At 38.0% G+C, this 72,089-nt stretch overlaps 1 protein-coding gene across 11 annotated transcripts; it reads left to right on the top strand.

The window, feature by feature from the left end:
- Positions 1-24,840: 24,840 nt before the first annotated feature.
- On the top strand, positions 24,841-62,298 carry CD55 (CD55 molecule (Cromer blood group)). 11 transcript variants are annotated; one of them, XM_087439961.1, is made up of 11 exons: positions 24,842-25,028; positions 25,774-25,956; positions 27,692-27,883; positions 28,521-28,620; positions 29,701-29,786; positions 34,457-34,645; positions 40,696-41,172; positions 44,048-44,068; positions 49,273-49,342; positions 51,381-51,480; positions 52,393-53,421. In XM_087439961.1, exons 1-10 carry the CDS (start codon positions 24,935-24,937, stop codon positions 51,475-51,477), a joined length of 1,509 nt encoding a protein of 502 aa, XP_087296087.1. In that variant the 5' UTR covers positions 24,842-24,934; the 3' UTR covers positions 51,478-51,480; positions 52,393-53,421. The 11 variants fall into 11 exon arrangements, 10 of the variants coding, with proteins under 10 accessions (XP_087296112.1, XP_087296119.1, XP_087296126.1 ...); XM_087439968.1 differs by lacking the exon at positions 52,393-53,421 and adding an exon at positions 50,566-50,684 and having other exon boundaries at positions 51,381-51,467; XR_015554496.1 differs by lacking the exon at positions 49,273-49,342.
- The last annotated feature ends 9,791 nt before the right edge of the window (positions 62,299-72,089 follow it).

Raw genomic sequence — 72,089 nt, 5'->3', positions numbered from 1 at the left:
ACTGCTAAGCCACAGGGCCGGCCCCTGCCACTACTTCTTAACTGTGTGTTCTTGGGCAGCTGCTTGACCTCTCTAGTTCTCAGTTTCCTTAGATGAAAAGGAGGATTAATGCTACCGACTTCTAAGGATTGTTGTGTACAGTAGCCCAGTGTCTGATACATAGTAACCACACAATGAATTTCAGTTGTTAGTATATACTCAACAATTAATATGTTTCAGGCTCTTTATTTACTTAATATATACTATATACTTAAGATATAGGTCCTTGCCTTCAAAGTTAAGGTAAGACAAAGGTAAACAAATGCAATGTAACAAACAAGCCTAGGCAATTTAAAAAAGTGAAACGATAGGAATAACAGTCAATAGCATAGGAATCCAAAGAAGAAAGAAACCATTGGGAAGAGCCACTCTCAAATCTCCTATTTTATTTGACCCTCGCTACAGTTCTATTATGGAGGCAGTGGAAGTAATGAACATGTTCGACACAGTGGAAAAACCGAAGCCCAGACAGGTCCCAGCTCCATTTCAGCCACTGTAAAATGAAGTGATAGATTAAGAAAATTCTGAAGTTTCTTTCAAGGCTGTAATTAATTTGACTTTCCTAAAGGAAGCCTGCTTGTTACCATGCAATTTGATATTAGAACTCACATTTCTTGATTCTCAGCCCAGGACTTTGTGCCTAGGCCAGAAGTGCTTGGGAAGTAGGAGAACCTTGCTTCAAAGGAAAATGAAAATTCCAGCTGTACAGAAATGTCTTTCTTCCTTTTCTCCTGGCATCATTTTCATAGAGGCTTCAAATCTCAATACAATGGCTCTAGCGATGTGTGTTCAAGTGTGCTCACGCTTCAATAACGGTTTCTATCTTCAGACACCAAAGTACTTTCACTCTGCTATAATTACACCCAGTTTCTACACACTTATTGATATTTTCTCAGTCTCTTTCAGACTCTTCCACACTCAAGCTTTCCTCCACGCCAAAATAAACAAATCTTTCCACCACTTGATCTTACTTCCTTTCTTTTTAGTTGTTTGTGTTATTAAAATAAGTCAAGCTTGCTTTCCAAAATAAATATTTACAGTTGAAGTTCTACTCTTCTGTCAAAAGATGACAGATACCCTAGCAGAAGAGCCAATTATGCATTTAGAATACTAACAGTGAAAACCAAGTATTTATATTTGTGGGTGTCAGTGTATATATGAACATATGCTGTGCCTCTGGTGTACTTTATAGCTGACTTCTTTAGACTTCAAATTGATCTGAAGTCCAAAGTGGCCTCAGCTCCCCAAAGACCTTGGGACCTTATTTTGTTCCAAGAGACAATGCCATAGCAATGTCATGTTTGCCTGGTTACAAAGATTTCCACAGAGGCCAACATATTCCTGGCAAGGTTTAGCAGGCACTGAAATTGAAATAACTATAGCATCTCTATAATTTGGTTCTGACTGCTTTTATTCAATGAATGTGCCAACAAGGATGTATATAGTAAATCCCTATTACATGTATAAGGGGAAATATACTTGACTAATTTTTTTAAATGGATAAACTACATTTGCATTAAAGGTAAAAAATTGCTTTCAGGTGTGCTAAGTCATCTTTTTAAAAATCCATTACCTTATTATACTTATTTTGATAGCACCTTGATGTGTGGAACTTGTTCTTATTGCCCTTATCCAGCACCTAGAATAGAAATTGGTACAGAGGAATGCTACATGATGATGTGTGATCCACATAAATGTTGAGAGCAATATGACATATCATAACAGATACTATACAGTGGAAAAACTACAGACCATGAAGAAGTGTTTGGGATCCAGGTTCTTTTAATTAAAAACTTGGCAACCTGATTAAGTCATAATTTCCTCCCATGTAAAGTGGTTATAACAATAACATCCTCAAAGTGTTATTGTGAAGATTAAATGTAATTATGTGGGGATGCACCTAGCATAGTACTTGGCACATAATAGATGCTCAATAATATTTATTAAATCTGAACTGACTGAATTTCAAAGAACATACTAAAGAATGGGCATGAGAAGTTTCATGGAAGATAAAAGGGTTGAAGAACAATTTTAAAAAATGAAGGTGACGCCAGCTCCGTGGCGTAGTGGTTAAGTTCACGTGCTCCACTTCAGTGGCCCAGGGTTCATAGATTCGTATCCCAGGTGCAGACCTACACACCATTCATCAAGCCATGCTGTGGCAGCATCCCACATACAAAATAGAGGAAGACTGGCACAGATGTTAGCTCAGGGACAATCTTCTTCACCAAAAAAAAAAAGAAAAATGAGGGAGAATGTAGTTTTATAGTTGGGACAAAGGAGGCTGGCAACATCTCAGAGGTAAATGAGGCCTGAAGGAAGAAGAAAAGAAGAGGGCAATCTTGACAGGAAAAGAAAATGAAGGCAAACGAAGGGCTGCAGATATTTTAAGGGTGTCTATGAATCTTTGTGCTTGGTGAAACCATTTTCTGTAGAACAAATTAATAAGCTGATATTTATTCATTTATTTTTTTTAATTTTTTTTTTGAGGAAGATTGGCCCTAAGCTAACATCTGTTGCCAATCTTCATCCTTTTTTCCTTTTTTCTCCCCAAAGCCCCAGTAGGTAGCTGTATGTCATAGTTTTACATCCTTCTAGTTGCTCTATGTGGGACGCCGCCTCAGCATGGCTTGATGAGCAGTGCATAGGTCCTTCCCCAGGATCTGAACTGGCAAACCCCGGGCCACCGAAGCACAGTGCATGAACTTAACAGCTATGCCACCAGGCTGGCCCCAATAAACTGATATTTATAAAAGTACATAGGTGCTATTAATTAATAAACTAAAATGAATTTTAAAGTATTTCTTAATTCATGGTAGCTTTTTTATTATTATATATTTTTTAATCAAAAACACTAAAAAGTAAAACTACTATTTATACAAGGATCCAGGTTTTGACATTCAAAAAGGGTTGTAGTACTGGATTGGAAACTACTTGTTCAGAATGATAGCAACTGAGGGACTGTAAAACCTAGTATAAGGTCTGACATGCTGGCCCAAGAAACTCCTTGATTCAAGTTATGACAGTCTGTGTGTTTCACAATAAATCCAACTGTACATTTTCATGATAGCACGCACAAGTTGTATGTTAACTTTACATCATCACTTATGAAATTTTAAAATCCCCCCTTACCGATGATGTGAAAATGGTGTCAAATCAATTACTACAACATATAGCAAACACATGCAGGGCCACAAGTGGCATTGAGGCCAAAAATGGTCTTTAAGATAGAGGACAGTTCCTTGAAACTTCAGACAAATTGTGGTATGAGAGAGTAAAATAATCAGAAAACAGAGATGTTGAAAAACCCAAAGTCCTCCAGGGAAATCTCTCTTCAAAGAGGATGATTTGCTGCATCTCTGTCTCTTACAGAGCTGGGCTCAGCTAGTTCCTCTGAGCTAAAAAGTTGTTCTTTTATTTTTGCACAGGTCCTAGCAGGCCACAGAGGGAATTTCTGGTCTTGCAGTTACAGCAAGCAGTTGGGAGTCAAAAGCTTAGGGCTCTATTACCATTTGTATCATCTATTACCAAGTCCTTCTCTTCCTTCCCTGCCAGCTTATCTGTTGGTAAGAGATGGGTAAGAATTGCTGCCTTTCAAAATTTTAAACATTTTCATTAAGGATGGGTTTGTATATGAAAATAGGGAAGGAGTAACCCACATAAATTATGAGAGATGTTAACGTTAATTTGGCTCCTGTTGCTAAAATATGTATTAACTTGCTATTAAATATAGTTTTAGAGGTAAATGTCAGAAATATGGCACTCTGTAGGGATGATAGATACATGACATAATTCACACCTATTCTGCTAGTCATAGGTAGACAGAGAACTTCAGGACCAAGAATTAATGGACATTTCAGAAGGCCCATTTGAACTCCAAAGGGACTATATGAGAGACTAAGGAAAAGGAGATGAAATCAAAGATGGCCTTTGCTTGTCAGAAGAAAATACGAAAATACCCAACATCAACTTAGGCAAAATCAACATCGAGGTAGTCTCTGTTTACACCTTCTTCCTCTTTTCTCTCCTCTGTTGCCTCAAGTGTTTATTGAAATCTTGTTATCTCTCAAGCTCTGTAGTAGGTCTTGGATTTCAAGAGCAAGAAAGACAGACATGGCCCCTTCCCACTTGGACCTGACAATTGCTCCTTCTAGTCATTTCCACACATGTATTGCCTGGAGACTGGGGGCTGGATCCCATGGCCAGACCAAACCCCAAAGGTAAAGGGGTAGTGATCTGCAGCCCTACAGGACAAGGGGCCAATGCTATTAAATGGGGTCTGCCCACAAGAGCACTGCTTGTGAATAATTTGACTTTTTTTGTTTCTCTTGGACTAGGGTTACAATAATGTTTATCTAAGAGTTTTTGTTGTTGTTATTGTTTTGCTTTGTTTTTATTTGCTTGTCTTTTTAATTTCCCCTTACACAATAGGATCTCTTTGTCTACCACACACTCTTCAGAAAAATTTGATGTATCAGGATAGCTTTATATGATAGTGTTGCAAGGAATACATGGATGGAGAATCAAAAGAAAAAAAAAAGAAAAGTATGGCTGGCCCCACATTCACCCCTCTGCTGAAAGCTAGCATGCCTTTGAGGAGGATGTGTCCATGTGTTCTAGGTGGTGGCCAGCAGCAGAAAGAGGTTTGCCCTTGGTGGACTTGGGAAAGGTGAGGAGAAGCAGACGATGCAGTGAAGCAGCTTCCAAGGGCTCAAGAGACAAAGCCTTCCTTCTAAAACACTGGCAAAGTGAACCTTGAAGAGTGTGTTTGTGGAGGGAGGGGGATACTTGCCTAATTAGGGAAAATCCTCTACCGAGAGTTAGGGAAAGATGTGTTGAGGGGAAGCGTAGATATTTGAGAAAAGCGGAAAAAGTGTGAGATAAGTGAGGCAGAAGATGGCAGAGAGAGTTGATGAAGAAACATAGGCAATGTTGAAAGTTCAGTCTAGATGGTTTAGTGTTCATTGGGTTGTCTTGTTTTCTCAGCAGATCATGTGAATATTTAAAAACGAACAACAAAAGGTTTCATCCAGCTTTATTATTTGGCCAGGCAGGTACAATGGAAGGACAGGCTAAGAAAGTTAAGGGCTTTGGAAAGAAAAGGGGAAAAGGGATGGACCGGAGAATATCAATCAGGAAAGGAAGGAATGAAGACAGACAGGAACTGAGAGAGAAACAGAAAGTAGAAGAATCTAGGAATTGAAGGTCTCAATGAGGACAAAGAATGGTAGACTGAGAATGACGGATTAAAGGTTATGTTCAGGGTCTGCTGTCTGAAAAAATTATTTTCAGAGCTGGAGCAATTCCTGGTGACAACAAATTCCAGGGTGTGTCTACGGAAATGGGTAGCTGAAGTAGAGGAAGTTATTTCAAATGAATGTGTCAAGGAAATAAATGCCCAGAATGTCAAACATGGATATGATGTCATCCTGAAAAATGGAGTGGAGGTTGGATGGGAAAGGAGACTGTGAGGGGGCCAAAGCCTTCAGTGAATCAAGAGCAGTGGTGAAGAGAGGTCAGTAGCTGACAGCAAGCAGAAGGCGTGGAATAGTATTGCTGAATTGAACTGTCTCGATAGGGGAGGAGAAGTTTTTTTACAAGAGGGTGGAAGAGAAATGGTCTGAAATTGACCGTGTGGAACAAACATATTATTTACTATTAGAAACCACAGAATTGGTAAGGCTGGGTTGATATTTTTAACATTTTCTTTTAGAAAATTTTAAATAGAAAATGGATTAGCATCTTGTAAGTAGTTTGTTCTCTTGCTTGTATATTTTATTTAAGTCATGTTTTCTGCCCCTTGAGTTTATCTGGTTTTAGGCTCTCTATTATTCTGCTCTGTGCCTTGTAGAACGGTTTACTTGTTTGTACAGCCCTGTAAAATAATGTGACAGAGCATACAATGTACCACGCCCAGGTCCTTATGACTCACAATTCCCAGGAAAGATTAATAGACATTTAATCACTCATTTGCAGCTAAGTGATCTGATATTTTGTTATTATAAGCTCATAAGATGATGGCTAGTATGTACATAACCCCGGAAACAAGAGTGCTAATGAAAAGAAAGAGAGTTGAATCAAATCTCTGTCCTTGGCAGCTTCACTCATTTACCTATCTATTCACGTTTAGTGAGTATAACTTATATGTTCTACACTGCTAGACAAACATAAAATTAGTTGCTAGAGACAGAAATGTGATTAATTCCTAATCTTTTCCTCGAGAGGCCATGGTTTAGTGGCATAACAAATAATTACAGATCTTTGTCAAGTGCTGTAATAAAAAACTTCACAAAGTGTTATGCATGTCTATGTGGGAAGGCTGCAGAGAACTTTATGAAGCTGACGACAGTTAACCTGCATCCTAAAATAAGAGACTATTAGGTAAAGGGCCTAGCAGTTGAGATGAAAAAGAGCACAGCATATAGAAAGAGCAAATAGTTCAGCTTGGCTTTAGCATAGGGTGTGTGCAGGGGCAAAGCAAGTGATATCAATGAGAAGGTATATAGGGAGCAGATCCTGCAGGGCCTTGCATGTCATGCTGAGGATTTTGGATTCTAATCTACAGAAAGTCAAGGCTATGTAGGATTTAAAATAATTTTTTTTAGATGGCAATGCCAGTAACATGGTGGGGTTGAGGGTATGTGGAACTCAAGGCCAGAAGATCATTTAAGAGATTATTACAAAAGAAAAAAATCTGGTGTGGCAAAGGAAAAAAGAGGAAAAAAAAATAGGAGCTATTTAGAAGGTAGAATTCATAGGACTTGGTGAATGAAATGTATGTTAGAAATGAGAGAAAAGTAGAGCAATTCTAGAATGACTGCAGAAGTCTGGCCCAAATTTACTTAGTGTCTTATGGTGCCATTAATTATGATTAGAAACACCGGAGGAAATGAAATTTTGATTGGAGGATGAAAAAGAAGAGGTTAGAGTTGCAGGTTAGGGGTGGAGATGAAAATATCTTTTTAGAGGATGGATTTGAGATGGCTCTGAGAACTCCCAGCAGTGGTCTCTGTTAAGTGTTATGTGAGTCTGGCACTCAGGAGAGAGTTCAGGCTGAAATTGCAATTTGGAAGACAGTGTCTAGGTTTTTACCAAGACCATGAAAGTAGATTCTAGAGAGCAGGCACAGAGCACACAGATGCTCAGCCTGAGATGAACTTTAGGGCATCCATGAAGCAGACACAAACGAAATTATTTTTCTCTTTCAATTTTCTTCCTGCTACTTTGAAAATTATCTCTGTGGAAAAGAAAGAAAGAAAAAGAGAAACTATTGTTCCCCTATCAACACAAGTGGGACAGAAGTGGGTGCTATGGTAGGGAGTCAGATAATGTATAATCATCACCGGATGAAAGACAATGGGCGTGGTAGAGAGCATTCACCATCCAAAGGAAACAGCCTCTATGCCACTCCAGGTGATTGACAGCCTGAGAAGACACAGTCCCAGTGCCACCTAATTCAATAAGAACTATAAACATGGTGTTTTATGGGAAATTTTCAGATTTTAAAAACCTTGTACATGAAATCATTTATTCAACAAATGTGTATTCAGCACCTACTATGTACCAGGCACTATTCTAAGAACTGGAGACTTTGCAGTGAATAAAGGAGATGAAAAATCCCTTTCTTGGGTGAAGCTGACATTCAAGTGTGGGGACACATACAATAAACAAAAGAAATGAGTAAAATATATAGTGTGTTAGATGGAGAGGCAAGCCCTAAAGAAATATAAAGCAGGAACATGGGGTAGATGATGTTGGAGTGGGCTGCAATACGAAATAGGGTAGCAGAGAAAGGTCTTACTGAGAACAAAAGAATTGAGTACAGACCTTCAGAAAGTGAAGGAGTGAGCCACTCAGATATCTATTTTCATACTCACATGAGGAGAGAACAATAGGAGTCTCTGAGGTGGGACTCTGCCCAGTGAATTCAAAGAGGCCAGTGCAGTTGACGCAGTGAGACCCAGAGGGAGTCAGGGAGAACAGGATCCCACAGGGTCTTGTCAGCCATGGTGAGGGTCTGGACTGTTACCCTGGGTGAGATAGGAAGCCGCTGGTACATTTGAGCTGAGGAGTGAGTCTGTGCTTGCTATGTTGAGAGCACACTTCTACAGAGTAAGGGCAGAAATTAGGAGACCTGAGAGGAAGCTACTGCAGTAACACAGGCAAGAAATGACGGCTGCTTAGACAAGAACGGTAGAGGTGGAGGTGGGGAGACAGAGTTAGATTTGGGATGTACTTTGAAGGCAGAGACAACAGAATTTGCTGATAGATTCTATGTGAGGTGTGAGAGAAAGTGAGGCATCAGATAAGACTCCCAGGATTTTTGGCCTGACCTGGAAGGATGGGGTTGTCATTAACCAAGATGGGGGAAAACTGATCTTGGGGGTGGGGTGAAAAAATAGGAGCTCGCTTTTTTACCTCTTAGGTTTGATATGCAGATTAGATTTGCAAGTGGAGTTGTCAGTTAGGCAATTGGGTAAATATTGGTTCAGAATTCAGGGGAGTGATCCAGACTGAACACATAACTTGGGGAATTATAGCATTTAGACTAGATGTCAACAGAGAAGGGAACAGGCCAAAGGACTCAGCACTAAAGCACTGTATTTGGAATTTGGGGAGATGAAGAAGAGCCAGCAAAGCCAACTGAGAAGGCACAGCCAGTGAAATAGGAGAAAAACCAGGACAATATGGCGTCCAAGAGAAGAAATTGCTTTAACAGGAAGGAAGTCGTCAATTGGGACATAATACTGTTGCCAGTCCTGAGAAATGACCATTTAGCAATGTGAGGATCATTAATCTGATGACCTTGATAAGAGCAGTTTTAGCAGAGTTGGAGGGGAGCGGCAAAAGCTTGATTGGAATACGTTCAAGAAGGAGAAGAAAAATTAGACCCAGTAAGTACATATATACAAGTCTTTTGAAGAGTTCTAAGGGAAGTAAAAAATGGGGCAGTGGCTGAAGGGAGAAATGGGTCAAGAGACGACTCTTGTTTTTTTGAGGATCAGAGAAATAACAGTATGTGTGTATGTTTAGAGGAAAGATCCAACTGAGAGAAAACACTCATGATGCAGGAGAGAGAGGAGAAAATTGTTGGAAGAATGTCCTAGAATGGGAGAAGTAAGATGGGATCCAGGGCCAAGTGGAGGCTTGGAGCCCAGACAAACAATGCATATCGAGTTCTGGGTCCAGCATGCAGGCTGCCATTTGCAACCTTTGTACATTATATATGCTCATCCTGAAAATACACTTGACATTCACAACAGAAAAGGATTCCTTTGGCAACACTACCAATATTCAGATTTTCTGCAACATAAACATTGCCAAACTAAAGCTGCTAACCGTAATTGGTAGGACTATGAGGGACTCACACATGCTCTGGAAATGGTCAATAGGATTTGGGTTTGGAATGAAGAAATAAAGATAAAGCCTAAATTGACTTCAAATTGCATCATCCACACTAGGACTGCTTACATTTCTTTTTAACATCTTGGTCTTAGTCCAGGAGGAATAGATAGCTATGTCATTTCAGCTACTAGATTAAAACTACTGACATCTCTCAAAGAATTTATCTCTTAAGTATGTGCTGATATCATCACAGAAAAAACTTTAATTTGGAACTCCTTTTGGAAACTTAGACTTGTCACATATTTGAAATGGTGAAACAGTACTTTCTCAAACAGTACTTGAGCTGAAAGTAAAAACATTAGTGCTCTGTGCACAGATTGAGCACCTGTGATCCTTGACCGCCCTTCTGAATTGGCTGCTTTAGAGAAGGAAGGCTCCCCATGGGGTGACACGCTCCACCACTTTATCCATGAGAAGTGCTGGCACCAGACAAGAAGCCTAGTTCCTGGCACAAAGTGGGGGCATAATAAAGAGTTGCTAACTTTATGAATAAAAATTAGTTCTGTGTCTAGTAGCTGAAGCATTACTACCTCCATTAGACCCTGGAATTTGAATTAACATTTTGTCAAGTGATTTTTATTAAGAAACGTGAGTAGAAGCTGAAGATTTTCTTTTATAACTCACAAGTTAATTGGCTTTTCAGGGAACACGTATGGATGCACTTTGTTGCATTTTAGGTAATATTTTGGATAAGAAGAGCCCACTCTCCAAGCCATTTAAAAGGAAAGAGCTAATTCACAGTTTGTCTTACTTGCTGGATGTTTCTGTCCTACAGTGACTTCTGGTTTAAAAAAATGAAAAATGAATATTCATGTTTACAGTAAAGTGACAGTAATTTTTTAAAAGGCTTAGAAACACAAGAGAATGACAATGGGTGAGGAGATGCAGACAGGTGTTTGAATGGCTACTGATTTAGCAGAAAGTAGAAAGCTAAAACCTAACTCCCTACAGAGGGAGAAGCTGGTCTGTTTATGCTGAAGAACCTCAGAAAAGCTGAGAAATTAGAGGCCTCAAGAACCTCTGAAGATGGTGGGATGAGGGTTTAGACTAAAAATAGGAGGATAGGTTGAAAATCTACATATATAGACCCCACGTACCCTTCTCATACCCAGACATCCAGGTGACTACCCTGGCAGGAGGCAGGGTCTATGAAGTGGAAAAATCAAGCCAGAGTAATTCTCAACTCTAGGTACCAGAAAGTGAAAGAAGAGGGGGTATGAAAGACAAACATTGAATGGTGAGACTCTTGCCCCCTTTCCCTGCTAAGATCCCAGGATGTTGGTAGCCAGGCTTATACCTCTCTGTCCCATCCCAGGCAAAACTCTGGAGGATTTCTTTCTAGAGAAATGAATGGATCTAAGAGAATATATTTTCAGACAATAACATATGGGGCTACTTCCTACACTGTCAAGTTCCCAACACAAAACCCTCAAGTCAAGCCAACCAGGAAACCAGCTTAGACCACATATACACAGCGCTTTGTGACCAGCTTTTAGAGCCTTACCCTTAAATATTAAAGGAAAGTCATGGATCATAAGACAACTGAGGAAAGTCTCCAACACGAAAAACAAAGGCCAAAACTAACAAACAAATAGATTAAAAAAAAAAAAACTCAGAAGACACACAGACACACACACAGCACACACACACAGCAGAAGAAAACTCCCCACCACCAAAAACAAAACAAAACCTGCAAAATTAATATCATCAGATATAAAAGAAGATATTATATCCATGAAATAAGAAAAGGATGCTGGTAAAAACAAAAGAACATTCAGAGAATAAATAAGAGTTGGTGGTAATTAAAAAGATCTAATAAAAGTTCAATAGGAGGAGTGGATGAAAAGTTGAGGAAATCTTCAAGGAAATACAACAAAAAAACAAAGAGTTGAAAAATAGCAAAGAAAAGATACAAAGTTTAGAGAACTAATAGAAATCCCAGGGCTAATAGTCTAACTAATAGAAGATCAAGAAAGAAAATACAAAGGGGCCAGCCCAGTGGCATAGTGGTTAAGTTTGTGTGCTCTGCTTTGGTGGCCCAGGGTTCACATGTTTGGATCCCAGGCACAGACCTACACGTCGCTCATCAAGCCATGCTGTGGCAGCATCCCATATACAAAATAGAGGAGGATGGGCACAGATGTAAGCTCAGGGACAATCTTCCTCACCAAAAAAGAAAAAAATGAAAGAGAATACAGAAAAAAAATTAGCAAAAGAATAAGAGAACACTTCCTAAAACTGGAGGACATGAATTTCTAGATTGACTTGTCCAGTACAGTGAATGAAAAAAAGACTACTGCAAGGCACATTGTGATAAAATTTCTGAGTTCCAAGGTTGAAGATAAGAAACTATAACCTTCTAGAGAATAAGATTGGGTCAAACATAAAGAATTTGCAGTCAGAATGACATCTAAATTCTGGAAGTTAGTAATCCTGAAAATAGATGGCATTTGAGAAATAACTTCAAAATTCTAAGGAAAAGGATTTCAACTTAGATTTAAAAACCTAGACAAACTTTCCATCAAGTTTGTGGGTTGAACAAAGATTTTCAAAATTAAAAAAAAAAATCAAAAAGAGAAAATTACCTCTCATGACCCCTCTTTTTTTTTTCAGGAAGATATTGGAGGACATAGACCATCAAAATGAGGAAAAACACAAGAAAAAGAAAGACAAGGGTTCAGGAAGCAGGAAATCCAATAACAATAATAACAAAAGAGGCTAAAGTAATTGTCAGAATCATGATAAAAGAAAGTTCCAAGATGACAGAAGTATAGATTGATAGCAGATAATGAAGGACTACAAAATGTACTCCAAGAAGAAGAAGAAGAAAATGAAACTCATAATTTATTTAATGTTTGACCATATTTTAAGGAATTGTACTGTTCTGTGCAAGTTAGTGAAAGGTACAGAGAAAAACTGAGCAAACAGTAGAATGAGGCAATTATCAATGGAGAGAGATATAAAAAATTAGTACACAAAAGAAATTAATAGTAATGCATTAGATGCTAATCTGTTTACAATATTTATTTAGTACTAATATATAAACACTGAATATTAATTTAAGAAAAATTGTAATATAATTATATACAGAGCATAAGGGAAAGAGATGGAAAGTATGTTTGGGAGGTGGGAGTATAAGAAAGTTAAATTCTAATCTTCCATAATAGGAAGTCAACAGATAAGGTCTATAATCGATAAAGAAATTTTAAGACAAGAAGAATAGAGATATGGCGGTATGTATCTGAAGATACAGTTAAAAATGTTGAAAATGGCTATCTTTTAGGGGGATGCTGGGTCAAGGACTTGCTGCTTCATGTCTTTAAAGTACTATTTGGCTTTTTAAATTACACACACACACACACACACACATATATATAACCTAAAATTAAAATTTAAAAACCACATATAAAGCCAAATAGCAAAAAAAACAAAAAAGATTTATGTCAAATATTTAGTAAAATAATGTGTGTACAGCACATAATACAGTGTTGATACACCATAGAGTATTATTAAATTCCCAAGATTTGCCAGCTTGTGATATAAAGATAGTCTCATTAACAAAAAAATCCACAAATATATAAATCTTACTCAGCATTCCCTAGTAAAACATTCTTTACTAAGTGTTGGGGAAGACGTGAAGAAATATGAAACACAATCCTTACACTAAAATAACTTTTAATAACAGCCATGACAGCTAATATTTAATTGGTGTTAAATGCACACCAAGCATTGTTCCAAGTACTTTATATTATCTCACTTAATTCTACAAAATAGATACCATTATTACCTCCATTTTATAGATGAGGAAACTGAGGCCCAATAAAATGAAGTGGCTTGTCCAGGTCACGGAGCTCATAAGAGATGGAGCCAGGATTCAAACCCAAGCAGAAGGCTTGAGAGTCAGTGCCATTATCCACTGTGTCAAATTGCTTTGTAACGTAGTTGAGAAATAAAAAACAGAGCTAAACAACCTCATAAGATTTAAGAAAGAGTTCAATGTAATGCGAGAAGAGATGTCACCAACGAATGCAAGCATATTTTAGGGAAAATATGTATATTACTGTAGGAGCTCAGAAGAGAGTAAGAACCCTTCAGGCTGATGGTCAAGGAAAAACTTACTTGGACCAAGCTGGGTAGGGAGGGCATCCCTTGAGAGTGAGTCAAGATGTGGAGGCGGGAAACCATATACCAGAGGTCAGCAAGGAAGATAATTTGGCCACAGCATAGCAAATTTTGTTCGTTCACAAATGATATCAGTGAGAGCAAGGCAAGAAAGATCTAATGTCAAATCATACAGGGCCTTGATGGCAGGCTGAGAAGCCTGGACTTTATCCTGTGGAAGTGGGAAGTAATTGCTGAGCACGTGGGAGCTTAATCTGGACGTTGTACACATAATCAATTGACAGGAGAAGAGGAGGCGGAAAGAACAGGGGAGGGCTTCCTGTGACTGTCTGGATGAGAGTCATCAAGGCCTAGAACTAGACTGGGGTTAGTGAGAGTGGAAAGAAAGGCTGGATTCCAGATGGCAGGAACCACCAAGACTTACCAAAAGAATGTTGGATTTTATTTTTCTACCAAGGAGAAATATTTTCAAACTAGGAAGGACAGAACAGATGTGATTAAAATGGAATTAAATTGCAAGAAATTCAAGTATCCGCTGTTTAAAAAATAAGTTCAAATCACTAGATTCACACAAGTTACAACCCAGAATAATCGAATACTCGGCAACTATGGTCATGAATCAGCTGACAGGATTTCTTTTAAATGAAAGTAAAGATTTCTAGAATGGTAATACATGCTCAATGTGGGAAATAAATAAAAATAGAAAGAAGAAAAAAATCAGTAAGCTTACCCCCTAGATATATCCTTAGTTAACATTTTGGTTTATTTTTATCAGTCTCTTTTATATAAAACTTTGTTTCCATGTTAATCCATAGATTTATTATCATATTATGTATAGAATTTATAATTTTCATCTTGCTTGAATAATTAACATTTTAATAAAATATTTCATATTCCATCACAAATTTATTTGTATACATAACTCTTAATAATATAACATTCAGTAATGTGAGTACTAAAAGGTATTTAACCAAATATAGTTGGATATTTAAGCACATTCTAAATTTTTATATATATATAAGTGTAATATCTTTTTGCTTAAAATCTTTTTTCTGTATTTTGAATTACCTCCTTAGGCTAGTTCTCCAAGTAAAAATCTTGAAGAAAAACAACAGAGTATGAAATAAGTAGCCAGTTTAAACATAAGTTCTATTTAAGTGGGGATAAAATAGTTAAACCATAAAACCTTAGTGAGGCAACAAAGTGACATTTTTAACCACACTGCTGCCCCTGAAGGGCAACTGATAATGACACATGGGAAATAAAACCACAGCATAGAAAACATCTAAGGAAGCATAACTAGGGTTTGATAAATAACATCAGAAGCACACTATAACACTATAGTTCTATCTATATTTGTGTGTTTTTATATTGCATTTAATTTATTTATATGTATTTACACTTAACTGGGAAAATGCACATAGTACATTCTGGAGTACAAGTATAATTATTCTCTTAATTCATCATATTGCTGCTTTAAAATTGTGAACTAATAGAAAAAATAGACATTATTAAAAAGAGATATTTGAGCCAGTGAGTAGCCACTGACTACTTACAGTGCAAATTCTGGTGGTTGGAGTGAGCAGACCATATACACACCACCTTTTAAAACATGGTGCCTGCAGGGGTTGGCTTTTCCTTTTGCAGTGTATTGTGAAGTGTGAGTGAGGTGATGGACTAAGGACAAAATCTGGTGTCAGATAATTTGGGTTCAAGTTTGGCCCTGATCATTACCAGATGTATGACTTTGGACTAGTTAGGTAATCCTTGAAATTCTCTTAGGGAATGATCATAACACCTACCTCACAGAGCGGATCTGAGGATTAACTGAGATCTCAGTGAAAAACACCCCAAAGACAATAAAGTGCTACACACATCTGAATTGTTGCTGTCATCACATCTGTCTTCTGCATCATCCTGGCACCAGATTTAGTGGAGATTCACTGAGCAGGGGAGAGGCCATTTGGAGGAAAGCCAGCAACTCTCCTCACTAGCTCTGAGAACATAGCACCAGCAACTCAGATGCAGCAGTAAGCAAGCTGGAGTCCAAACCGTATGGATAATGGAATCTCCTTGGTTCTCATTTGGTGGGAAGTTGCATTGGAAGTTCTTATGAATGTTCTGGTAATGGTGAGCACTCTGGTTTGACCCTGTGTCACTCAGAATATAGTAAAAAAAAAAAAAAAACCAGGGTTATTCTATCCAAATCAAACGGTTGATCCAACATGCTTATAATAGTTTTTGTCATGATGTCAATTTTCTCAAATATAAAACAACTCAGTTTTTCTGGAAGTCAGCAAAGCTGACTTGTTCCATAGAGGCTAAGATTATTTCACAAGCAACGTCAACACTACTTAAAACTGATCTACTAAATGAGGGGGCAAAAAAGGGAAGAGGTATCTTTGATTGTGACATAATGACTTGACATAATGACTTATTTGGTTCTTTGTTGCTGAAGCTCACCACCTCCAGAACTGAAAACTTTGATCTCATTTTATGGTTTTTAATCAACTTTACTCAGGTATAATTTACATAAAACAAATGGAAACATTTAAAGTATTCATTCTGATGAGTTTTGACAAATGTATACACATGTAACCACAATCCCAATCAATATATATAACATTTTTTTTGCCCCAAAAAGTTCCCTTCTGCCCTTTTGTGGTCATTCCTCCTACCCCTTTGCACTTGCCACTCTAGACAGCCACTACTTTGATTTCTATCACTGTAAATTGGTTTTTGTATGTTCTAGAACATCACATAAATGGAATCATGTAGTATGTACTCTTATGTGTCTAGCTTCTCTTGCTCAGCGTGTTTTTGAGATTCATCCACATCGTTGTATCACTAATTTGTTCCTTTTTAATGCTGAGTAGTTGTATGGAAGTACCAACATATGGAACTACCACAATTTGTTTATCCATTCAGTTGTTGATGGACATTTGAATTGTTTCCAGTTGTGGCTATTATGAATAAAGCTCCTATGAACATTCATGTGCAAGTCTTTTGTAGACATGTTTTTATATTCCCTGGGTCAATACTTAGAAATGGGGCCGGCCCCGTGGCCTAGCGGTTAAGTGCGTGCGCTACGCTGCTGGCGGCCCAGGTTCGGATCCCGGGCGTGCACCAACACACTGCTTCTCCGGCCATGCTGAGGCCATGTCCCACATACAGCAACTAGAAGGATGTGCAGCTATGACACACAACTATCTACTGGGGCTTTGGGGGATAAATAAATAAATAAAATTATAAAAAAATTAAAAAAAAACTTACAAATGGAATTGTTGGGTCATAAGGCATCTCTTTAACTTTATAATAAGTTACCGAAGTGTTTTTCAAAGTGGTTGTACCATTTGACATTCTTACTAGCAATGTATGAGAGTTCCAGTTGTTCTATGTCCTCACCAATGCCTGGATTTTTTCAGTCTTTTTAAATTTTAGTCATTCTAGTGGTTGTTTAGTAGTATCTCATTGTGCTTTTTATTTGCATTTCCCTGATGAATAATGAGGTTGAATATTTTTTCCCTGTGCTTATTTTGGTCATTCCAATATCTTCTTTTGTAAAATGTCTTCAAGTAATGTAAGCAACAGATGGGGAGGCACCTAGGTCTGGGTGGATAAAGGTACCATTCTTTGAAGTAAAGCAGGTTTGAAGGAGAGAGAAAGGTGATGAAAATGAGCTCACTTCCATATATTTTCCAGATAAACTCAAAATCATCTTACAGAGGTCTTTTATTCTGGAAAATTCTTTCCTCTCTTTTCTACCTCTTGAAGTTCTAATATGATACAAAGGTCAGGAAAGGTTTAGGTAGACTATGAATTAAGAGAGAAAGGGCCAAAAGTTGAAACAATGTTTTCAGTCCTCATCTTACTTAATATATCTGAAGCATTTATTGAATAAGTCAATAAATCCCAGGGTCATAAAGAAGATAGACTGGTAAATATATTTAACAAACATTTATTCAGCGCCTACTCTGTGCATGGTATTGTACTAGGGAGTAAAAGATATAAATTAGATTTTTTTTTTTTTTTTTGTGAGGAAGATCGTCCCTGAGCTAACATCTGCCAATCCTCCTCTTTCTGCTGAGAAAGACTGGCCCTGGGCTAACATCCATGCCCATCTTCCTCCACTTTATATGGGACGCCGCCACAGCATGGCTTTGCCAAGCAGTGCGTCGGTGCGCGCCCGGGGTCCAAACCAGCGAACCCCAGGCCACCGCAGCAGAACGCATGCACTTAACTGCGTGCGCCACCGGGCCGGCCCCCAAAGATAAATTAGATATTATATTTGCCCTCAATAAATTCAAATCTTTCTGAGATTTAGACTTGTGCTTCAATTAGCCCATATGTGGCAGAAGGGACTAAGAAAGTACCAGCAAGCAGAGTCCAAGTGCTTTGAAACACAAGGATTGACGTGTAGGAGGGGGAAAGTAGAGATACCACAGAAGTCTTAGAGGAGGTGGTAATAGATGGGGACCTCGAGGAAAGAGTAGCATTTTCAACAGTAATTGCAGTTATTGTTTGTTTGAGGTAAATTGCCTTCTTTATAGCAGACTATTTGGCTTTATATGAGAAAGTGCAATTTATCCTAAGGAAATGTTCATCATTTGGTAAATGGCTTTTATTTGACAACTGAAAGAAAAGTGGTAGGAAAATATTTACTCACTAATGAATACCTCTGAGAAATATCAAGGACACATGTAGCTTTAATTATGCACCAACAAATATAAGGTAACAGGTGTAGTGGAAGGAGCATAATTTTAGAGCTACTCAGAACTGGGTTCAAATTTCGACTTTGCCATCTGTATCCTTTGGTGCAATTATTTTCCTCTGTGAACCTCTGTGTCATCATGTGAAAATGGATGTGATAATAGTTTACTCATGGCATTGCTGTGATGGTTAAGTTGCAAGGTTAGGTCTCAAACTGAGAGTCAGTACATGGTCCTCGATCCTTAAATGCAAATTTATTTCTTCTCTCCTCACCCTTGTGCAATGCTAATGAGCTCAGATTGTAATTCTGCTTTTTAATTTGCAGGATCATAAATAAAGGCAAACAAAATGCAGATGGGACTACGGTGGAGATAGGGAAAGAGACCAACACTTAAACAAATCCCAGTCTTTGTAAACGATCTAATCTTTGCCAAAGAACAAATTCTACTGGGTGGGGAAAGAACACAGAGAATAACTGAATGATCTCAACACTATTAGCATCTCCTTTGGAAATTTTATATTTATTTTATAGATTTTTCAGATTCTATGTCATGACACGTCCTTTTTTTTATAGATTGCATGAAAAAGGGGCAAGTCCTGGTATATGAAATGTTCATTCTTGTCAGTCATTGCCATCAATTATTGCTAATATTTATTGAGCATTTACTGTGGGCCAAGCAATGTACCAAATGCTTTACAGATATTATTTCATTTATCTGTCACAAAACCCCTATGTGGCAGGTAATATTATCATACCTGTTTTATAAATGAGGAATTTGCGGCACAGAGCAATTGAATACTAGGCCACACAGAAAGTAAGGGCAATGGAGTCAGTATTTGACCCTAAGTCAGTTTGACTCCCAAACCCACCCACTTAGTCCCTGGGCTATATTGTCTCCCATCACACACTCACACAAACACACACAGTCACACATACATACATACACTCACATACACATATACTCACACATAATCACACACACATACATAAACATACATACACTCACAGACACATATCCTCACACACACACTAATATATACATGTACATACACTCACATACACACACACTAATACACATTCATATACTCACATACACATATACTCACACATAGTCACACACACTCACATACACACATACATACAGTCACATACCTATATTCACACACGTACACCACACACACACACACCACACACAAGTTTTCTGGCTCCTGCCTCTACCTCCACTTCGGCAAAAATTCACTGCTGTCTCAGAAAATTAGGGCTTGGCAAAGCAACATTTGCTTGTCTGAATCAAGCATTACACTTTCATTTGGCTGCTGAGCCTTTCCTCACACCCACAGGAAAGCCAGAAGCAGGGCAGGATGCCACCATGTCAGATGAAACTGTTACATGGTGTTACACTACTTTTACTAGGTACTGCTCAACCTGTGCCTAGTGGAAAAAAATACTATGTCTGATGTAGTACATAGATACCTTGATTAGTTAGTTCCTGGAGAATAAACTTCCCTTATAAGAAACAGGAGTCTGCTAATTTTTTTCATTTATCTTCAAAAAATACACTTCACTTACTATGCAAAGCACAACCAGCCTCATTTGCAGCTGCATGATAAGATACTTCAATAAAAAGTTTTGGTTTTTCCTTGGTCATTTTAAGATAAGTTGGGAATAATTTTAGGCAGAGTTATGAACGCAAATATGAAAAAGACCGATTTTTTAGATTTGAGGAACTGACAGACACATGGAGAACTTTGGTAGCACAGAGGAAGTTTCTGGGTCTGATGTTGGGGGCAGGGAACATTCCTGGAGGAGGGGAGGTCTGAGCAGTGTTAACAGAGCAGTTAAAGTCCTAAACCTCAGCTCCACCCCTCACAAGCCCTGTGGTTTGGGGCTAGTTTCTTAACTCCCCTAAACACAAGTTGCCTCACTCACAATGAGAATGTTAATATTTGGCTCACAGTCTTGTACCCCTGGGCTTTCAGGAAATTGCATTATTCTCCTCTTTTTCCACCACCCTCTCCTTCCCTTTCATTGTTTGTACTCTACTGTGGGGTTCCCCAAAGCTCAACCCTTGGGCCTCTTTGAGTTTCTGTATACAGTTTCTCCTTGGTTACCTCACCTTCAGCCATGTCTCATTCATGCTCCAGCTCAATTTCTCCTACATTTCCATCTCATGCTGTACATCCCGTAGACACCCTGTCAAGGCATTTTAAATTCAGCAAGTGTGCAGACAAATTTGTTATTTCTTCCCTAAATTGCCTCTTGACTTTGCAATGAATAGCTCTTTTAAATAGGGCCCCTTGTCTCACAGATACCAAACCTCTGAGTCATCCTGAACGCTTCTTTTCCTTGCTCCTTATCTAATCAGTCACCAAATTCTGTGGGTTCTTCCTTTGACATTTCCTTGGTCAGAACAGACATGGAAACTCAAATGGCCATAATAAGTGTGTCACGGGTTTTTTAGAGTAACAAGACTGTTTCTTTAATATAGATTTATTAATTTTAAAACTAAAATTAAAGACACTTCTGTTCTCCAATCCAAAATGACTGGACTATTGTATAGTTAGCTAAGTTGAGCCTTTGCTTACAGAGTCACTCCTACTGCAGCATCTTGCATACAAGTTTTTTTGTTTTTTTTTTGTGAGGAAGATCAGCCCTCAGCTAACATCCATGCTAATCCTCCTCTTTTGGCTGAGGAAGACCGGCTCTGAGCTAACATCCACTGCCAATCCTCCTCCTTTTTTTCCCCAAAGCCCCAGTAGACAGTTGTATGTCATAGTTGCACATCCTTCTAGTTGCTGTACGTGGGACGCGGTCTCAGCATGGCTGGAGAAGCGGTGCGTCGGTGCGCGCCCGGGATCCGAACCCGGGCCGCCAGCAGCAGAGTGCGTGCACTTAACCGCTAAGACAGAGGGCCGGCCCCTTACATACAACTTTTAAATTGACCTTGTACTTCTCTGCTTAAAATCTTCAGTGGTCCTTCAGTGCTTCTAAAAATAGCGTAAAATGCCAAAGCATTGTATTTTTGGCTCTCAAATCTCTTCTCAGCCTCTCTCTCAGTGTCTTCTTCCATTGCTCCAGTTCAGGCCCCCTGGTTCTCCCTAAACTAAACTCCTTACTATTCTTGGAATCAACTGACCTTTTCCTGACTCCAAATCTCGGCTCATACTGTTCTTATCTTTTTTCATATTTTTTCCCTATTGCACTGATATTTATTTGTCATATTTAGCTGAGTTGCTAGGCCATTAGCCTCCTTCACCCCAATTGCCATGTTCCTTTCTCTCTTTTCCGTGCCCCAGACTACATTGGTTTTGACATTCTCATAGCATTTGTCACATAAAACCTCCCTAATAGATTATAGATTCTTGAACACAAGTACTGGCATTTTCTTAATGTGCTTCTGAGCATTAAGTGCCCCCTAATTGATTAAAAGCCTTTGATTTAGTCATTATATGGTTCCTCGGACAGGGGTTAGAGCCGTGTTCCCTAACTTCTACCAAAATCACAGACCTATTTTCTATTCTTTAAAATCTTTCTTGACTAAGTACATAAACTTCTTATTTTGGAATTGGAAAGCTCCACAGAGACTATTTTAGTCCCAAACTCTTTCTTTTTTTTTTTTTTTTTTTTTTTTTTTTTTTTTTTTTTTTAAAGATTTTATTTATTTTATTTTTTCCCCCCCAAAGCTCCAGTGGACAGTTGTTTGTCGTAGCTGCACATCCTTCTAGTTGCTGTATGCGGGACTCGGCCTCAGGATGAACGGAGAAGTGGTGCCTCGATGCGCACCCGGGATCCGAACCCGGGCCGCCAGCATCGCAGCGCGCGCACTTAACCACCAAGCCACAGGGCCGGCCCTCCAAACTCTTTCTTAATCAATATGGAAGTGAGGCCCTGAGAATAGAGTGACTCGGCCGAGAACACATGGCTAGTTTTTGGTAGACCAAGCATGAAGACTCAGGACTACTGCTGACACAAGAAGCAGCTGGGGTCTCAAATCACCTCCCAAAATACTAATTCAGTGTCCTCCAGTTAGAAGAAGTCATTGCTGACTGATTCCAATAAAAAGAATGTAGTGTGGTAGAGTAGGAGAGGTAAGTATAGGTTTTGGAATCAGACAAACTAGCTTTATAGTCTGGCCTGGTCACTTGGCTGCACAGATTTTGGTAAATTACTTAGCTTCTTGGCTTGTTTCCTCATCTATAAAATGTGGACAATTCATGGTGTTGGTGAAAGGGTATAATGTATATGAAGTGACTGGAACACAACAAATTGAGGCCATTATTTAAAATAATCTTCAGTAAGTTACAAATTTGCATATTTAATTTTTCTTAATAATGTGTAGGTTTTTATTATAGATCCTTTTTCTAAATTGAGTAAACGGGTAGTGGACTTTTTTTTCTTTTGCCTTTAGAATGTTGACATTTTGGGGGTGGTCATAAGTATTACTAAAGAATCTACCCAGTTACTTCTCGTAAAAGTTCCTTTTTTTAAAAAAAAAAATGAATCATCAAGAATTAAGTATATTGGAAGGTGAATGCTTAGAGCATTAGTGTGACTAACCTGGGTGGTAGAGAGAATTTTTTTTGACACTTTGCAGAGCTCATTGTTTTCTTTGGATAAAAAGCTATTATATTCACTTAATAAACTCTAACAGGCCTCAAAGTCAAGTCTTCTGATAGCTCCATAACTGGCCTTGACACTCAGCTCTTTTTCATGATACCACTTTATCTTTCACATGAGCTCAAGCAGGAATGAAGATTACCTGCCTACAACAGTGTGGCAGAAGGGAGTGGTGGTTAAGGTCATGGAATGCTCTTAGGGAGAATAAATGAAGACCTGGTATCACTTCTAAAACTCTGCTGGGCCCTGATAACACTTTGTGTTTTTGTATCAAATATGGGAGTAAAAGTAAGGTGTTTTAATGTCAAATATGAGGGTCACACTAGATGATTTTAAAATCCCCCCTCCCCAACTTCTAAACTCTAGAATGTTTTAATACTGATAGGTTTCAATGAAAGCCCATAATAGTTCCTTTCTAGGAATCCCTATAGGATTGGTTCCAGCATTGGGTGACACACGGTTCAGTTCAGCACAGTAAGCATGAGTCAGAGAAAAGGCTGTTGTCAAAAAACTGTTGTTCTCCTCCTTATAAAACATACCAACCAATAAAGAGTGATCAGGAAGCATTTAGGAAAGAAAATCATGACAGGATACAACAACTACCCCCACAGCTGGTCCATGGACCAAGGCATAATTCCAAGTCAGGGATTTCACCTAACCGGGTAAGGTGTTTGAGGGGATAGGAAACCTAGGCTAGGACTCTGCTAACCAGACCCAGGTAAATTACTAAAGGGAAACATGTTCTTGGGGTTAGTCTCCATGAAGATGAGTAACTGCCCTTTCCATCAATGTCCTTTAGTGTTTTTGGTAGGTACAGTCTGAGCTGAGTGGATCTTTATTCTGACCAGCACCATATAGATCTGTGGTTCTCAACCTGGCTGCATCGCGGAATTACCTGGAACACTTGAAATAATCCTGATGCCCCTGTCCCATCCCCAGAGATTCTAATTTAACTTGTCTGAGGTGTAGTTTGAGTATCTGGATTTTTACAAAGCTCTCTAAGTGATTCGAACATGTAGCCAGCCTCACAAACCACTAGCATATACTGAAGGTCTTCTAACAAACCTTCCTCTTAAAATCCACCACTCTATCATTTAGCATTCTGGTGCTTGGTGGTTTGATTTTCGTGTTTGTTTGTTTTTGTCACCTTTCTCCCTGCCCCACACACACGCATGGTCCGCAGGATGGTGACTTTCTCTCTGCAGTCAGACTAGAAAAGTGCCAAAGTGGAATTCATGAGTTGTCTTTGGTAAATGAAGAGCACCCTGGGGAAGAAAGTGATTCCCACCCAAACATGGTATAAACAAAGGTCGCGCCCTACAGCGTTGCTCCACCTGTTTTCTTGGGTCATTTCCCACTTGCTGATTTCAGATTTCGGAGTGTCCTAGGAGACAACACACTCCGTCGTTTTTTCCCCATCCTCCTGTTGGCATTTGACATACCTCCAGGCTGAAGGCACCACGTCCCCGAGTGGGCACTATTTCTCAGCTCCCCAGAGCTATCTCGGAATCCACCGCCCCTACCGCTCAGCTTTGCAGCACTCAAGCGCGCTTAATTTCCACTTAAACTAATTCAAATTCCCAGGGAGCAAAGTCTGCGTCACTCGAACCGCACCCCATCTCCGTTCCCCTCATTTTTTTGTTTACGTAGAAAGCAGATATTTTCAGTTCCAGATGGCTGGATGGCTCATCACAGGACCCACAAAGCAAAGAGAAAGCAAGAGTCCCAGCGTCCCGCGCCAGTGAGCTCCTCTCCCCGCCCGAGACCCCTCTTCTGTAATTTAGGGTCCCCAGGGGCCGGTGACACTAGAGCTCCCGCCCTTACCCCGCCCAGCACCTGCTTTGAGCAAAAGCCTTCTCCACCCGTCGCCTCGCCCCACCCTTAGATGATTCATAGCCCTGGCCCCGCCCAAGGCGCTCATTTAACTCACTTGTGAAGCTAGGCGCTGCTCTACTTACAGGTCGTTGCTCGAGCCCGCTAGGGCTCTTAGGGTGGAGGAGGCTGCGGAGTCCCGGCGCCAGGTCCTTGTCCCCGCGCGCCATGAGTCCCGCGCGGCGGAGCGCCCCCGCAGTGCTGCGCCTCCTTGGCGGGCTGACCCTGCTGCTGCTGCTGCTGTGTCCACCTGCTGCGCGGGGTGAGTGGGGGTCGGGGGACATAGCCGGGCTAGGTAAACCTTTAGACTGTGTGGGAGGGGCTAGGTCCGTCTCCGTAACAACCGAGAAGTCTAGGGACCTGGGGAGGTGAGAAATGTGGGCATCGGTAATTGTTCCCATAATCCTCCACTTTAAGAGGAAGAGCATCTCGCGGCTAACCAGCAATTAGGGATCTTGCTGTGCTGGACCCCAGCTGGCGTGGCTTTAGGAGTGAGGCGTGGAGGGTTGAGGAAGCACCGGCTGAGTTTGCGGAGCAGCCAAATGTAGGGAAGCCGAAAGGCAGGGCTCAAATAGAGTGAATTCTCAAACCCATAAAATCTCCTTAAGGGTGGGAGGCCAAATAGCTGACCACTCTCGCCTCTAAACAGAGTCCAGTCGTGTGCAGCACATGCCGCTACAAATTTGCACTTCGTCTCCTCCAGGTGTAACGTTACAAGGGGCGTCTGTCTTTACTGCGTGCCTAGCAACAGTATCTATGTGCAGATAAATTCTAAACCACTTTTTTTTTAATAATGAAGGGGAGGGGTTTACTCTCGACTTATTTTAGTCTTGAATTAATTGACAGAAAGCCTAGCAAGTTCTTACTTGGTGTGTCAGTTCAGCACTGGATGGAAATGTTACGTGTGCTTCAAAAGCCATTGCTGCTTCCCTTATTCTTTTTGGGAAAGGAATGTTGCTGTGAATTGAAAAGTGGTATTTCCTTCAGTTCTGTTTTTTCCTCCCTAGGTGACTGCGGTCCTCTCCCAGATGTACCTAATGCCCATACAAGTTTGGGAAGTGTTACAAGTTTTCCTGAACAAGAAACAGTAACATACAAATGTAATGAAGGCTTTGTAAAAGTTCCTGGCAAGCCAGACTCAGTGATCTGTGTTAACAATCAATGGACAGAGGTTACAGAATTTTGTAATCGTAAGTTCTTCATTTCTTTCTAAAAAAGTTACGGGAATGGAATGCACCTTGTTTAGTTTTAAACGTCTTTGGAGTGGCTGGTAATTGATAGTTATCTAGCATTATTAAACCCCAGAGTATACCTGTTGGCACTTGACGCCCAGTTAATTGACGGCATTACCTCCCAGAATAGGTCCTCCTTCTTCATTAACACATGTTTTTTTTGCTTCCCTAACAATGTACCTCCTGAACTAATAGAGAAAATAAACAATAGGTACTGCTTAGGGAGTAAATTATGTATGAATATGTTTAGTAATTACCTTGAGACTCATAACTTAGGTGCTCTGTTTTCTTCAATTTCATTTTGTAAAGTAGGACTTACCAGTACAACTCTGGTGGCATTTTAAAAAGTTCTCTGTATTTACCTCAAAATCGATCATTACAGGCATAGCCCTATATTAGCTTTGACATATACAAGTAGAGATAAAGATAAGACTTGATTCCCGCCTTTGAACAACTTGGAGCAATGGAAGCTACAGTAAATATAGAAACTGCCACAAGTGTCTTTTGTTTTTGTGTGTGTGTGTGTGTGTGTGTGTGTGAGGAAGATCAGCTCTGAGCTAACATCCATGCTAATCCTCCTCTTTTTGCTGAGGAAGACTGGCTCTGAACTAACATCTATTGCCAATTCTCCTCCCTTTTTTTCCCCAAAGCCCCAGTAGATAGTTGTATGTCACAGTTGCACATCCTTCTAGTTGCTGTATGTGGGATGTGGCCTCAGCATGGCGGGAGAAGCGGTGCGTCGGTGCGCACCCGGGATCCGAACCCCGGGCGGCCAGTAGTGGAGCGCGCTCACTTAACCGCTAAGCCACCGGGCCGGCCCTCCACAAGTGTTTTTTGAAACCAGGGGTAAAATTGGTTTTAGCTTTTTGTTTTTATCTCTCCATGATAGAAGGCAGTAGGTTGAAGTACATAAGCCTTTGCATATATATCCTGTTTTAGAGATTATAACTCTTCTACATATATTCCTTTATCTAATCCTCCAGACAACTCCATGAGGTGAGTAGGGACTCTTATCCTCATTTTACAGTTGAGGAAACAGGCCCCTCGAAGTTAAATAACTTCCTTGAGATCAGCAGCTCTCATGCAGGAGAGACAGGGTTCAGACCTGAGTCATTTGGCTATTAATCCAATGCCCCTTCCACTATACCATGCCTCTATAAATTCACGTTTGCTCAGATGTTTACAGATTGTAAATACTTTTAGGTACACTATCATCTGATCTTTGTCCCCGTGGGTTGTTGTGGGGATTAAATGAGTTTATATGTGTAAAATATTTAGAAGTATTCAATAAATATTGGCTGTTTTTGTTGTCCAGGACATTAGCCCAGGGGTCTGGAAATACCAGTTCTCATCTAGCCCTGTGCTACATGGGGCAGGGTGAGGGAACTGGCATTTGTTGAGTTAGTGCAAAAACTGTGCCAGGCAACTTAAATGGGTTATATTTTCTGAATTGTGGGCATAGTGACATCTATGTACCAAATCTACTTCACAGGCCTCTGTAATTAGGAAATGAAAGTATGTATGTGAATACAGTGTAAATGCCCTAGTGATAGTAATATAAATACTAAATATGTACAAAGAAGTACAGAAAAGGGGGTGATGGAAGGACCAGATAATTCCAGGTAATTAAACATAAATTGTAAAATAAGGTGATATTACTCTTTTTTGTTGTTGCTTTTGTTAATACTTTTAGGGAGCTGTGATGTTCCACCCAGGCTACTTTTTGCATCTCTCCAAGAGCCTTATAGCAAACAGAATTATTTCCCAGAGGGTTCCACTGTGAAATATGAGTGCCGAAAGGGCTACAAAAGGGACTATTCTCTATCAGGAACACTAATTTGCCTTCCGGATTTTACATGGTCCAAACCAGCTGAATTTTGTAAAAGTGAGTATAATTTTAAAGAGTATTCTTAACCATATGGTATTTGGGGAAATAGTATTTCTTCATTCATGCTGGAAGTCTAAGTGTACATATTATTATTTAGAATGATTCTTGAACCATTAGAGTCATTTTATTTTATTTATTTATTTTTTTGTGAGGAAGATCAGCCCTGAGCTAACATCCATGCCAATCCTCCTCTTTTTGCTGAGGAAAACTGGCCTTGAGCTAATATCCGTGCCCATCTTCCTCTACTTCATGTGGGATGCCACCCGCCACAGCAAGGCCTGGCAAGCAGTGCGTCTAGTGCACGCCCGGGATCCAAACCCCGGGCCACCAGCAGCGGAGGCGCGCACTTAACCACTATGCCACTGGGCCGGCCCCAGAGTCATTTTATTTTGAATGAGGCAAACTAAATACTTATGCGATAGGAATATTAATTTACTCATAGATTTCTCATTTAAGTAGTTTGAGCTTACCTAAAATAAGTATATATTCTAAATATGTTGCTTTTTTGAAACTTATAAAATGAAGACAGGATTAAAAAAGTCTAAGGATAAGAAATATCAATGGTTTAGATGATGAATTTGCATAGATGTGCCTGATAATTTAATGAAAAAAATCAATTTGTATTCTCTTCTAGAAAAATCATGTCCTAATCCTGGAGAAATACCAAATGGTCATGTCAGTATACAAACTGGCATACTATTTGGCGCATCCATCTTCTTCTCATGTAACACAGGGTAAGTTTTGGCATACTAGACGCTCTCTATTTAACAAATGAAAAAACAAATTAGGATTTAAGGTGGAAGTTTTTAGATTTGTGGCCAGTGTTTACAAGCTAGTGGCAATAAAACAACCCCTCTGTTCAAACATTCTTCATCATGAGCTCATCACAGTTAAATTTAGTAAAATAAGGGAGGAAGGAAGGTTTCTGATAACATCAAATGCTCTCAGTTCTTAGATTTCAGTACATATGTGATTCACTATAAAATTTTAAATGTGACTAGTAAAGGAAAAAACTTGTGATAGGTTGTTGATAACTTGCAGAAATTAAATTCTTCAAGTGTTAAATAAGAAACCAATCTTTAATTTACCTAAACAGTGAATTTGCATATGGTTTTTTTCTGTATGCAAACAACCTGTTATAAAATATCATGGGTTAAAAACATTTATTCCTAGTGTGAAAATATCATTCTGACATAAGGTCTTCTATAAGTTCTCTCTGTAGGGAAAAGGAACTCACTCTTGGAGTATCATCAGTGTCTCAGACACTACTGAAAACTTTATATTCATTTTCTTATTTAATATCTGCAAATTGAATTGTATTTTATTCTGTGTGTGTGTCCCTCTTCTTCATAAAATAAAAACGTCAGTATCACTTGTCTCCTGTACTAAATACAGATGTTTGGATCATTAATATCTTTAATATTGAATCTGGGAGTACTTTGAACCCTTTGAATATAAGTACATTCTATTATACTATGAAGCCCATATTGGTCTTTTAGAACTCAGAAATATAAAATATTCAAGCATCTATGTCATTTTTAAATGTTTTAAAACACTTGAGTATTTTCTAACGTGTGCCCCACTCAAATAAAAAATGTTTTGCATGTCTTATACTTTTTTATCCTGTGGATATCACCTTTTTAAATTTAGTTTTTTTCTTTTCCTTTAAACTGCCGTATGAACTTTTATCAACTATAGTTTTGTCTCCATCTACTGGTGTAGTAAATATTTTGAGATGATATTCTAGAGAATTGAAGGGAAGTAAAACGTGTGTAAATGAAATATTAATTCTTTTTCTCCCCTCATTGCTTTAGGTACAAATTAGATGGTGTATCTTCTAGTTTCTGTGCTCTCGCAGGTGAGACTGTTGAGTGGAGTGATCCATTGCCAGAATGCAAAGGTAAGACTTTGAAAAACTCTAAGCACTCAGGTTGTGGGGCTGACAAATCAATGATCGGTTGCTTTCTGCTCATGAAGAATTATCCACAGTATATATTTGTAGTGCCCTCACCTTCCACAGTGTGAGTGTCTCAGCTGATTTAAAGACCTTTTTAAGTAATGCTCCTTAATTTATTAGCTGTGGAGATAAAGGATTAAAAACAAACTAAGGTTTATATTGTGCTTGGTCATTTATTGTCTTACCGTTCTTTCTAACGATCAAGTAAAATAGATACAGGGCTTTTTTCCCCCATAATTTTTAATTTTATGGATTAAAATACTATTGATCAGAGAGTCTATATGACTTGACCCTATATCTCAAAATATGTGGCAGGAGGAGGCTTTTAACCCAGATCTCTTGACTTCAGACCCGTCATTTTTCTAAGACCTGGTGTTTCCTACATGCCTCTTTTAGGATTATTAACTGAGCTAGTTATCTAGAAGTGTTTTAAAGTGTGATACATTTTTATCATTAGAGAAAAAAGGTTATACAATAAAGAAGAAACATGGTTTATGCACTTGAGAATCTTTTCAAGGGGAGATAGGGCACAGAAATATTATCATAAATGGATATATCAGGTCAAATTTATATCCATTAGAGACATATGTCTCCTAAAAATTGAGAGGAGTAAAATATATGCAACATTTTTAAATGTGGGCTTTATTTCTCCCATCCTTGTTAAAATTATTGCTAAGTTCAAGTTTTTGGTGTTATTAGGAGCAGGAAACTAAAGTAGATTTAGTGTAATTTATCAAGCATTTAGCCAGCCCTGGTGGTCTAGTGGTTAAGATTCAGTGCTGTTACCACTGCGGCCCAGGTTCATTTCCCAGTCAGGGAGCCACACCACTCATCTGTCAGTTGTCATACTGTGGTGGCTGCATGTTGCTGTGATGCTGAAAGCTATGCCACTGGTATCGCTAATACTGGCAGGGTCACCCATGGTGGACAGGTTTCAGTGGAGCTTCCAGACTAAGATAGACTAGAAAGAAGGTCCTGGCTACCCACTTCTGAAAAAATTGGCCTGAAAAACCCAATGAATAGCAGCAAATTAATTGACACCCTGTGGTAGGGAATGTGTGGGATCAACTGGTATGAAGACAAAACGAAGCCTTGCCAACCAGAAGGTTACTCCTGTCACACCCACCTTGCACCCCACTCTCCTGTATCTATTACTTCTCCTTTTTTCTCATTATTACTACTTTGAAATTTTCATCATTACTACCCACCACCACCTTTCCCATTTCCACTGTATATAGTAAGGGATGTTATAAATGATACTAAAGTAAATATGGAAAGCAAGGAGGAGTTGGACCATATCTTTTTCTGACACAAGTAACTTGTCACAAAGTCTGGTCAAGCAGTCTCCCAGTTTGAGGCCAATATGTTCACAAGCAATTGCTGTTATGAATTTCACAAAAATGTGGACAGTAAGGACATATTCCAGCATAGAAGAGCTTTTGCACTGCAAATCCACTTTCTCTTCATGCTTGCCCATGGCTAAGCCACGGTCCTACTTCCTGTCTGGTGACTTGAACTCCATGGTGAACATCCTGATGTTTATATTTTCCTCTTTGACTCTTTTATCTATCTCTCCAATTCAGCAACCACTGACGTCTGTAGCCTACAGGAAAAAGCCCTTTTCCCTAAGCAACTCCAGTGTCCTCAACTATTGCTACAAAGCCTTACTTCTTTTAGGCTCTAGTTTTTTGTTTTTGGGGTTTTTTTTTGTGTGAGGAAGATCAGCCCTGAGCTAACATCCACGCTAATCCTCCTCTTTTTATTTTTTTTTTTTGCTGAGGAAGACCGGCTCTGAGCTAACATCTATTACCAATGCTCCTCCTTTTTTTCCCCCAAAAGCCCCAGTAGATAGTTGTATGTCATAGTTGCACATCCTTCTAGTTGCTGTATGTGGGACGCGGCCTCAGCATGGCCAGAGAAGTGGTGCATCAGTGCGCGCCCGGGATCCGAACCCTGGGCCGCCAGTAGCGGAGCGCACGCTGTTAACTGCTAAGCCACGGGGCCGGCCAGGCTCTAGTTTTGATTTTCCATATAACTTTTCTGTTTTGGCAATACCAAAAAGATCGAGTGAAAATTATAAATTTTTAAACAATGAGGCTGTTTCACCTCAAGTATGCAGCCCTGGCTTATAAACACACAAGACTGCATTGATGTCCACGTGTGGATGTGGATATGGAGATATGGGTTTGCAGAAGGAAAGAACAATGGACATAGTCAAGAATTATCTTTTGTTTTACATCAAACAGAGGTGATACCTGTTCACCTCTGAATGAAGCCTCAATGCCAGAAGGGTCTGTTTTCCTATCTCTCCGACAATGTTTTCTTTTTCAAAAGTAATTTTGATTGACTGCTGGTACATGCTAGCCAGAATCAGTCCCTGCTATATAATATCTGTCATCCCAGGCCCCTCTCATTATCTTATAATCTCTCACTTCTAATCAGTAAATCATTTTGCTTTACCTGCTTAATGTATTTCTCAAACCTGTATTTTACCCTCCATCTATATTACTTCTAATTTGGTTATTATCCCTGTCAGGACTATTGCAATAAGGGCCACCCCTAACATTTGCAGGGCCCAGGGCAAGAGTATACATGGAGGTGTCTGGCCTAAGACCCAGCCTGTCTCAAATAGGTGCCCCCTCCTTGTACTGTGAGGGGTCTCTGATGCATGTAAATGGACAACTCGGCCTACACACCCAAGTTGTGTCGCCTGTGACCCTTATCCCCACTCCACTGAACTTTGGGCTAGAGGTGTGCACATCAGCAGTATAGACCATCCTCAAGAATATGGACCAGGAGAAGGAACCCTCTCAGGCCCTGAAAGGGGTATTGGCACAAGCAATTGTGTGTGCCAGTTCCTGGAGCGTGATTTAGAATGGGGTAGGGGAGGAGCTCTCATTGAGCATATCCCCTCAGCCTTGCAGATACCCTGCCTAGTAAATAGAGGCACAGCCAGAGGAGGGCCAGAACACGGCCTTTTAAAGTTGGGAGCTAGGGCAGGAGTCCCACTTGCCTGAGTTCAAAGGTGATACTGATTGCAATGACCTCCAGTCTCCATTCTTGCACTCCATTAATGTTTCATCCATACTTTACCCAGAGTGATCCACCTGAAACACGAATATGACTTGTCTCTTTCCTTCTTAAATCTTATTAGTGTCTCCTCATCACTTACAATGTCGAAACTTCTTAGTATGGTGTATAAGGCTGGCCATGGTCTGCCTACTTCATGCTGATGTTTTGCCCTCATACTTTATGCTCTACCCATGCAAACCACTCTCGTTTTCCATGTACCTCATGCCTCTTCATGCCCCCACATCATTCTTTATGCTACTGCGTCTGCCTGGAATGTCCTTCAGATCCTTCTTTGCTTGGCTATTTTTTTTCTTTGTAAGGGTCTGCTCTGGTAGACCTTCTAGAAGCTTTCCCTGACCTCCTAGTCTGGCTAACTGTCTTTCTTCTCTCTTTCCACACTACTGTGCATGCTTCTGTGATAACCCTCACCATTTTGCATTGAAATTATCTCTTTCAATCTCTTTGCCCTCTATATTTTAAGACATAGGAACCCTATATTATTCGGTTTTGCACTTCTGTTTATAGAACAGTGCCAGGTATGTATTAGGTGCTCAGAAAATGTTTGAACTGAACTGATGGTATGTGCAATCATCACACACCCTAGCCCACTGTAAGTCAGATTAGCTTGTCCTTGCTCTTTGCTTTGGCCTAAAGTAATTTATAAAATAATGGCCAAACGTAATTTATAAATTTGCTAGTATTCTCTAGGTACTTAAGGGCATGCAGTGTAATATAATTTGATGTACACATGTGATCACATTGCTTTCCTGATAAAGAAAAAGAAAAACAACTTCATGGCTCTGGAGAAAGTGGAACCACTGAATTTTTTATCAGGGCAACTGCCGGGGAGAGGGCTCTTTTTATAATATAGCTAGAGTAGCTCTGCTTGTATTTTTTTTATAAATTCAGCTGTTCACTAAGATTCACTTTAAATAAAAGGCTGGGAGTTGAGACGTGCTTAAAAAATTTTGCCCTAAAAGTCAAAATGTAATCCTGACATTTAAGATCTTTTCCTCTATCCAAAATGATGTATTCCTATTTCCCAAGTATGCCAGTTGAATTCCCAACTCCTTTCATTTGACATCATAAGCCCCAGAATGAAGAGCGAAGCCCTCTGCTCTGCTGTGTCTTAGAAAGGTACATCTTAGGTTTAAACTCAAGTTCCATATATTCCCTCAAGTCTCTGCCCTGTTTTCACCTCTGAACTCCTGTAGCATTTACTTTTTCTAACAGCAGTTTGATATGTAACACGTGCAAACTTGATTGTAATTTTTGTTTTACATATATGTTCTGTCTTATTATTTTTATAAATTGGTCTCAAAGTTAGCATTCATGTTTTATAACATTTGTATCCAAAGCTCCAAATATACAACCCACTACTTAATAGATTTTTATAAGCATCTCTTGTTGATAATACTGAATTTAGAAAAATGGTAGATTTTGAGTTTTTAAAATAAAATCTTTAAATGTTTTAGTCTTATTTGTAAAAATACTTTGCCAGTTTTATGAATTTAAAATATGTTGGATTTTTTTTTTTTAAGCAATTGCATGTCCAAAACCACCAGAAATTGACAGTGGAACAATTCTAGAACCACGTGCCACTTATGTGTATAGAGAGTCTGTAACATATAAATGTGAGAAAGGCTTCACCCTGGTTGGAGAGAGCTCTATTTATTGTACTGTAAAAGACGACCAAGGAGAATGGAGTGGGCCGCCACCTGAATGCAAAGGTAATCAGTTTGCATAGTTATGTTTTTGTTGTATTCTTATCCTTAGGTCTATATATGGGCTTCAGAGAGTCTATGATCTCCCTAAGTGAATGTAACATGTGGTACATATGCATATTTGCATTTTTCTGGAGGGCACAGTTTTTCATCAGATTCTCAAGGGGGTCTATGACTTCCAAAAAAGGAAGAAGCCCGGATGTGAGAACGTGTGGTCATATATAAATAAATAAATAGAAACACACAACACATATGCATATATGTATATACACATCCATGTATATACATAACGTCTCATGTTTTTAGTGAATTAGCTTAAATTTATTGTTTCTTACCATGTTACTTTCAGTAAGTTAATATAGATATCTCTGTTTGTATAAAGAGTATACAAAGTAGTTCATTTTATTCAGTTGGGAGGGAATCTTAGGTTGAACTGAGGGATCTAGATAGTAATCATACCTGTGACTACTGAGAGAAACTCTTGCTTAGAGCCGTTGACTTAATTGAATTACGTTCATTCATTTTCTGCCTCCAGAATTTCTCTCTCCCATTGACCCGTCTCCCTTCTTCCTCCGTCCAGACGTTTTTTCCTTAGTGCCTTTTTATATCTAGGCTGTACTCTCAGAATCTTTACAACTGCTTTTTAAATATATTTTTGGAGAGACAGTTAGGAGATCAGTGAAGCTGGATTGTAACATTGCATAGTACCAGTAGGTGGCCTTCGTTTAAGCAGTGTCCTATTTGAATGTCAATAGGACTCAAGCAGATGCTACTTTTTTATAATTATACTTAAACTTCTATTAGCATGATTTTGTGTGTGTGTGTGTGAGGAAGATCAGCCCTGAGCTAACATCCATGCTAATCCTCCTCTTTTTGCTGAGGAAGACCGGCTCTGAGCTAACATCTATTGCCAATCCTCCTTTTTTTCCCCAAAGCCCCAGTAGATAGTTGTACGTCATAGTTGCACATCTTTTTGGTTGCTGTATGTGGGACATGGCCTCAGCATGGCCGGAGAAGCGGTGCATCGGTGCGCGCCTGGGATCTGAACCCGGGCCGCCAGTAGCAGAGCACGCACACTTAACCGCTAAGCCATGGGGCCAGCCCAGCATGATTTTTGAATACCATTGCTTGTTAAAAATAGTTTTTTTATTATAAGTGGCAGACATAAACATAGTGAAGTAATATTAAAACCATGCAGACAAGTATAAAATGAAGAGTAAAAATCTCCTCTCTATCCCTACTCCTACTCCCAGAAGTAACCATTGTTTACAAATTTTTGAGTTTTATTATAGAAAATAAATAGACATCCCCATATTTCTTTTTTAAATCATATCAATTGTATGGTTGTATCATTTATTTAACCAGTCTCCTATTGAAGGGAATTTAGTTTTTGGTTCTAGGTTTTTTTTCTTTTTTTAATTATCATTACAAAAGATGCTACAACAAATATTATTGTACACTTGTTCATTGTACATGTGTGCAAGTACATTATGTACAATAAATTCCTTGCAGTGTAATTACTGTATCAAAAGTGTATGTATTTCCAAAGAAACTGTACCAATTTACTCTCCCACCAATATTGCATCATTGTGCTGGTTCTCTGTACTGTTAATAATAATGATTATTATGATATGGAGATATGACAGTATCAGTGGTGAACATTTTATTGTCTGAATTTACTTAATTATGAGTGAAGTTTGATATATTTGGTTTTTTTTTTAATTTGGCCATTTGATCTGCTTCATATTTATTTTCCTCTGTTTTATTAAATCATCAGTTATTTAGAGCTTACAACTCTATGGTAGTGCCCAAGTAGGTCATTGCAGGCCAATTCTCCCACTATAATAACTATAAAACCTGGGTGGAATTTTTAAAAATTCATATCTTTACAGACATAAGATACAGCTATAGGAACAACTAGGACCAAATGAACTAAAATTCCTGGGGGTGGGGAGTGAAGGCAAACTATTGTGAGGCACACCTGGGCTGAGGATCCATCTTGACCCAGATGAAAGACCACTACCAGGAAAGAGAGAAACTAGCAAAGCCTTTAATGGTTGTCGTGGGCTAGGATAATACACTGGAAATTGAGGTCTTCAGTGAAGACCCAGTTTTTCCCAAGGGCCATTTGCTGATTTCTGGGACTGCATGTGGACCACATGTGAGACTCCCCACTGGAAGTGGGGAGCTAGACCCAAAGCTTCCAAAGTTCAAAATGAAATCTATCTGAACATTGTGGTATTGGGACAACAAATACCCGTCAGAGGAACAGGCTCATATCAGGCATATGTCCAAGTCTCCCCCGTAAGACATTTTTGCCCATTTTGAAGCTCTGTGGAAGAGGAAGCTAGATTGCTGGGCTGGGGGACCTCTGAAGGACAGACTTGGATCTCCCACAATCTCTCAGGGCTGAGGAAATGAAGATCCACCAGACTGTCCATCAAAAGCAAAAGCACGAGCAGAAGTACACTGAGTCTTCCTAACACTGTGACCCAGCTCAGTCCCTCATAGGCTGAGGATGTGATCCCCTCAATCCAATCTGCCTGTCAGAAAAAGAGACTCTCTCTTTGGAAGATTATATCATCTGAAGGTTTTATATACAATGTCTGGCATACAACAAAAAAATTATTAGACATCAAAAGAAGCCAGAAACTATAACCAAATCAGGAGAAAACAAAACCAAATATAGAGGAGCCAGGTAATTGAGTTAACAGACAAGGACTTGAAAATGAGTGATTAATATGTTTAAGATATTAAAGGAAAAGATAAATAGGGAATTTCAAGAAAATTGGAATCTAGGAAAATGAAGTAAAATAGACATCCTACAACTAGAGTATAGAATATCTAAAATTAGGAACACGATAGATTTAACAGTGATTTGGACACAGCAGGAGACAGTATTAGGAACTAGAAGAGAGATTAATGAAAAATGCCCAAACTGAAGCACAAAGAGAAAAAAGAATGTAAAATAGAGATAAAAGTTTGAGACATTTGAGACATGTTAAAGTGTTCTAATGTATGTTAGAAAAAGAGAGAGAGAGAGGAAAAAAAAAATAGGAGCAGAAGAAACATTTAAAGAGATAATGACTGAGAATTTTCCAAAACTGATGAAATACATCAACCAGCAGATTGCAAAAGCTCTCAGGACTCTAAGCAGAATAAAAACAAAACACTTCCAGGCACCTCATAGCAAAACTCTGGAAACTCAAAACAATGATAAAAGCACTGAGAGACAAAAAGACACATTACCTTTGAAGGAGCAACAATAAAACCAGTCACTGACTTCTCAACAAAAATTATGGAAGCCAAAAGACAATAGGAAGAAATCTTTAAAATGCTGTAAGAAAATTGCCGTTCACCTGGGATTCTATAATAATGACTGTATCCTTTAAAACTGCGGAATAAAGATGTTCTCATATAAAAACTAAAGGAACTTCTCACCAGCAGACCAGATCTGCACAGAATGAAAAACTAAAGGAAATCCGTCAGGTAAAATGAAAAAAATACCAGGTAAAACATGAAAATGCAAGAGGAAATGAAGAACACCGCCAAGGGCAAATGAACACTGACTTTACAAAACAATAAATGCAGTGTCTTGTGGGGTTTGTATATATGTAGAATACAAATGTACAATAGCAATAAAACAAAAGGCAGAAAGAGGTAAATCGAATCTAAAAGTTATAAGGTTCTAGTAGTACTAAAACATGGTAAAAGTGTTAATTTGCATAATTGACATAGTCTAATACAAATTGTAATCTCTAGGGTTGTCATGAAAGTAATAGTAAAAGGAAGTATAAATCATAAGCTAATGAAGGAATGATAATGAATATTTAATCCAAAGGGAACAAGAGAGGAAGAGAAATAAAAAGAAACATAAAATAGATGGGTGGAATAGAAAGCTAATAGTGAGGTTATTTGATATAAACCCAATTATATCAGTAATTACATTAAGTGTAATTTGACTAAGATTGTCAGATTAGATTAAAAAGATAAAATCGGGCCTGCCTGGTGGCGCAAGCGGTTAAGTTTGAGAGCTCAGCTGCGGCGGCCCCGGGGTTCGCCGGTTCGGATCCTGGGCACCCACCCACTGATACACCCCTTGGCAAGCCGTGCTGTAGCGGCGTCCCATATAAAGTGGAGGAAGATGGGCACGGGTGTTAGCCCAGGGCCAGTCTTCCTCAGCAAAGAAAGAGGAGGATTGGCAGATGTTAGCACAGGGCTGATCTCCTCACAAAAAAAAACAAAGAAAAAGATAAAATCTAACTATTTGCTGTTTATAAGAGACAGTTTATAGTAAGAACACTGAATAGTTGAAAGTAGAGGATAGAAAAATATACTATTCCAACAATTACCAAAAAAAAAAGCTGGTGCAACTCTACTAATATCAAAGTATACTTTAAGATAAGACAGTTCATAATGATAAAGGAGTAGGTTCAACAGGAATATATCACAATCTGAAATCTATGTGCACTTGAGAAAGTAGCTTCAATCTATATGTAGCAAAAATGGACTGAAAGAAAAATGACAAATTTACAATTATAGTTTGAGAATTCCATATACTTATCTCAATAGTTAATAGAACAAGAAACCAAAAATCAGTAAGAAAATAGAAGATCTGAGCGACAATTAAACTTTGAAAAATTGATATATAAGAGTATTGAACCTTATAAGGACACGGGGCAAAATTTTTTCAAGTGTACATGGGACATTCACCATATGCTGGGCGCTAAATCATGATGCATTTCAGAAGACTGAAAGTAATCAGACCGTACTTTCTGATCACAATGGAATTAAACTAGACACCAAATAACAAAAGATAACTGGAGAAGTAATTCCCAGGAAATTTAAACTATAGTAGTACATATGTCCTCTGGATCGAAAATGAGAACTAACTTGGTAGAACAAAAAATAAATTTTATATATGATGGCCTTAGATGAAGTCCATATAGAAACTTCACTTACCCTAATAATATCTATCATTTTTTGAGGGCCTGCTAAGTGCTGTGTTACCTGATAGGTATTTTACTTGAGTTATTCCTTATAGCATCCCGTGAGATAGGTAAAAGAAGCAGAAGTAAAGGACATACAGCACCTAGAATGTGTGCTGATGGTGCTGGCAGTAGTAGTATGGGATGATACAGCGTGTTGCTTCAGGGACAGTCAGTGTGTGAAATAACTTACCGAAGTTATTTGCCTTATTCCTTACAATGATGTTATAAAATCTTCTTTGTTTTTATCCTCATTTTACAGATGGGAAAACCAAATCTTAGAGGGATTAGAGAAATTGACGACAGTCTCTAGTATGTGGTGAAATAGGCTTAAGCACTACTCAATACTGCCTCAAGAGAGAGTTTGTATAAGCAACCCGAAGTCAGACAGACACTGAAGACCTAACATTTTGCCACATTGTTAGATTTGTGATTCTCAGAATAGGATCTTAACTGAAGTTGCACTTCAGATATTTATCATCTGCCCTAAAATCCAAAGAGGAACTAATGTATGTAAAGTTGGTAACCAGCGGAAGAGAAGAAAAAGCAAATTATTTTATTCCAATTGACTTTATTACTTTAAAAAGAAGTGAAACAAAACAAGTATCCAAGGTCACTAACATGTCCTTAAAGCTTTGGAAAAAGTTAACTATCTTGTGATTATCTCCATTGATCCAGTGGTTGCATCCTGCTGTTCTTTGGTCTTGGCATGAGTGAAGGAAGACAATTTATGAGAGAAAATATCTTTATTTGGGGTGTTTCACAGAATGAGATCATTGTCAACTCTGACTTTGGTTTCCTTTCCTCACACAGAAAATGGTTTAAGAACCTCAATACTACTTTGGTGTAAATCCACTTTAGTTGCCTGTAGGTAATTTATATCAAAGCAAAAACAAACTAGCATTTCAGTTACTTGGGAAATACACAATAAGACTTGGTTTCCTAAAAGTCATATTTAGGTATTTGTGAGGAAATAAAGAGAAGAGTCATAGAGCAAGCAGTTGGTTCCTAAATCTTAACTTGGACAGCATTATTTAGCTAATTTTTTTTAATATTTTTCCTCCGTAGATAATTCTAGGATTTCCAAGGTCACATCAACAGTTCAGAACCCCACCACAGTGCATGTTACAGGTACTGAAGTCCCATCAACTTCTCAGAAACCCACAACAGTAAATGTTCCGACTACGGAAGCCCAATCAACTCCTCGGAAACACACCACAGCAAATGATTCAGCTACAACAGTCAAAAAATCCCCCATATCGAACACTCTATTTGCAGAGATCCCACCAGCATCCCAGAATCCCATCGTGACAAATGCTTCTGCTACACAAGTCACACCAAAAACCCAAAGAGTCAACACACAGAGTCTTCCAGCAACACAAAAGTCCACTCCTGTACATGCCTCAGTGACTAAGGGTTTCCATACAACACAGAGATTGACCTCTGCTGCTCCTATTACAGCAGCACCGACTCCAGCTGTTCCCAGGGCAACCACGCGTTTTCCTGTAACAACCACATCTGCAGGAAGAGGAACCCTTCTTTCAGGTCAGTTGACACTGTTCAGGTTTCCTAGGTGTGGATCTAATGTGCGGTGGTGGAAATTTCAACTTGACTGGGATTGCAAAATTAAATAATCTCTGATTTATTGTAGCCAGAATTTTTTCATACTAATGTTTTTGACTTTCTTCAGAGGCAGACTTGGATTGTGCTAGGGCAAATCTTTAAAAAAGAAACATTTTGTGATAATATAGAAAAAGGTTGTGGCCCCATAAAAACAATGCTAAATTATTGGTGAAGAAATTCTGTTTTCTGTGTTAGCTTTAGGGAGTCATGGAATTCTTCAAGACCCTTCAAGGGAGTAAATATGTACCATCCATAAGGTTGATTTCTGGGTCTGGTTTATTGACAGAGACTCATCCTGCAAGCATGCCGAAGGATCTCTCCCGGTGCCCTAGAGTTGCTAATTTGGTAAAGCATCTCAGCAGTGTCTTCTAAGTAATTGAAAACAGAGTTCTTTGAAATAGTTCATGTTAATACAAGGCTCTTTAAATGACAGTTTTTATGAAAGTGGAGTAAAATATGCCATACACATCAGAAATACCTGTTGAGAGAATGAATGAAACTCCTCTTAGTAATTAATGCTGCTTCAGGCCACCGGGCTGTCTTCTTGTCTCACAAGTTGCCTAATGTATAATCATTTTATAGACACTCTTGTTCTCTCATAGAGATACCTATTTTTTTAAGTTCCTTGGAAAAATCTCAATAGGACTGAGCAAAGAGATAATTTTTAAACATTTGTTTTAACTTTTTCATTGAAGTCAACACACATACAGAAAACCACATAAAACATACATGTACTGCTCAATAACTTTTCTAAAGCAAATATTTGTGTAACCACTGCAAGTGTCAAGAAATAGAACATTAGCAGGCCCTCAGATTTGCCTCCTCGCTTTTCAGGTGCTCTCTTGATCCTGAACTCCATCCTCTAACTTCTCAAGCTGGTAAAACTGTGACTTTCCGCTCCCTACACTACATGGCCTAGAGAGTCCCCTCAGCTGCGTGTATGCAAATCTCATTCCATGCAGTTCTTTCCCTTGGCTTTGAACAGTTTCTGCCTGTCTTAGTTTGCCCTCCAGTACCTTCAAATCATTGTTATTGTTATTTTTCAATATTTTGTCCAGACTTCATAATTGCTATGTTGAAGTCTACTTTGCCATTATCCAGGTAATTTTTAAGAACTTAAAACATTACAGATATTATTGTTGAGATTTCCTTTGTATATTTCTTTATTCCTGTGGGTAAAAAGCCAAATACACAAAATCTTACCCCATTTAATTCCCCTCTTTAAAAGAGGAACTTCAATTCCTGCCTTCTTTTGGTCACTCTTTAGTGGCATCAAATAATTGTATTTTTTTTTAGATAGTTTTACAGAATTGGACCATATTTTCATAATGATTTCATACATTTCATAATTGTTATCTTGAAGCCTATTTTGCCATTACCTGGATATTTTTAAGAATTTAAACCTTACAGATATTATTGTTCAAGTTCCCTTTCACCTTTTCCCACTCCCATTTCTCTCGCTTTAAGGCAATTACTGCCCTGTGGTTGGAGTGCAATCTTCCTAATTTTTTATTCTTATGCTACATGTATGTATACATAATTAGTACATAATATTGTTTTGTATGGTTTTTTTTTGTAATTTATATAAAGAATGTGTCATATTTCATTACCTAACTTGACGTTTTGCCCTCAACATTGGTTTTGAGGTGTATGTTAATACATTTAGATAAGATTTAGTTTATTAATTTTAACACATGTATGTGGTTACTGACTTCTTAAATTTTTATGACAACCTAAAAGTTTTAGGTTGAATATACCCAGTTTTTGATAGGGCAAGGCAAAGAGAAATGAGTTTCACTTTATATAAATTTGTTATAGAACTTTGTTGAAGTATTTCTTTCTGCAAAAAATGCAAGATAATTTAACAAATTTAAACTAAATCTGAGTCAATTATTATAAAAATACAATCAATATGTGGGATCAAATTTCTCTCATGTACAATTAATTTATTTTTAAATATCATGTATCATGTTTTGCTCTTATTGAAAAAAAAAAGTAGCTACCACTTATTGAGTATGTATTATGGTGACACGTACCATACAGCTTCCATTTGTCAACACTAGTCCTCACAACAAGCTTGCAAAATAAGTATTTTTTAGCTTCATCTTATAGATGATGAATTAGAGGCTTAGAGATTAACTTGTCTGATACATATACAGTGCATAGTTAATAGGGAGAAAAGTGAGGTTTAAACACATTTGCTAGCTCTAAATCTTGCTGTGTAATATTGCCTCTTCTCAATGGCACTTTGAGTAAATTTGTTCACCACTTAAGAGAGCAGCATGTTTATTATTATAAATATATGAAAGTAATTTTTGCAGTGCCTCATTCATAGTCATTGAAAGGTAAAAATAATAAGGCGATATGGTCATTTAAGTTTTGATAGAGTCTGCTGAAAGAGATTTCATTTTCTGATAGTTTCTTGATCATAGGATTGATCAGCAGTTATTTACTATTTAACCTTTCAAACTTTTTTCTTCCCATCAAGTCATATAACCAAATTTAGTTGGTGTTTGTTTCAGTATTCAATAACTCTTTTTCATGGTTTATGTTTATAGTGTTAACTCTGTTGAATAGATACAGGCATGGGTGTATGTTACTTGATTAAGTTAATAATGTGAAATTGTTTTCATAAATTTATTCATAATTATTTCTTTTAGTTACAGAAATCTGAGTTACTTTTGACCTTTCAAGTACAGTTTATTTATATATATATTAATATATATATATTAAATTGCTAGAAAATCAATGACTTTTTAAAATTCTTATTTTTGTAATTCTTTTTTTTTCTCTTTAGGTGCTGTCATCATTGCATCTGGTAAGTTTGGCTCTCCAGCAGTTAAAAGAAATTGTCATCACTGTGGCATGTACAATCCATATTCCTGGAAGAGAATATTGTCTTTTAACTGTCTTAGAAATACTATTAAAATGCAGTGTTTATGGGTGCCAAAAAGAAAGCAGGTAAATGCATTTTATCGGCGTGTTTTGTGGACACCGCTGGGTACCCGGTATGTTCCTAAGTATTCTCAACCATGTTCTTGTTCCAAGGTAATTTTAGGACAACTTCAAATCATTTGGCCAATCAATCAAGTATTATTGCGTGCCTCTTGTTTCAAGCATCACTCTAGGAGCTGAAGAACCACGTGGAGACAGTTATTAATACAGTTTCTATCCTGAAGTATTTTATAATTAATCATAAACTACTCCTTGACCATTTCTATATTTGTCCATATATATTATTTGATGTTATGCATTAACAAGAAGATTACTAACTCCTAAAGAAGGTGGTAAAAGAAACGTTTGTTAAGAAGCAATGCAACTAAATTGGCATATTGATAAGTAATGTCCAATAGAAAATATGCTCTTATAAAAAAGTGCATATTTTAAAATTATGTCATTATAAGCTGAAGTATCCTGTTTTATGCATGCATGAACTAGCCAAGGTACTATAATTCTGAAAGCAGCTATTTTTTTATTATTTTTATTATTGTTATTTATTACAGTTCTTTTATATTTTGAATTAATCTGTCCTAAGCTAAAAGATTTATCTTGAAAGATTCCAACAGTTGGAATTCACTTTGTTCATTCTATATTTTAAATAGAAATAAATGTATTCTAAATGAAAATCTCATGATTTCAATGATTTAATATTGACAACAGTGATGGGTTTAATAGATGAGCTTTTTCTCACCGGCTCAGTGGCATTCAGTGAAGGTTTAAAGCGCTTATTATTTTCTGAAATTCTTGAAGTCTGTACTATATGATTTCCCAGAAACCTTCTCTTAGAGTTAGTTGTAATACCAAATTGTGCTCAAAAATAAAGAGTAGCTCTTTGCCTTTTGAATCAGACATATGACAATAATTTTCTTTGGGATCCTATACTTGTAAAATATAAACCTGAAAATTATCTTTATTTCTTAAATTTATTCTGTGAATCAGGTCACTTTTCTCATTTTAAAGATAAGCAAACTCTGTTTGCAGGGAAATTGCTTTTATTGATTACACTGCAATGGATGTGAATGATACAGATGATATTAGAACTTTGGAAGTATTTGAATTTTTTCCTATTTAATTCCCTTAAGACAGAGACTGACTAATCTCAGAACTTCCTTATTTGCCACATAAATGAAGCCTTTACTGTGAATTTTAAAGCTATTCTTCTGCTGGCTCTCTATCAGCGTTGCTCAAAATTTTTTTTGTCATTGCTCTCTCCCCCCTAAGGAGCTTTTTAGACTTTTTTTTCCTAGTCATCCCCCGTGAAATTTTAATACCACAGATACATTGTAAATCTGTTTATGTGCTATATGTATATCCATACTTTATATATAAAAAGGTAGGAATTTGTTTTCACCCTTTTGGGATGATACCATCCACATTGAAAATACGTGCTCTATGTAGTTGTGTTTTGTTTTTGTTTTTTATGACAATATTATATAGAAGAAGGGCTTGTGCTTTGGAGTTAGCCAGACCTTAGCTGAAGCCTGTTTGTTTTTTTTTTTTAATTAGTAATTGTTCAACCCCAGCGATTAACTTAATCTCTCTGAGTCCCAATTTTCTCATTTATGAGATGACCACCATGATTCCTATTTAAACTCTTTGTAGCTTGAGGTAATTGAGATGAAAACTCCCAGTACAGTGCTAAAAATTGAATAAATATCAGCTTAAAGAAGTCATAGAATGCAGTCACTATTCTTTTTCTAAGGTGGATTTCTGACAATTTTATCATTCCCTCTGGCCACGCCAAAGAATAAGCATAGTCCTTTATTAAGGTAATATTTGCACTTTTGCTGTGTGGCAAATACTATACTAAGATTTTTGTATATGTTATTTCATTTACTTCTCACGACAATCCTGTGATATAGCTATGTCCCATTTTTTAGCTGAGAGAACTGTGGTTTTGTAAGATTTGTAACTTGCACAAGGTCACATAGCTATTAGGCACTTAAATAAAGGCAGATGACTAGTTTCTCCAGCACTAGGTACTTGAAAGGATAGAAAGATTCTTGTCCTAGTGGCAGGACAGGAAACTGTGCAACTCGTTTGACAATTAAAATAGTCCTGATGTTTTAAGGGGATTAATAGATCAATTGAAGGAATTATTAAGGAAAAAATTAAAGGATACTCAGTGAAATATCTAAAGTACTTCTTCTGTACTTTTAAATATCACATGCTTATATATTTATGCTATATATGTCTACCTTAATGTGGCATATATTACAGACTAGCCCAAATTGAAGTGTGCTTTTAAGAGCCTTGAATCATCGGTGGCTATTTGAAATGAATAAGATGCTGATATAAACGTCTTTACTGTGTCTTATTAACTGGCCCTACTCGTGGCAAACTTAAATCCCATTATAAAGTGACTTCAGTTATCTACATGTTATTCAAAGTTAAGAAGTCAGATAATATAAACATGTAATTTTTCAGTGATCTGCTTAGTCTGGAAAGGCAAGTGTGAATTTCCCTTCCTTATTTAAAAACTTGGAAGAAATACAGAGGCACAGAAAGTCCAAGGATACTAGCAAGGCACTTAGAGGGACCTGTGGACGTTGCTGAGGAAGCACTGTTGAATCCTGATTTATAAATTGAAAATTTAACGTTTACTCAAGCACATGCTTTCTCCTTCTACAAAAGTCTCTTTCTAGTGTGACTTCACTTGTCCACGGACCTCAGTCCCTTTATTTTGTTATAGGATTAGAAAGAAGAACAAAACCTACCCACAACTTTCTCAGTTTTTCATAGCATCTGGACTGCATTTCTCCTTTATTAGGTATTCAACTGAGACCTTTTGAAGTGACTGGGTGAACCCACATTTCCTCAGAAAAGGAGATAAAGGTCATTTAATTAACACCAGATCTTGTAGGTAGAATTCTGACTTGGGTTCTTTGGAAATGGAGATGATACTCTGTACATTAATGGCCTCAGTTTTTTCATCTGCAAAAAGAGTATCATTCAATGCAATTTAATAGACAATTATTAAACACTTCCTACTATTTGTCAAGAACTGAGCTAGTTATTGGAGGTGATCAAATGAGATAACAGGTGTCAAACTGTTTTGCAACATTTTAAACACTATGTAGGGGCCGGCCCAGCGGTGCAAGCAGTTAGGTGCGCGCGCTCTGCTGCGGCGGCCCAGGGTTCGCCGGTTCGGATCCCAGCGCGCACCGAAGCACTGCTTGGCAAGGCATGCTGTGGCGGCATCCCATATAAAGTGGAGGAAGATGGGCACGGATGTTAGCCCAGGGCCAGTCTTCCTCAGCAAAAAAAGAGAGGGATTGGCAGATGTTAGCACAGGGCTGATCTCCTCATAAAAAAATAAATAAATAAATAAACACTATGTAAATATAGTTCTACATAATGGGGAACATTACTAAAATACTCCTTTTACTTGGAGAAAACCATTTTCCAAAATTATGTAATTTTCCTACTTAAAAGCTCTTCAATTAATGATTAGGAACATTGGAATCATAATCATAATTTTACTCATAATTTTGGTTTCATTTATCCAAATTGCATAGATATTAAATTGACACTGAATCACTTTTGGGATGGTTTTCTATAGATACCAAATGAATTTTGAGATCATAAACTATTGCCTTGTTACCTTAAAGTTTTCTTTGTTTCTAATTTGGGAGATAATGCTCTTATTAATTTATGAGGAATCATTTATGTAGAATTATGTTTCTCATATTTCAGTATCTTGATTTGGTTTTCTGTTAAATGGTCAACCTCCACATGCTATCTTCTAGAATTATATATATGTGCTGATCAGTGTTCTAGGAATTAGCTCTTACTTCTTTCATCCAGATATTTTGGATCACTTTTAAATTCTTGTCTTCATTTATCATTCAAATTGAAAATGGGATGTTTTTGCAACATTTGAAAATGATGGGGTTAATGATATTGGTGAAGGGAAAAGAAACTCAAAATTTTTGAGAAGCCATGTTTTATTTTATGAGTCATTCTTTCCAGGCTATATGATATGGTGCTAGGAAATCAGTTAAAGAAATTGGGTAAAATACTGTGAAAACTTACCTGTGGTGGAAATAGCTGCTTTTTAAATCGTATATCTTTATGGTAGTGCAATTGTGTGACGTCTATATTTTGCTGATTTGGAACCAAATACACTTATTAGTCACATTAACTTCAGTTGCTTTTCTAGTATCATCTCTAATTTCTTTTGTAGTACAAATCAAAAGAGTAGAGCTCAAGGACTTTGGTGGGTGGAGTGGGGAGGAAAAGGGAGACCCAAGGTGGGTAGGGGAAAAGGGCAAATGGGTGGTTTTGAGATGAAAGATTGTGTGTTAAGAAACAAGCTATAAAAATTATTTGCTGTTGACCAATTTACTTGACCAATTATTTGCTGTTGTTTAACTCAAAATAGTGCATTTAATTTTAAAAGTAAATATTAGCTTTTCTAAATGAAATTTTATCTACAATAGACTGAATGCTGAAAAGCATATTCTGTAGGCAAAGTAAATATATTTTACCCTCCATGCTCAGACGATGATACCTTTCCTGTGATGGAGAAATGCCCACATCTCTGTTATCTTTACTGTGAACTAAGTAAATGACCTTCACGTTAACCACATGTCATCTTCACCCTTCTGAAACTCAATTTACTCATCTATAAATGGGAGTGAACGCCAAGGTACCTTCTAGTGCTAAAATTACATAATTCAGTCATCATGTTTGAATGATCAATGATCAAAACATTTAAAATTGAGCATGATGGGGTTGAAACACTTCAGAATCCTCTCAAACCTGTCAAGTTTTGTTTGAGCATTGTGATACCTTATTTTAAATATTTTATTTCATTTTTCTTTGAAAGAAAACAAGACAAATAACAAGCAATGTTTACTGTCAAACTTGTGACATAAGGAAGCCATATACAAAATATAATTCATGTCTTCTATTTTTTCTTGAACTTGCCTCATAACCAGTATATTTGCCATTGTGAAACTACTGTATATGTGATTGCTCATGTTTCTATTAACTCTACCAATTTTTTCCCCCCTCAAGGAATAGTTGCTGGTACTGTAATAATTATCCTAATTCTAGTCAAAATTTTCTTGGACTGTGGAAAATCAGGGTGAGCAGAAATTCTGATGATTTTTAAAAATTTATTCTTAACTTTTCTCTGTAAAACTTCGCACTGTGTCAGTAAGATAACGCTCTTAGCTTAATTGCATTTTTTGCCTTACTATCTTTATATTCCTTTTGTCTGTAATTACTATCCTGGATGAACAAACTTTGTGTCTATTTTTTTAAACTTCTCAATATATTTATGGGCACTAACAACATTTCAAAGGAAAGTGATTTGAAAGCTGAAGTCTCACTTTGCAATCTATTAATCAACTCACCTTTTTCCCTACTCAGTACAATTTATGATAGTAACTGTATGTTGTACAGAAGCAAAGAAATCTAGGAAAAATCAACCTCTAACATATTGTTTAATTGCCTATGATTAGGCCATTTTCTGAGTTGTGTTTATTAATAGATGCCAGTCTAGCCAAAAACAGCCCAGTGGTTAGGAGGGCAGACTCTGGAACCTGACTGCTTGCTTCGAATCCTGAGTCTGCTGTTTAAGTGCCGTGTAACTGTGAGCAATTTAACATCTCTATGCCTCAGTTTTCTTATTTGTGAAGTGGGGAAAATATGGTACCTACCTCATGGGATTGTAGTAAGGATCCAAATGAGTTGCCTGCCCCCTGTAAAGAGGTTAGAACATTGCTTGACACATAGTGGGCCCTCAGGTGGTAAAACAGCAACACACTGAAAAAAAAAATCAGTATTATTTGAAGCATCTGATCTGCATTAAATATATATAAGTATAATGTCATGGTTGGCTCTGACATATCTTATAGACAGAGGATTTTTTAAATTGACCCTCTTCTGTTTTGTAGATTTTACTGTTCAGAAAACTAATTGTGGAGTTCATATAAACTTGAGTTATTTCAAACTTGCCTCAACGCCTGTCTATTTTTTCATTAATGAATTAAGAACAACTATATTTTAATGCTGTTACTAAATTGCGTGTTTTAATTCTTTGAGTGATGTGAACTATCTACTTTTTACCCTCTATAACTCTTTCCTTTCTTCTTAAATTAACAATATTATTTAAGCCTGTTATAAGCTTAAGTAGGTAAATGTTCTTTAAATCACTAAATGGTTCAGTCTTTTGTTAAAAATATTTGACCATATTAGGTCCTGCTTTTTTTTTTTTTAATGAATTTTACAGATATTTGTTTACTGCCAATAAAGTATTCTGGATGCTATAATAGCAACTGTAGTAAAATATAACTTTCTCTTCAGATTTTTCAGAAACTTTTTAAGAATGTGGTTTAGAGCCCAGGAAAAACAACAGAGTTCTAAGTCACATAAAGTGAATTAAGTTGGTACAGATGCCTCGGCAAAACTACTCTGGAAAAAAAGTAAACCACCAGTCTTATGTACTTCCTCGCATTTGTTTCAGCTCTCCTTTTGAATTAGAGCATTATCAATTTACCTTCCAAAGCCTGTTCTTTGGGGCTTGGTAGGTGAAGGGGGGTGGAAGGTGATGAGTTTAATGGGTGCTCTCTCTCAGCTGTCATCAGTTTCTTTACATACTTTGGTAAAATAATTGGCCATGATATTTTCAATAGGATGAAAAGTACTGAAACATAGGAGAAAATATTTGTTTTGAATTTTATTGGGGTTTTGCAGTAAATCTAATTCCTCTGTTTCTGTGTGAGAGGAAATTCATGCAAACCTCTAAGAAAGAATTAGCCTTTTTCATGTACACTTAAAAAACACTCCACTTGCCTTATTTTGGAAGTATAAGTATTTTGCTGAGGATAAGAGCTAACTTTATCCTTTCCAATCTGATTTCATATCGATTTAATTAAAAATTTGATCTTAATGTGGATGGGGTAAGAGTTAATGAGTGTGAAGGTGATAACGTTCCTCCACCTGGTGATCCTTTGTATTTGCCTATCAAAAGATTTATTTACTTCTTTCAGAAGTGTTGGGTATGTATGATAAGTTTTAGTTTATAAAAGGGATGTGATTGTAAGCAAATGCCAATATTGCTTTCTGATTGAAATTAACATTATGTAATTCAATTAGTGTTTTCCTTCTCTACTGTTCAGCTCTTATTACACACATGAGAACAACAAAGCACACAACGTTATAGCTCATAATTTACTCAGCGGTGATGCCTCAGAAGTAAGACCTGGTAAATTATAAAAGGTATATGATTTTATAAAATCACATTTCTGTATCTTGCAAAATGTTCATCAATACACTTGGCTCAGGATTTATCTCTGACTGTTAAAGAATAATAGAGGCTTAAACCCCTGTTATTGTCAGAATTATTCTTTGTTGAATGGATGACTAACATATAGACTCTCTCATCCGTATGATGTGTCACCAGTTCTCGACTCTTCAGCAATAGGCTCATCATCTCATCCTGTGTTTTGCACTCAGTTGATTGTAATGATTGGATGCTAACAATGCCACAGATATTTGGAAAAATACCAAAAGGTTCATACATGAGGGCTTACAAATAGAAATGCCTTCATTATGACTATTTGTGTCTTGAGATGATTGGCCTATATTGTATTTCTTTCTCCTTTGTGCTTGATGGCTTTTTAGAGTTTCCAGAGTTCAGAAATATGAAAATTTGTTTTGAGGTACCTTTTATAAGTCATGTATATAGATCTGGTAAGATATCTCCTTTATATTGTTATACAGAATTATTACACAAAAATAACATAAGCGTATCTGTGAAACTTTCTAGGTGTCTTGTTTTTTTGATGAAAACTTTCCTCTATTCCACAGGTAGTAGTCAGAGGGTTTTCATTGACTTTTAATTTGAAGGTATCTTAGTTGATTCTAACTCGGCCACTTAATCTCAAGGAAGGAGAAACTCAAGCTTCATGTTTTAGTTGCTGTTGCTATAGCTAATGAACTCGAAACTCTGTCCTGGCTGCGCGTCTCCATTCTAACTTACTAATTTTCATTTATTTTGCAACCCAAATTAACCGATTCTTTTTTGTGGTGTATCACATAGTAACTAAAAAAATTAATGTCTCTCACCAGTAAATAAAATTATTTTGATTTTAACTTTTTTTTTTTTTTTTTTTTTTTTTTAACTTTCAGGACACACATGTATAACATTGACAGTTTTGCTTATGATGCTAGTCACTATTGGCTAGCTGACTTAGCCAAAGAAGAGTTAAGAAGAAAGTGCACACAAGTACACAGAACATTTGTAGTTTCTTAGAGCTTTCTGGAGGAGTGGACACAATAAATGCAGTAGTGCTCTTCATGTTACATGTTCTCGTTGTCCTTAAGGTGCATAGGAATGTCAATGAAGCAAAGAGAAAAAGGAATCTGTCCTGGAATCACATTCTCAACACTCCTAAGACTCTTGAAAATAGAACAACTTGCAGGATTGAGAGTGATTACTTTCCTAAAAGTGTAGGAAAGTGTAGAGATTTGTTCATGCTTAGAATGTGAGCATGAAGAAAATAAGTGACTTTTTTCCCCACTAGATATGTAATGTTATTTTTACTTACAAAGGAAATAAAAAAATTAAAAAACATGAATTGGATATTGAAAACAAACAGTAAAATCAGACTCTTTTGAGCAAAATTCCTAAAAAGAAATGAGCCACATTATAAAATAATCCTTCTTGACTATAAGGCATTTGCATCTTATTCCATTAAAATGAGTCTGAATGGGTTGGCAAAATATTTTAAAGGAAAACATGCTAATGACCCAAGAGTGTTCAGTTTCTTGGTTTAGTTGGTGGCAAAGGAAGAGTATAGCATGAAGGAATAATTCTTTGTCACTACAATTTTGTTCTTAGGACAATCTTTTCTTTCCTTTTTTTTTGGGGGGGGGGAAGAGCCCTGTGAAAGGGTGAAAGGTGTCTTCCTTGACTTAATGTCTTTAAAAGTATCCAGAAATATTACGATATTAACATAAAAAAAGTTCTATATTTCTGAGCTGAGATGTTCATAGCCAAATTATTGTAAATCTTATTCTTTTGTAATGTTAAGATTAATTTATTTATATTTATTTGTCAGTGAACATATTGGTTTTACATGTATAACAAAAAACATTCAAGAATATATGTAAAGAAAAAATCTATTTTCCCTAAATAGAAATAAATAATTGATCACATTTTTTTGTCTCATGTAGTATTTGAAATTTGTTTTCTTAAATGTAAATAATTTATTTCTAAATAAGAGATTCCCTTCCTTCCTCCCATAAGTAGTTTAGGATGCTGTCCTTTGCTTATCCTAGTATGATTCATTTTCAGTTACTTTTAATGTATAACTTGTTATTGATTTACCTAAAAGCAATCACATTAATTTCTAAATTCTTAATATATTCTTGTCATCTTGCCAATTACATTTTAAATGTTGGAATAGACTAGAATATAAGCATAACTAAATTTAACAATAATTATTTTATCACATCGCTTCATCTATTTTGTTGAAGTATTTGAAAGTAAATTCCATAGGCATCATGACATTTCACTATAAATACTTCAATACGCATTTCTAACAATAAGGCATTTTTTCTACCTAACCATAATCATCACAACTAACAAGATTAATAATAATTTCCTAATAGCTTCTAATATTAGGAAATTATTTTAACTCTCCTAAAATTTCTGTGACTAGGCACATATCCATCTGCTACTTCACTCATTTGTTAAATAGGGGAGCCTGCTGTGTCTACTCTGACAATCTGGTGCTTCCTGGGATAGTAGCAAGGATAACACTGACTCAGTTGTTCAGAAAAATACCTGAGAGCCTACTATGTGCGGGTTACCATGTGCTGAGGTTACCAAGATGACTACAACACAGAGTAGTCTACCCTCAAGTTGCTTACAGTCTACCACAGGAAGACTAAAACTCTACATTTATTGAGAGAAAGAACATAGAGTTATACAACTGTAGATACAGAATACAGAGGGTGCCTAAACTGGCTTTGCTAAGTGGATGAGTGGTGGGCAGGGAGGCATTCAGAACAGGATGTGAATTGAGAAAGGACAAATAGGTGAGATTCACATGGTGGGATTGGAGACTGCAAGTAGTGCAGCATGTTCAAAATAGGAAAGGCTTGGAGAGAGGGCTACAGTGTATTGTTTGTTTAGTGTGGAAGCAAAAATTATGAATTCCAAATATGTTATTCCACTTTGATTAAATTAAAAGTTAGAATCAACGGGCACAGGTTTATAATAGCAAGAATTTTAGACATTGGGAAATATTGAACTTTGACAATACCATACATTGAGTTAGGTTTTATAGCTTATTATTTAGATAAGGGTAAAAGCTGAAAAAATATTTAACAGTTACCTTGAAGAAAATAATATAAACAGTAGATATGTTGAGGGGATTGGGATTTTCCTGGAAGATTTATAATTACTTTGTATCCTGTTGTCATAAAGTTGTGTAGTTTTATTTTTTCCCCAGATAAGCTCTCCTGTGAGATTATACTTTGATTGCAAAGATTGTGTTGCCTTTATTCTTGAGACTGATGCTTATTTGTTGCAAGAAATTATACTTGCTTACCACAGAAATTTGTGTTTTATAATATTTAACCCACTATCACTATCAAAAATCTTGGGACAATTGAACATTAATAGTTTTTGTCTCATCAAACCCTAGCACTGTTTTTTTGGTTAATGCCCAAAGTGGACATGCCTCATTTTCCACCCACAGACCTTGAGTGTTCCCTTTATGCCCTTGCCTAAATTAAAAACAGCCTCTTCCCTAGCATTAATGCTTCCTTTGCAGTCTACTCCAATAGTGGCTGGTTCATTTTCATACTTCATATGCCTCAATGTTGAGAAGTGGTGTTTTCCTGGTTTCCCATTCCCACCACTTCCATCTCAAGTCTCCCATACACTCTTTAAAAAGAGTAACTGTTCTTCCACTCTTGTAGGATAATTTACTAAAATGTTAAATTTTTTCCGTATAGTTTTCCCTCTCTGAATTCCAAGGAGGTAGCCAAATTTTGGTCTTCCTTGCCACAGGGGAACATCATGACAGAATGGAAGCGGAACTACTTAAAGATAACTCTTTTCCTTGCTTTTCTTCTCTGGAATCCTATACTCTCATCATGGACTAAGCTGTGAGGACAGAGGTAGAAGAAGCAGAACCAGGAAGAGAGAAGATTCCTGTGAACAACAAAGAAGACCGATGTTGCCAGCAATCTCAAAGTCTCCAAGCCAGGCATCTTGACAATTTCTGGGGAGATGAGTGATGGGAAGTGTATTATATTTTGAAGTTGCGACTAGCAGGATTTGTTAAAAGATTAGCTGTGCAGTTAAAAAGAAAAGACTTAGGATGACACCAAGATTTTTAGTCTGAACAACACAAAGGGAGAGGTTGCCACATAATGAGTTGGGAAAGACTTTTGTAACAGAAAGATAAGGAGTTTTCAGGTATGATGAGTTTGAGATATCTTTTAGACATCAAAGTGGAGATGTTGTATAAGTAGTCAAAAATACAAATCTGGAGCTCAGAGGAGGTTACTTGGCTTAAGATAGATATATATTTGGGAGTCAGCAATAGGAATACATGTGTCAAGGAACCTAAGTGAAGAAAGCAAGATGAAGACTAAGATTAAACATTAGGGTTTACAATATGGAGGTCATTGGGGGCCTTGACTAAAGCTCTTTCAGTAGAGTGGTTGTAGGTAAAAGCCTAGACTGAGAGGCTAAAACAGAGAGTTGGGGGAGAGAAATTGGAGCTAGCTAATACAGGTGAGTATAGACAACTTTTTTGAGAAGTTTTGCAGACAAGTTGAGGCAGAGGAATAGGATGTTTGCTGGAAGGCAATGTGGGATCAAGAAAGGTTTCATTTTAAAATATGGGGAAAATTATATCATGCTGCATGTTGATGGATATGATGCAGGAGAGAGAGGTAAGAATTCTAAAGTTCTTGAGGAAGTGAGAAGTAATGGATTCCACCCTGAGAAGCAGTGTAGCTAGTGGTTAAGAGCGTGGATTCTGGTGACAGACTGTGCTTAATTTGGAGTCCACCATTTAACAGCTGTGTGACTCGAGGAACCTTCCTTGTCTGTGTACCTTAGTTATCTATCTTTAAAGTGATTTCCACCTGTAAAGTGGGGAGACATAGGATTGCTATGAGAATTAAGTAAGTTAGTAAACATAAAGTGCCTAGAGTAGTGCCAGCCACATAGGAAGTGCTCAGTAAGTTTTAGCTCTTAGTGCACAAGTGGAGAGATTTGCCTTAGAAGCAGATAGGGCAGATCACACATAGTTAACAGGAAGGAAGGTGGCATATAAGGGCACAGTTGCAGGTCGACGGGGATATCATGGTGACAGCTTTTGGAAATTTTCCTCAAATTTCTTCTGTTTTCTCAATGATGTATAAAGCAAGGTCATCATGAGTATGATACACATGAGATGTTGTATGTTTGAAGAGAGGACGAGAAGGGAAGAACTAGAGAAATTTAGTAAAATTAGTGGGTAGTGCTAAGGGCCCAGTTGATGTGAATGCTCATGAATATAAATTGCAACCATTAAGCTTAGAATGGCCTGGGCATCTAAAGATGACTGCAAAAAATAAGATAGTGGGTGATATATTCTGATGGCATGAGATTCAGAGAAAAGGGTTTTGTGGTGAGGAAGCAAAGAGATTTGTCTGCAAGTAGCTATGATGAAAAAAGTAGGGCACCAACTTCATATCCAGGCCTGGTAACGCGTGGAGTAAGGGAGATCAGTGAGAGGTAGTTTTGCCTTACCAGAGATTTGTTTGCAAATTCAAGCCAGCTGTACATTCCTCTTCTACTTGTTATTGCAATCTTCCTACTTTCTGGTCACTCACTCTTGTTTATCGAGGACTTACATATGTTATCGCTATATATGGTATATATATGTATATATAGAGATAGATATGATATATATGTATATATGTGTATATATCTTAGATTTGTCTGCTCAGAAAGCCTAGAAGACTCCAGACCCAGATTTCTAAATACCTTTTTCTGATAAAAGAAATCAGAGTTCTTTGGAGAAAATGGCTGATTCCAGTGCTGAGGCAGGGAACGTATAAGATGAGCCTGGAACATCTTGTGGTATCAGAAATTAAGGGTTCCAGAAAATAAGTAAGTACTCAAAAATTGATAGTAACATGTCAAAAGGACTCAGAAGCCAGCTTGAACAAGCTCTCACTGACCAAATCTGGGACAATTAGAGAAAAAAGTAAATAATAATGGCAATGGACTATAATACATAGAAAAAAATAAGAATCTAAGTTCATACTGGTATAAATGAATAAATAAGGAGAAGGAAAGTACCTTCCTTATAGCAGAATTCCGACTAATACATGTAGAAGGAATGATGCAATTTGAAAACCAGCATTTGGCAACCATCAATAACAATTATTTCATGCAAGACTCATCAATGGATTCTGAAATTAGTGAAAGTCTGATGAGAAATAGGATAATCATATAGTGTCCAATTTTTTCACCACAAGATACTTATTAATTACAAAGTAACTTTAGAGAAACCTGGCAAACACTGCTTTAACCAACTGGTCAAAATTAACACCATCAATAATGGAACAAATAACATGAAGTTCCTCCTGATAGGACACATTGAGAAAAACTCAGCATCATTTCTTTGGTGTTCCTGCCAAAAACGCATAATCTTGATCAAATTATGAGGAAGCATCAGAAAAAAAATTTGAGGGACATTCTACAAAATAGCTGGCCTGTACTCTTCCAAAGTGATAAGGTCATAAAATCAAGTAGAAGAAAGGAAATAATAAAGATAAGTACAAAAATCATTGACATAGCAAACAGAAAAATAATAGAGAAAACCAATGAAACCAAAAGTTAGATCTTTAAAAACTTCCTGATATCAGTCCTTTAGACTGATAAAGAATAAAGAGAGAAGACAAAAGTCACCAGTATCAGTAATGCAATAGAATACATCACTCACCACAGAGCCTGGTCATTAAAAGAAAAAAGGGAATACCAATTTTGTACCAATAAATTCAACTTTATACCAATAAATTCAACAAATTGGGTGAAATGAACAAATTAATTGAATGACACAAATTACAAAGCCTGATTCAATAAGAATACCAAACTTGAATAGTCTTATATTTATTCAAGAAGCTGAGTTTTTAATTAGAAATCTTTCCAAAAAGAAAATTTCATGCCCAGATGGCTTCCAGATTTTACCTGGACATCCTTTGCTAGGTGATTTTCAGTACCTCCCAGTATAATAGGCAGAATGGACTTCCCCATTCCATTGATGCTGAGGTAGACTCTGTGACTTGCTTTGGCCAATGGAATGCTAACAAAAATAATGGAAGTAGAGCCTTTAAATGTCTTACTTGATTTGGCATGGCCTCTTCTGATCCTGTTATGAGTCATGAGAGGAACGTGTGCCGGGTATCTGCATGACCAAAGACATGGGAATCAAACCTGAGCTAGACCTGAAGCCAGGAGCTAATCTGATGGAAACCCGCATCCAAACTCCTGCTTATTTCCATCTTAAAAGAGAGGAGGGCCGGCCCCGTGGCTTGGTGGTTGAGTGAGCGCGCTCCGCTGCTGGCGACCCAGGTTCGGATCCCGGGCTCCCACCGGCGCGCTGCTTCTCTGGCCACGCTGAGGCCGCGTCCCACATACAGCGACTGGAAGGATGTGCAGCTATGACATACAACTATCTACTGGGGCTTTGGGGGGAAAAAATAAATAAATAAAATCTTTAAAAAAAAAAAAAAAAAAGAGAGGAAAACATTTGTTTTTGTAAGCCACTAAGAGTTTTGGAGTTAATAGCAGCAAAAAATTGACTAAGAAATTTATACTTAGAAGTGGGTTTCTGCTATGAAAAATCCTAAAATATAAAGGAGGCTGGAAAAATAGCAACTCTGCAGTGGTGAAACAATCGATACCACCCTTGCTCCTGATAACTTAGAAGGCAGATATTTACCCGTTGAACTTGTGGCCCTGAGCAAAGAGGTTTTGTGGCAGAGTGTTCATAGTATAAGTGGTTACTAGTTTTACATTTGATAAGAGACAAGAGATAAATTCAGAATATAACCAGCCAGTGTGCACACAGAATTGAAAAAGAATATAGAGAGCCCAGAATGTCCAAAACTTTCAGGGTAGGAAAACTAAAATTGGGTCTTGTCTCCAAATAGTAGAAGATAAAATTGAGAAAAACTTGAAATTAGAGTCAATCTAAAACATAGACTTAGGGTAAAGACTAGCTCAAGGGTGTTGTCATCACGCTTTGTTAAGGCCTCTGAGAGGATTAAGGTAGTACTAAGTAGATGGTTTTAGCTTTTTGAAAGGGGTCTGATGGCATGGACTCAAAGAAGCCTGGTTCACCTAAGTGGGGTCAGTTAAGAATAAATAAATATTTCAAAAAGAACTGTGGAAATCTTTGTCACATCGGTATTCTATACTCTCTATTACACCAATCTATAAATATGTAAAGTGGTGCTGGAGTGAGAGTCCTTGTATTAAATTATCTTTCACAGCACTTCCAGCTCTGTTAGCCCAAGCATATCTGTCTATGGAATATCAGTAAGGCCTTAGGAGTACTGTATGCTCTGCTTTCCCTCTGATTCTTATGTTGTTCTCAGTAAGTTTCATTATAGCCAACACCATCTGTCACTAGTATTGTGGATCTGCCCCAGGGACATTCTTACTTGTTCGTTTTCCTCCATGGCCACTTCAGAATGACCATGAATAGAGGCTAGGGGCTACGGTCTCCTTGGGGGATATACAGCTTTTGCAGACTACTTACTGTCCATGAAATTTGGGCACCCAAAAGCTTAAACAGTCAAAGGCTTTCTAAGTCCATATCTTAATTTCTTTGACTATAGAATTCCCTCAAAAACTCAGCAGGCTTCTGGTCTATTTGCTTCCAGTGCATACCATGGGACAGCTGCCACTGTCGAATAATTTACTGAATAGAATTCTTAAGCCTGGGTTGTTTCTTCGCCTCCGAGTCACCGTGTCATTCTTTCACTTGTTTCTGCAGGTTCTCATTCGTGGGGGCTTATTTCCTTGTGTGCCTAGTTGCCTTTGATTGTGCTGCTCATTCCTCTTTGTAAAAATACTTGTTGGGATTCCCTAAGGCATAGGGTAAATGTACTTTCGTCCAGAGATAACTTAGTTTTCCACCTACGGATTTATTTGGCTGTGTCATTTGGGCACCACCTTAAACCATGTGCAGAGCCTGGGCTTTCCTGACCCCCCCAGGTCATGAGAACTTGGGCTATGAATCTTCACAATGTCTGGGCAGTGGCTACAAATTCTCACGGTTAAGTTTTTATATTTCTATTCCTTTTTAATTTCTTCTGCTTCATTTAATGCTATGGCAACCTTCCCTGCAGTCCTCTGGGGTTGGGTTCAGAAAGGACCCAAAAGGTTTACTTTTGGTTCACTCTAAGTCGGAGGGTGAAGTCCTTTGCACATCCAGTGCAATGCTAGGACCATCTCTGATAAAGCTTTCCACCTTGGATGGACCCTGGGCATTGACTTCTGTTCCTCTTGCCTCATGAAGTTAAAAAGATAAACCTAAGTTTCCCGGTATCAGTAAATGACCCTAGGGCAAATTTAATTTTGTTACTGATATTCTCCCTTTTCTGGGTTCCGTTTTTCTCCCAGAGTTTTCTCTGGCACTTCCCACTCTATTTTGTTGGTTCATCAATAGTTTTAAGATAATTTAAAAAATTTTTAATATGGTTTCCATGGTTGCTTATTACAGGGTGATTAGTGTAAATGACTCAGCTCACCATTATTGAAAAATAGGATTCCTATCTTCAATGTATACTCTCATATGTACCTATGAAAACTGAAATGTTGAAAGGAAAAAAAAGGCATGTCAGAATGATGCGATATATATAAATTTAAAATAAGTCAAAAAATATGTAGTTCATGAATACTTTCATGTGTATAAAAACCTTTATAACTAGACTCAGTGATTTTGCAGAATGATTTCTACTTTTCTTTTTCAGAGGTTTTCTGTGAACTATTGTTTTAAAAGGACAACTGCTTTTTGATTTAGTTCTTCCATATATGTATATGGATATTGTGGCATTCGCTTTTGCAATTCTGGGTTTTTCCTGATAGGCAAGAACCTGATTTCCTGCGGCCATGATAATTCATGGGTTCCAGGTGTTCTGTGCTGTGAATAAGAGTCTATCTTTTAATATCATGTTTCTAATTTCACTTTTTATTTTCAAGATTTATCTATCTCATGTGAGAGAAGAAAGGGATATAAGAATTAATTTATTTTTGCAAGTTAATATTCCTCTTAATAAAGTACTAATTTCAGTACACAATTTTATTTTATGTTTTTATTTCAATTGTATGATCCAAATCCTTATTCATAATGGGGGCACATGTCTCTCTGTGTTCATTACCTGTAAGATGCTCTTTATTCATTTCTTCATTCAATGGACATGTTTTTTGATTAGTTACCATGTAACCAAATACTGTGAAGAAAAGGAAGAAACAGGATGGGAGAGAGATAAAATCAGGATGATAGAAGGAAGACTTGAGCTTGTTTGTATCATAGAATGCAACCAGCAGTTTTTATTATAGTGCAATTCATTCATGCTAGACCCTTTTATAGCTAAGAATGAATTTTTGTTGCAGTCTCAGAATTAGTTTCAGCTGCATGTAAGAGAAAACAAAAATAACAGTGGCTTAGCTAAGATGGAAATTCATGTATTTCTTATATAAACCAACTCCAGAGGGAAACAGTCCAAGGCTGGTACCAAAATCATTAGAGACCCCAGTTCATTTTTGTCACCGACTAGGTGCCTGGAGAAACTCAAAGGTGGGTTTGGAAGCAATTAACTGTTTTTCCAAGTTGTTTCTTTTCCTTTTGTATGTTAAGGAGATGTAGCCACCAGCCATCCTGAAACTGACCAAGGCTCCCCACAAGAGCCCTGCCCATGACCTTTGCCTTATTTTTAATGCAAAGATCTCTCCAGGAAGAGCTTACGCCTCATTATGTGGAAGCATGTTCTCCAACTGAGCCTGTGCAAGTGAATACCCGCCTCTCCCTTTTGAATATTCATTCCCCAACCAAATAAAAGTTCCTACCTTCCTTTGTTCGGGGACACCATGACTTTGGAAACGATTCCTCATGGCCTCCTATTTGCTTGCAAGTACACTTTACTTTGTTAGACAACTTCCACTGGTGTAGAGCCTTATTTAACTCACCAGGAGGTGAGCCCACTTGGTTTGGTAACATTTTGTCTTGTTTCTCTATCAGTCATGCTCAAACATAATTTCCACTTAAGATGCAAGATGGTTGCTAAAAATTCAAATACCATGTCTGTATGGCAGAGAGAAGAAATTAAGAAAGGGCTGAAAAAGTAAACCTCTTCCTTTTAAGGTCACTTTCTGGAAATAACACATACTAGTTCTCCTTACATCCCACTGAGCCCACTGAGTCACAGATCCATAGGAGCTCAGTGGGGGCTGGTAGATACACTGTCTATTACAGTTGGCTCTGTACTGATGCAAAAACAGAGAATTCTATTCAAAGGAAGAGGAGGTAAATGGTTATTGGGGAGCAAGTAGCAGACTCTGTACACAGTTGCTTTCATGAGTGTTTTGAACTTTAGAATCACATATTTTATTGAAAGCTCTATTGGTGTTATGCTATTATTTTACTATGTTTAGAGCTGCAAAGGGGTAATTTGTTTTGAAATTTGATTATTGGAGGATAACCCAATTAATTTGCCTGGATGCTTATAGTATCTTTTCTTTATTCTGCAAATTTGAAAATAATGTCAGAGTATGTGGTTTATTTTCATTAAGTTTTCCTGGAACATAATGTTGATTATTAATTTTCATAAAAGATAAGTGGAATTAGATATAAACTTCACATAAAGTTTATGTGAAGACCTTTGTGATAAATTTGTCACAGAATCTGGAGGAATAAGTTCTGTGTCATGAGGATCTTTAACTCTCCTGTGTTTGGATGAATATTTCCAGGACCTGACTCTTTGATTTTCTTCTTATCTCAGCCCAGGCAGATCATCCTCCTTTATATAGTTTTTCTCCAAAGAGACTAAAATACAGTTGATCCAGTTTCCATTCAAAAAACTATACTTAAAGTCAAGATTTGCAAGATCATAAAAATACATCTACATGACATAGATAGGAGTTTTATGGATTGCTAAATACTTACATATGTACAGACATTTTCAAGGTTTATATCCATCGATTTTGTGTGCATATACTTGCACCTTAAATCTGAGTCTAGTTTTATTTTCTCATTTTGAAGGAGGAGTCATCATATACTTGCCACTATGTATGACCAACGACTTGTAGCCACCCTTCATTTTCACCCTTCTGATAACACATATTTTTTAGGGTATCTTCTTTTCTTTTTCGTTATTTTATGAGAATTTGGCAGGGTGTAGTAAGACTTCTGAAGTCTTGACACTACTTTGCCCGCTGATCAAATTATTTGTTTTCTCTTTTAAATGAATTTAAATTTTATTAAACTTAACAGGTACATATATTTGTAAAAAAAATTTGCCAATATTTGACATTATTTATTCTGTAACATATAATGCTTCAGCAACATATGCATTCCTCAAACCCTTGTAATAATGTCACCACCGTGACCCTTTCATTGGGGTCTATTGCTCACAGATTAAGAACTTAAAGCTATCATAAGATTTATAGCGATGATAATTTACTAAAGATACATTATTCTCTCTTGTTATCCAAGTTAAGTTTGTAAAAATGTAAACGTTTCACTCTCTATTACGCAATTAGAGAAATCCTGATATGTGTCATCAATGAAACTATACAATATATTTTGTATAATTAAATATTCTTGAAAAGAACACAGTCATACAACTGCATGTGATGAAAAGAAAAACAACCCTGCACAATCACACAACGACATGATTGTTTTCTTTCTGCCTCCACCTCACTAAAATATAAACTCTATGGGGGTATCGGACTGTTTTTCATTCTATTTTCAGTGCACAGAATGGAGCCTGGAACATATTATCACTCAATATACATCAGCTTAATAAATGAACTCTTTAGCAATGCAAATTCGAAATTTTAGAAAAAATTTTTAGTAAAGTACAAATGACTAAAATTGACCCAAGAGGACAGAATGCTTCAAAAGTGCTAAAAAAGTAACTGGGAAGATTGCTAAAGATCTACAATTTCAAAAGGCACCAGTTTCAAGACCAGACTTTTTTTGTTATTGAGGTACCATTAGTTTATAACATTATATAAGTTTCAGGTATACAATATTATAATTTAACTTCTGTATACTATAGTGTGCTACTACCAAAAGTCTAGTTTCCATCCATCACCATACAATTGACTCCCTTTACCCATTTCACTTTCCTCCCACCCCCATTCCCGTCTGGTAACCAACAATCTGTCCTCTGTATCTATGTGTTCTGTTTTGTTTTGTTTGTTCATTTTTTGTGTTTATACTCCACATGAGTGAGATCACATGGTATTTGGCTTTTCCATTTGACATATTTCACTTAGTATAATACCCTCAAGGTCTATCCATGTTGTCCCAAATGGCAAGGTTTCATCTTTTTTTATGGCTAATATTCCATGTATATATATACCACATCTTCTTTATCCATTCATCCATCTTGGCCCACTTTGAATGATGGCCTGGCAAGGCCATGCCATATCACACACATCTCACTTATAAGATGTGTGTCTGAACATTTCTCATCTTCCTCATAAGAACTCAGACCTGGCATAATTCAAACCAATATGAGTCTACAGGTCCTGTTTGCAAAGATGCATTTCAGTTTATACAGGTTGTTTGATAGAATATAGAGGCTACCTGGCGACCCACAAGGAGCTTTATGCTGTTTACAATGGGAGTACTCACTGTCTACATCCAAAGCCAAGAAGACTTCCTGCTCATCAAATGCAAATGAGGCACTTCTGTAAGGCCTATAGGAGGCTGACAGGTCATGGCCAATTGAATGAGTCAAATAACATTCATCCGGGGAGTGCTGTGGGACTTCATACTCCTTTATAACCAGCAGATCCCTGCTGAGGCTGGTGGGGTAGAGATGTCTGAAGAAGAAAAAAGAGGGATTAGGAAACACAGTCCTAGAACTGGTTGGGATGGGAGGGATAAAGTTCTGGTCACAGAAAACAAATGGGAAGTCCCCACCAAGGGAGATAAAACAATCCTCCTCTATCTGGGGGCAGAGTGTGGTTGCAATGGGAATAGGAGAGAGAGGAGATCGAGAGAGAGAATTGTACTCACATTTTCAGGGATGAAATTAATGGTGGGGCACAAGCAGAGCAACAGCAAGTCTGAGACCACCAATACTAAATGCAGGAACCTACTTCCCACATTAGGACCTGCTCTGGCCCAGACTGAACATATGTGGTCTCTCAGTGATGCACGAGGTCAATGATTACACAAAATGGAGCTGTGTTTTGTCATCTGTATGCTGATACTTACACAACTGATGTGACAGTTTCCAGGGAACTAGGCCACATAAATCCACAGATTCTAGATTTGATTTCCTCAATAGTTCTACATAGACCAGATACATCCTACTAAAAGCTTTCCATTGGTAAGCATGCTCCCACTAGTAACTACCATTAGTGTATTTGCCAGGAGGTGCTTCACTAGATCTTTGCAAGGAAAATGGACTGGGATACCTTTCTTTCTTTCCAGCCATCCCCAACTGAAGGGAAATATTAGCAACTGGAAGGAACACTGTTTCTCTTTTTTTGCCCCAAATTGCCTAGGTGGAGTTTTTAGGCACAGCTTATAAATCAGCAGGAATTCCATTTTCTGTCTCTGAGAAAAGGTCCAATGGTTTCTTCCAGCATTGCTCATTAGTCAGTGCCAGATTTTAGAGACACAGCAGCTAAGCATATTATTCTCAGAAATGGCATGATCAGAATCCTTTGTGGACAGCAACTAGAAGGATGTGCAGCTATGACATACACCTACCTACTGGGGCTTTGGGGGAAAAAATAAATAAATAAATAATTAAAAAAAAAAAAAAAGAATCCTTTGTGGAATCAACCCACTTATGAGCATACCTTCTTTTTGCTATCCTTTCCTGAATTTCCATTATGACCTGTTTGATTTACATCCTTCCCCCCATGGTGGAGCCAGCTCAGATGTACTGATTAACCTAGACGTACGGCCCAGGAGAAGCATACACATGGCTATGATGGGGCTGCATTCAAAGTTAGCCATAATTTTGCTACATGAAGTTATAAACCAGCCTTAAGTATCATTAGGAATATGCACTGTCAAATTTAATAGTATGAATTTTGTACATTTTGTATTGATATCAATTTCCTTGGTACAAATATGTTTAGACTTAGGCATGGGACCATGGGATCAGACAAAATGAAAGAAAAACTGGATGAAGTGTGAAAGCTATGAACTTATCTAAGTTACATACCGAGTTGTATCATTACATTTTTCCTTAGCCCCTCATTTCCACCTGCAGAACCTAGAAAACTTTTCAATGGAGTCCCCACTTCACTTGTCATCAGATTCAATCTGAAGACACAATAATTTAAACTGTTGATGCAAACTTTCACTGTTTTTTCATAATCTGTTGTGAATACCAGGCATTTCAATTGCCCATTCCCATTTTAGGGAGACCACTGCAATGATGGTGATAAGTAATGTGGTATATCCACGTAATATTATGTTTCTCTGTCTAGTTCTGTACTCAGCATGACAACTTTTGTCTGCTAGTGTACCTTTGACCACACACAGGAAATTCAACAAATCTTCAAAGTGTAGATTCTCTGGGTGGAGCTTGGGAAATGTCAGCCAACACTTAGGATTCTCTCAGAGCTCAGAATGGAGGCCTACAGGAGGCTGACAGGTCATGGCCAATTGAACAAGTAAAATGAAATTCATCCAGGGTGTCCTGTGGGACGTCATTATCTTTTATGGTGAGCAGCTCCCTGCTGAGGCTGGTGGGGTAGGGAGGACTGAAGAGTAAAGAAGAGAGATTAAGAAACACAGAGTCCTAGAGCAGGTTAGGATGGGAGGGATGAGGGTCCAGTCACAGAAAACAAAAGAGAAGTCCTCATCAAGGGGCAAAAGCAATCCTTCTCCTTCTGGAGACAGAGTGCAGTTGCAAAGGGAACAAGAGAAAAACGGAGATCGAGAGATAGAGAGAGTGAGAGAGAGACAGAGCAAGGAACAGAGAGTGAGCAGAGATTGCTCAGAGCACTGAGCAGAAAACAAGCTCACGAGAGAGGAGACTGAACTCCCCCAGGACAGGAGGGTCACAACACACATACACTCAGAAAACCATGAATGGGGTGTCAACACTTGCATCACTTTTCTGGAACTGTACATGCAACAGCCAGGTCAAAACAGGCTCTGGCGGCCTGTGGACCAATAGAAATCTTGTTATCTTCAAGGTCTACTTCTTTAGATACTGGGCCACGATATGGCTGATATTCACTAGTCATTTTCTTTTCCAATGAAATACCTGCCACTGGGGTGATGCCAAAGAGGCAGAGGCAGATAGGCATCTTACGCTGGTTGTCACGCAAAGAAAAGAAGAGCAGAGAGCAAGAAAAACTGTGACTGATTAGTCCCCCTGCCTCACCTGACTGCAGGTCACCAAACGGAAGAGAGATCTATCAAGGGGCCTAGGGAAGTACGGCAGTTGAAAAGAGACAACGTTGGGAAACGGACATTTGCCATTGTCTGAATGGGTGAAATAGGTCTATTCAGCACTTGTTGATTTCCCTGGAATTGAGATCAGCAGGTGTCCCCTTTAAATGAAGAACCAGGATTCTTCAGAGTCACTTGGAATGTATGCGGTCTTGGTCTTCCTCTTCCTCAAGGTCAGTATGTTTTCCTACAAATAAATTCAGGCAGCGCAGGTCACATTAAGTAGATCCCTCTGCGTGCATTAATAATCCAATGTCCAGTCCTGGCACAGGGACATCAATAGTCTTATTGTGACAACAGGATATTGGAAGAGGAATATTCCAGGAGGCCTCAGATGGTGTCTTGTGAAACTGCCTTGGTTTGCTTTCCTGACATCACTCCCGGATCTCGTAGACCCTCCTCACAATATCCACCCCCTGACTCGGGTAATGGTAGAGGTGTTTAGGGTCAGTTTTCAGAGGACTGCTTAGGAAGAAAGGCCAAGATAAGGAGACAGAGATTGGGGCTAAGAACAGTGACACCTGTGTGAAATCTTTGACAAAGACATAGACCAGGATGCCCAGTGCATTTGGCAGGCAGAGGATCTGAAGGGACAGGGTTTGGGCTTAAAAGTTTGAGTGTTGAAGGTGAGAAGGGATATTTCATCCAACCCACAGACACCTTCTCTGCTTTTGCTGCAGAGGTGAGTGGATTGTCATGCTATCCTTGGGTTCAGTGATCTGACAGTCAGGCCGGTGTGACATGCAGCGTCTTGGCAATAACAAAGGAAGCGCACCCCCTTGAACCACCTGATATTTGTGCTTAAACTGAATCCTAGATCCTGATTCAACTCATTTTTTTCTCCCAGCACAGCCATAGACGTGTCATATAAGGAATATAGGTTCTACTTTGGAGTTCAGTTGACATTTTATCACATTTACTACAGAGTCCTCACTGTTAACTTCTGGAGCAAAACAGACTCCTAGTTTCTCAAATGACAATATGACGGTGCTCTTATACGACCAGTAGGAGTCTGACAGGCCAAGAACAACCAAATAAGTCCAAAAGTATTCACCCATTGAGTTCTGTTGGATGGCATGCTCCAGCATCTGTGGTAACTCCCTGCTGAGCCTGTCAGGGGAGGAAGGATTGATGATTAACCCAAGAGCGATATGAAATCATCACATCATATCTGGATTTAGTGGAAGGCATCAGGGAGTGGTCAAGAAAGCAAAGGAACTAACCTAAGGGAAAAGATTTCCTTTTTTGGGGGACAGAGTGTGTTTGTCACAGTGCAGGAGATAGAAATGACAGTAGGTGCAGAGTGCACTGGCCAAATAACAAGGTGATGTGGGAAGAGACTGAATTATCTCTACAATGTTCAGTCACGACTCACAACACACAGAGTCATGTATCATTGGCGTTTACTCTTTCATTTAAATTGCATTGAGTTTTTCATGTAGTCGCCAAGTGCACAGAACTTTTGGGTCACTCTAGTATCCCTGAAATCTCGTGCCATCAAGGCCTCTTTGTCTCGATATTGTGGCGTGATATAATATTTTTGTCTACTTACATTTCCTGCAACGAAATACATGCGAACATGCTAATGCCAGACAGGCAGAAAGCAGATATGCATCTCACTCTATAAACCACAGAGGAGGGAACGAGTGAGTGCAGGAAATCACTGTGACTTGTTAGTTCACCCTGGTCAACCGACTGTGGGTTACTAAACTTGAGCAGCTAATAGGAAATGGGAAACAATATAAGTACCACAATGAAAACAGAAAACGTTATGAAAAAGGATAATTCGTGGTTGGCAGAATGGATGATACGGTTATATTCAGCACTTTCTGCTTTTCCCTGGATCTGAGGTCTGCAGATGTCATCATGAAATGAACAGCCCTCAATTATTCCGAATTACCTGCAGGCAATTGGCTCTTGTCCTTTCAGCTCCTCATGGTCTTTTTGGTTTTCTGCAAATAAATTAAGAGAAGGACAGTTACATTAAGCAAATCCCCCTTCACAAATGCTCAATCCTGTCTGCAATCCTAGCACAGGAACATAAGTAGATGTAGGGTAATTACAGGCTACTGTGAGAAAAATGTTTTAGGACACCTTAGGTAGGGCCTTGTGAGAAGCCACCTAGTTGGCTTTCTTGAGCCATTGGACAAATATCCCTGATGTGACTGGTCATCATCAAAGTATCCTCTGTCCTGAGTGTGCAAACAGTTAAACACATCCTTTTCCCCAGAGATCCTGGGGAACTACTAGCTGCTTCCTAGAGGGTTTTTCCATCTGAAATGCTGTTTGTTAACGATTTAGAAGAATTGCACATTGAGATTACACTGATGAGTAAAATCTACACACCATCAAATCAAAAGAAGCTTCAATGCTTTGAAGAAACAGTAGCCATTCATGTGGTATGGAAGTTCCAGGGGCCTGCTTGCTTCAGAGAAACATACAAAGTGTGACAGTGATGCTTATGTCTGGTTCTCAGATGACGTCTGAGATGAGATAAGAGAAGACAAATGAAAGGAGCTAGACTCTGGGTTGAGAGAAGTGAACCAGGGTAGTGATATCTCCAAAGATGTACATAAGGCTGCCAACAACCTTGGACACACATAGAAACTCAAGGGACACTGCTCAGGAATGAAAATCAGAGCATTGCGTATGAGATAAGAGATTCATTCAACACGAAGAGGTCTAAAAGTCACCTCTAATGCCTAAGTTGTAGAGAGATATGTTAGTCTGGCAGGACCAGCTTGGGTTCAGTGATTGCCTAGTGGGACAAACATGAAAGAGGTGTGGCCTTAGACTAGGAATTGAGCAAAGTTCACTGACTCATGGAATGTCTTATTTCCAACTCAATCCTAAGGCCTGGTTCAAATCAGTAGTGAAGTATAGGGTCTGCCTATGGGGATTACATCTCATAGTCTAGACAGGTTGTGGGGAACAAAGAATACAGAGGCTACCTGGGAGATGAGTTGGAGATTGACCCCTATTAGAATGAGAGCATTTACAGGCTACATCCAGAGCAGAGCTGACTTCCTGTTCATCCAATGCAAATTTGTCATCACTGCAACGCTGGTAGCATTCAGGCTCTTCTTGTAAAATTGAAGGAGTCAAAACACATTCATCCTCTGAGTCCTGCAGGACTTCCTTCTTTTCAACCTCCTGCAGCTCCATGCTGTGCCAGGTGGGATAGGGATGACAGAAGATTAAACTAAGAGGATCAGACACCATGGCATCCTAGCTGGCTTTGATGGGAGGCATAGGGAGTGGTCACAGAAAGCAAAGGTGGAGTTCCCTTAAAGTAACTATCCTCCTACGTGAGGAGGAGAGCGTGGCTGCCACGTGATGGGAGAGAGATGCAGCACAGTCACCATGTAACCACTGATGAGGGATGAGACTCAACCATCCCAGTATAGTACAGTCTTGACAGCAAGCACAAATGGAGAACCACAACTGGTGCCCCCACCACGTGCCTCATCATGTTGAATTTAACTTAGAGTGCAAGTGAACACAGCTCTGGAGGCATTGTAGACTCCCAGAGATGGTGTGCCTTCTAGGCCTCCTTCTCTTACTTGTCACATGACAAGTAAGTTTTTTTTGTCTTGGTACTTTTTTTGGCATTTCATTTTGCTAGTTACTTCTTTACTAATTCCTTGGCTAGTTAGCTTCCTACCAAGGACCTAAGACCACTGTGTAGGAGGTAGATATACATCTCATCCCGGTGTTCAGTTCCAGGAGAGAATAGGTATTTTCTGTGTATGCAGGAAATCCTAAGGCTGGTGAGTTCACCTTGGGTCATACTTACAAGTATCAGAGACAAGAGACACCCATGTTAATAGAGCCATTTCATTGCTGGTTGAGTGAATAAAATCAGTACAATCTACAGTTTTGCTCATCCTTGCCTCTGACATCTGTGACTCTCTTGACCTCACTTACTATTCTCTCTGAGTCCCTCTCCATATTTTAACCCACCCATTACCAGCTCCAGATTATTCATTGCTACCTGTGGGTGAGTGCCTCTTGTGCTTGTTCATCTTCCTCATCTTCATGATTTTCTGCAAATAAAGTCAGAAATGTCCAGTCAGCTATTTCCCACTTCACTCACTATAAACACAGTGGTTTCAATGGCCAAAGAGACATGAATATCTATGCATG

Source organism: Ceratotherium simum, chromosome 2, assembly GCF_057802395.1.
Source record: "Ceratotherium simum simum isolate JZ-2026a chromosome 2, ASM5780239v1, whole genome shotgun sequence".
Lineage (NCBI taxonomy): Eukaryota > Metazoa > Chordata > Mammalia > Perissodactyla > Rhinocerotidae > Ceratotherium > Ceratotherium simum.
This window is presented reverse-complemented; position numbering and strand designations above follow the sequence as displayed.

Coding starts and splice junctions, on each gene's coding strand:
- CD55 (XM_087440000.1), top strand. CDS start 24,935: ATGAGTCCCGCGCGGCGGAGCGCCCCCGCAGTGCTGCGCCTCCTTGGC. Junction 29,787..34,456: donor TCCATTGCCAGAATGCAAAG/GTAAGACTTTGA, acceptor TTTTTTTTTAAG/CAATTGCATGTCCAAAACCA. Junction 34,646..40,695: donor GCCGCCACCTGAATGCAAAG/GTAATCAGTTTG, acceptor TTTCCTCCGTAG/ATAATTCTAGGATTTCCAAG.